The sequence below is a fragment of the Peromyscus maniculatus genome, chromosome 1 (genome assembly GCF_049852395.1).
Source record: "Peromyscus maniculatus bairdii isolate BWxNUB_F1_BW_parent chromosome 1, HU_Pman_BW_mat_3.1, whole genome shotgun sequence".
NCBI lineage: Eukaryota > Metazoa > Chordata > Mammalia > Rodentia > Cricetidae > Peromyscus > Peromyscus maniculatus.
Window position 1 is genome coordinate 196,754,744 of NC_134852.1, and position 60,948 is coordinate 196,815,691.

Below are 60,948 nucleotides of genomic sequence, written 5' to 3' on the forward strand. Positions count from 1 at the left end.
TTAAGAGTTAACCCACTTGGGTAGTCCCCAACCTGACAAAGGAACCATCCATCAGGAAGGTGGAAATGCCCATAGGAAGGTGGGTTTACCTTAAGTGCTGCTAAGAGAGAGGTAGAATAATGGTCCCTTTACTGAGACCCTGTACCCTTCCTTCCCAGAATTCCCACTCCCTATAATGGTCGGTGCGTGACCATAAGGTTTGGCTGAGTCTGCCCATCCCTCTGATGCATAAAGGTGTAACCTCTCCTTCTCCTTTTTCCTGTCTCTTTCTTTCAGATGCTGCCAGAACCTAAGAACTCTTTTTCTGGTACTCTGGACTTGATTACTCTTTCTGTAAAGTCCCTTCTCCTCCATGCGGCTGCCTGCCACCATATGGCTGACCTCATGCTGGTTTAATTCAGACAATGTTTTCCCCCTCTCTCCTCCATTCTCCTCCTCTGGGCAGCTGATGAAATTTCCAGCTTGCCTGCCTGGGGTTTTGGTTTGCATAGAATACATTTGATAGTGAAAGTGTAAAATCTAATGTGAAGCTCCAAGGCTTCAGAATGGCCATTCTAACTGTGTGGAAGTTCATTTGAGATGTATAGACTTAGGATCTGGTTAAGTTGGGTGTGTGATTTTATTTTCTTTTTCTTTTTCGGTTTTTTGAGACAGGGTTTCTCTGTGTAGCCCTGGCTGTCCTGGAACTTGTTCTATAGACCAAGCTGGCTTTGAACTCAGAGATCCACCTGCCTCCGACTCCTGAATGCTGATATTAAAAGCATGTGACACTACTGGCTGGCTGTGATTTTTTTTTCCAAGACAGGGTTTCTTTGTGTAGCTTTGGATATCCTGGAATGCACTCTGTAGACCAAGCTGGCCTCAAACTCACAGAGATCCACCTGTCTCTGCCTTCTGAGTGCTGGGATTAAAGGCGTGCGCCACCACTGCCTGGCTGCAAAGGTTTTTGTTTTTGTTTTTAAAGTTTTCAATTTTTAAAAGTGTGTTGTTGTTGTTGTTGTTGTATGTGTGTGTGTGTGTTTAAACCCTAATAAAAATTGCTCTCATGCTTCCCTTTAGTCCATTCTCAAATCCTTTTATGAATGTGACTAGGAGCCAGAGGAAGGAACCCTGGGTTCCCATTGTCACTTGGTGACTAGGGGACTCCTCAACGCTCCCAGAAATATGGTCACAAAACTCCTTTTCCTGCCTGTCACTTGTTTGTTTAATTGGATTAGTAAGGATGGGTGTCTGAACCCGTCTTGTTGGGGCTGATAGATCAAGGCTTTAACCCTCAATTACTTTGGCAACAAAATCAACTAGTGTGGACTCATGAGACACATAGGAAAGAGGACCTGCTGCAGTGGAGACTGGTGGGGACCGGGAGACTGGTGGGGACCCGGAGACTGGTGGGGACCCGCTGCAGGGGTGACTGGTGGGGACCCGGAGACTGGTGGGGACCCGCTTCAGGGGAGACTGGTGGGAACCCGCTGCAGGGGAGACTGGTGGGGACCTGCTGCAGTGGAGACTGGTGGGGACCGGGAGACTGGTGGGGACCCAGAGACTGGTGGGGACCCGCTGCAGGGGTGACTGGTGGGGACCCGGAGACTGGTGGGGACCCGCTGCAGGGGAGACTGGTGGGGACCCGGAGACTGGTGGGGACCCGCTGCAGGGGAGACTGGTGGGGACCCGGAGACTGGTGGGGACCCGCTGCAGGGGAGACTGGTGGGGACCCGCTGCAGGGGAGACTGGTGGGAACCCGCTGCAGGGGAGACTGGTGGGGACCGGGAGACTGGTGGGGACCCAGAGACTGGTGGGGACCCGCTGCAGGGGAGACTGGTGGGGACCCGGAGACTGGTGGGGACCCGCTGCAGGGGAGACTGGTGGGGACCCGGAGACTGGTGGGGACCCGCTGCAGGGGAGACTGGTGGGGACCCGCTGCAGGGGAGACTGGTGGGAACCCGCTGCAGGGGAGACTGGTGGGGACCCAGAGACTGGTGGGGACCCAGAGACTGGTGGGGACCTGCTGCAGTGGAGGAGACAGGTGGGGACCCGCTGCAGGGGAGACTGGTGGGGACCGGGAGACTGGTGGGAACCCGCTGCAGGGGAGGAGACTGGTGGGGACCCGCTGCAGTGGAGGAGACTGGTGGGGACCCGCTGCAGTGGAGGAGACAGGTGGGGACCCGCTGCAGGGGAGACAGGTGGGGACCCCGCTGCAGTGGAGACTGGAGCCCAATATGAGTTCCAAAGGAAAAGTGGGGAATGACAGAGCCTTGTACGTCTCTTTCATCAGAGGGAGTTCAGCCCTGTAAACAATCTGAAATGATTTTAATATGAATTGTCTCATAGAGTTCTTGTTTGTAGAGACAAGTTCTCACTATGTAGCCCAGGCTGATCTTGAAACTCACTGTGTAGTCTGGTGTTGAACTCATGGCAATCCTTCTGCCTCAGTCTCCTGAAGGTGAGCTTTGTGGTTGGAACCGAAAATCACTATGAAATTCAATATAACATAAATGTATATGGACAGTTAGGAGAAAAGAAAGGCTGGTGGCTGGAGAGATGCCTCGGTGGTGAAGAGCAGTTGCACGATCATTGGGACAAGATTTTGGATCCCAGCGCTCATGGAACAGGATGGGGTCCTGCCCCGGCCAGCAGGGCTTCAACAGTTCTCGACTGCCCTAAGGACAAAATGATAGGGACAGGAGACACAAAGGAAATACACCAAGACAAGATTCTGATCAAGGTGCAACTTTATTTTTCTCCAGGAGGGTTTATATAGTTCCTGCAGGGTAGGGGGAAGCAAGAAGCTGTTATCTGCATAGGGTGGGGCAAGCTAACAGGATGTTTGTGTAGGATGTTTATTCGGTGAAAAAGTCAAGGGCTCTGACTCAATGTCCTGTTGCTAGGCAACCTGACCCTAAGATGTTCTAGTTCCCTGTCTTATGGGGGTCTATATTTTTCCACTAACTAGAGATTCTGTCCTTGTCCCTGACAGGGTCCTACACAAACCTATCACCCCAGCTCTAAGCGGGACAGAGGCAGAAGGATCACTGGGGTGTCCTGGCTTCCAGCCTAGGCAAGAAGATGTGAGGCCCAGGTTCAGGGAGAGACCCTGCCTGGAAAGGAATGCATAGCGTAACTGAGGAGAAGAGCTGATGTCTTCTTCTGTCTTCTATATGCACTTACACACACAGGCACCCTGTCTCCACACACATATTCATACATACACACAGATGATGTCTAGCAAGATCTTTCTTTAAAAAAAAAAAAAGAGTCCAGAAATGCAGCTCAGTGGTGGAGTGTTAGTTTGGCATTCATAAGGTCCTGGTTCAGTCCTCAACACTGCAAACAACAACGAAAAAAAGGTGTGTCCATTTTAAAGATAGTCCTTATGTTAAAGCACATAACAAAATCCCACATTAGCATAAATCTAACCTTTGTCAAATAGCTCTTGGCAAAGGCCCAGGAACCAGCCCTGGGGCAACTGGACTTCATGGACCTGTGCAAAGGCAAACTCAGGCAGAAGAGCCCTTCCCAAGAAAACCTGAAGTCTGCAAGGAACAGTCTCTTCCCCTGCCAGGGACGCGCTGTCTGTACTCCAGGGGATCTTGCAGAGCCACGCTGGCTCTCCTCCCTCGGGCCCATTTCCATCCTGCTCTGTGTGCTGCAGCAAGCCCTGCTGAGAAAGCAGCTGCAGGAAAGCCTTGGCCCTTGGCATTCAAATGAAGATGGGGAGGGACTCAGCAACCTGCTGCCTTCTCCCTGGCCTCTGAGTAAAGGCCACTGAGGGGCAGTCCAGGCCGCTGCCCGGGAAGTCTGGCATTGTAGCAGCTTCTTGCCCAGTCACTGTGCAGGTAGAGAGTTTTGTGTTGCCCTCTGATCGAGTCGCTGACCTCTGTGGTCTAGATTTGAAATATTCATGCGCTCTGTGCACTGGCGGATGCAAACCCAGTTTTGGTTTTTCAAAACAAGAAGGTGAGTTATAATTTGAATCTGGGATGAATCCCCACAGGCTCATGTTTGGAACTCTGGTTCCCCAGGTGGTGGCAATATTTTGTAGGGGAGGGGTCGGGCTCTGGATTCTGGGAGGTGGATATTGGCTTGCAGCAGTGGTTCATTCAGGGCAGGACTTCAAAAAGAATTATACCAGCACTCACTTCCTGTATTGCTTGCAAGTCCACCGTGATAAAGGAAACGCCTCTCTCGGGCTGCAGTGGTTAGGAGCTGTCTTATAACATCTTATAACTTATACAGGACTCTAACAACTGCCTGTAAGTCCAGCTCCAGGGATCCAACTCCCTCTTCTGGCCTCTGTGGGCATGGGCACACACACAGGTGTGTGAGCACGCACATGTACACACAAACAGAAATAAAGTAAAAAGGAAACGCTCTGCCCCATGTTCCCACCACCCTGCACTGTGACTTCCCCGCCTCGATGGACTGAAAGCCTCTGTGAGCCAAAGTAATCCTTTCCTCCCACAGCGGTGCAGCAGCAGTTATCACAAAGGGCGTACCCTGAAAGCCTAGGAAGCACCCTGAAAACAGCCGGTGAACCACTCATGCCTGCTGTCCTTGATAACCAGCCACCGCCAAGCAGAGTTAAACTCAAACCTGTATCTGAATAGCATTCGGCCTTTTGTTAACTTGTGCTCTGAATTTCTCCTAGTGCAAGCATATCCATCCACTGTTCCCTAGTATCTTCAACTTAGCAGATCTAGATCTCTCAGACGTAGGTCAGGGGACGCTGCCTTTTCTTCTTCTCCTGTCTTTGCCATGGTAGTTGTGGCTTGACTAGGTATGGCCCCCATAGACTCCTGTGTTTGAACGCTTGGCCCAGAGAGAGTAGCACTATTAGGAGGTGTGGCCTTGGAGTGGGCGTGGCTTTGTTGGAGAAAGTGTGTCACTGGGGGTGGGTGGGTTTTGAGGTCCCAGAAGTGGCTCACAGTTCACTTCCTGCTGCCAATCCAGATGTAGAACTCTCAGCTCCTCCTCCAGTACCATGTCTGCCTGCACACCACCATCTTTCCTTGGTGATGGTAATGGATTATACTTCTGAAATAAGCCAGCCCCAAATAAATGTTTTCCTTCATAAGAGTTGCTGAGGTCAGGGCTGAAGAAGAGATGGCTCAGTGGTTAAGAGCACTTGACTGCTCTTCCTGAGGTCCGGAGTTCAATTCCCAGCACCCACATGGTGGCTCACAACCATCTGTAATGGACACAACCATCTGTAATGGGCTCAGATTCCTTCTTCTGGTGTACATAAAGACAGAGCACTCATATACATAAAATACATGAATGAATGAATGAATGAATGAATGAATGAATGAATGAATAAATAATAAATAAGGCATGGTGTCTCTTCGCAGCAATAGAAATCCTAAGACAGTAGTGATGGAATATTTGAACTAATAGACATACACACCACTAAAATGCTGCAGAAAGTGTAGATGAAACATGATTGGCTGTGGCTCATAAAGGATGAGTGTAGCTAGAGTTTTCCTGCCTTGCCCACAGTCAGGACAAATCTTTGTCACCCGCCAGTCCCACAACCGCTCAGACCCAACCAAGTAAACACAGAGACTTATATTGCTTACAAACTGTATGGCCGTGGCAGGCTTCTTTTTTTTTTTTTTTTTTTTTTTTTTTGGTTTTTCGAGACAGGGTTTCTCTGCGTAGCTTTGCGCCTTTCCTGGAGCTCACTTGGTAGCCCAGGCTGGCCTCGAACTCACGGAGATCCGCCTGGCTCTGCCTCCCGAGTGCTGGGATTAAAGGCGTGCGCCACCACCACCCAGCCGGCAGGCTTCTTACTAACTGTTCTCATAGCTTAAATTAATCCACTTCCACAAATCTATACCCTGCCACGTGGCTCGTGGCTTACCGGTATCTTTTCATGTTGCTTGTCAGGGTGGTGGCTGGCAGTGAGTCCTTATGCCTTCCTGTTCTCTCTTTTCTCCTCTCTGTTAGTCCCACCTGTACTTCCTGCCTAGCCACGGCCAATCAGGTTTTATTTATTGACCAATCAGAGCAACTTGACATATAGGCCATCCCACAGCACAGCCAAGTGCAGACCATCTCAGACACCTACACTCAGATCTGTGGTCCTAATCATCCTCTATGTGGACCTGCTGGGTAAAGCCATGAGGAACCCGAGAACAGGCTCCCACAGGACATACAGAACATCCCACAGCACTTCCCTTTTCTTATCTTTTCTTTTTTTTTTTTTTTTTTTAAAGAGGAAGGTTTTAACCTTAACAAAGTAAAATTACATATAATTTGGGAATTCAGGCGTAGCTTCTCTTACTACTTCCTGCTGGAGGGGGTGCTGTATCTTATGGGGATACAAAGAAAATTTTAGGATTATGGAATAGTCCATGAGGCTGTATTGTCTGAGCCAGTTGCCTTGAATCCAATCTGGACATTGGATTATCTGGGCCATGGTGTCATCGGAGACCTTTTGGGGGTCTTGGCTGGTCAAACCTGATGTATCTTAATCTGGAACAAATCCATAGCCTCTGGCTTTCTGTGGAAACAAAAGCAGAGTCTCCTTTCCAAAGCAACACATCTTTAGGCATAAATTTTGAAATTGAAATTCCTTTAAAATATACACATTGATTTAACTGAGCAGTCTTTACAATCAAATGTGTTTCTGCAGTTAAAAATCCCAAAGACAACACAATCCAGATTCTCTGTGTAATATTCATCTTTACGTGGCTTATTTTTTATATTAATTTTACTGTCTTTTTAAAGACTTTATTTTTTAAAACTATGTATTTCTTTATATAACTATATATATATATATATTCCTTTTTCTCTCTCTTCCAAGCCTACGTACATTTTTACACACATTGTAAAGCATTTAAAGTCTTGTTCCATCTGAATTTGTCTTATTGTCAATCTATTGCTTTAAACTGCAGCATTTGTAAGCTGAAACGGTGCTATGGCTGTTGACTCCGCCCACCTCAGCTTCCCAACATGGTGGTGGTACTTTACCCCCAGCTCTGGGAGCTATCATGGATCTATGCTTTTATCCAAGCAGCGTGTAGCCCAGAAACCTTTTTTTGTTTTGTACTAGCAAAGGCTAAATCCACCATACAGCTTAATGTGCCACTTGCAGAGGCCTCATTCCTGCCATACTGCAGGTCGAGCATGCACACTAGGAACCCACAAGTAGCTCAAACCACTGGCAAGCTGCCGCTCATTTGAGAGAGATAATTAGGAAGCTGTTTTTAGCTCCATTTTAGAATCTTTTCTCAAGTTTTAGGTAGAAACTCTTGCCAACACATTGGGCGCCATTTGTAGATGTAACCAACTGTCTTATTAAATAAGAAACACAGAACCAATGCAAAGAAGAAAGCCAAGAGGTCAGAGCTAAGAGCTAAAACCTTACCCTTCCTCCTGCAGTGGTCCTACCTCTCTAAACCAGAGCTACTTCCTGTTTGTCTGTCTTTTTATAGTGTTTCTGTTCTGCCTTCTCATTGGTTGTAAACCCAACCACATGACCGCCTCATCATGGCCTGTCTGTATAGACCTCCAGGTTTTCTATTGATTGGTATTGAGATTAAAGACATGTGTATCCAAAACTGGCTGTATCCCTGAACACACAGAGACTTACCTAGCTCTGCTTACCAAGTGCTGGAATTACAAGTGTACACCACCACTGCCCTGTTTTCCTATGGCTTGCTAATAGCTCTGGCCCCTGGGCAACTTTATTTATTAACATACAAATTACATTTGAATACAAATAAAATATCACCATAGATGAGGGCAGGTGGTAGGGGCTCATTGTAAATCTCTTTACTTTACCTTTATAAAAACAAAAATAAAAACACAAAACTCTGCATTAGATATAATTTTAAAGCAAGCAGAGCAGTCCCGGAGCAATGACCTGGGCTCCACAGACTCCTCGAATTAAAATGAAGAAACTCTGGATAGGATGGTGTGAAGTGGCTTTCATTGCCCAGGCTGTTGGCGTGAATGAAACTCCCAGAGACTGATAGGGTGAACCAGAGGGGTCCGAGCACAGGGAAGGGCTGGGGCTTGGTACAAAAAAAGAGGATGAAATATTGAAGGAAGGAGAAACGTCTCCTTATGCAGAAGGAGAAGAATGCCATTCTTGGAGCTGGATAGAAAAACTGACCTATTGACCCTCTAAGTGTAACAGAAAATGTCAACACTGGAAAGACAAGCTATTTAAAAAAGAGACTTAGCCGGGCGTTGGTGGCGCACGCCTTTAATCCCAGCACTCGGGAGGCAGAGGCAGGCGGATCTTTGTGAGTTCGAGGCCAGCCTGGGCTACCAAGTGAGTTCCAGGAAAGGCGCAAAGCTACACAGAGAAACCCTGTCTCGAAAAACCAAAAAAAAAAAAAAAAAAAAAGAGACTTTGGACTAATTTGATAATGATGAGCTTAAATGCCCCCTCATGGTCTGAATTTCTCTCGGTCTGGAGAAAATGCAAACCTCTGAAGCATGGACAGAAATGACATAATCAATACCAAGGGCTTGCAGAAAAGATTGAGAAAAACAAACCATAAAATTGTGGCTCATAATGAGACCGCAGGTCCATCCACAGTGGATGGCCATTTCTTTCCTAACACCTCTGAGTCTAGGCATATTTCAAATGGGAGCAACGGGACCACCCAGTCTGATCCTTCACTAAAAAAAAAAAAGAATCTGTCTTCAAAAAAAGATTTATCCTAAGAAAAGTTGTTCTGCTCTGGCTCCCTCAGCCATATGAATTCTCCTCGGCCTCTCTGATGGAAAAAGAAAAAGAGCCTGGGGAAAAGGAACATATTTCTGTATCACCTGGTGTTGACGTAAAAACATAGGCATGAAACATATTTCTTCCGGAGTCTGGAGGAGAAACACCCCGGAGGCTTCTGGGAGAACTAATTGGGTTTGGGGCAAATTCACGTGGTCACTAGTCTTCGGGATTCATGTTAACAGCATGTGGGCTTAGTGGCTGCTCTTTCCTTGTCTGGACAAATCAAAGCATGGTGGTCTTCCCTGTTCTAGCCTCATCTTGAGCTGCTGCTGTTGCTGACACACAACAGATCGCCTTTCCTGCTCTCCCCTTCCTCAGTGTTGGAAATTAAACCCAGGGCCTTGTTCGAGATAGGTTCTGAGCTGCATCTCCAGGCTTCCATTTATTTATTGTGATAAAAAGCACATAACATGTTAAGTGATGAACCAAAGGCTGAGGGGCCCCCAGCTGGATCAGGCCCTCTGAATAGGTGTGACAGTTGATTGGCTTGATCTCTTTGGGAGGCATCTAGGCAGTGGGACCAAGTCCTGTGCTCATTGCATGAGTTGGCTGTATTAAACCTGGGGCTTATGCAGGGACGCTTGGCTCAGTCTGGGAGGAGGGGACTGGACCTGCCTGGACTGAGTCTACCAAGTTGATCTCAGTCCTCGGGGGTAGGCTTTGCCCCGGAGGAGGTGGGAATGAGGGGCGGGCTGGGGGGAAGGGGAGGGGGTGGGAGGGGAGAGAACAGGGGAACCCATGGCTGATATGTAGAACTGAATGGTATTGTAAAAAAAAAAATAAAAGGAAAAAAAAAACATGTTAAGTGTTGTTAAATATATCCACGTTATTGTGAAACAGATCTATCCTATTTCCTCTTGCTTGAACTATCCTTCTCTCTCTACAAAAAAAGGAATAAAGAAAGAAAGAGCCAGGCAGTGGTGGCGCACGCCTTTAATCCCAGCACTCGGGAGGCAGAGGCAGGCAGATCTCTGTGAGTTTGAGGCCAACCTGGTCTCCAACGCGTGTTCCAGGAAAGGCACAAAGCTACACAGAGAAACCCTGTCTCGAAAAACCAAAAAGAAAAAAGAAAAGAAGAGAGAGAGAGAGAGAGAGAGAGAGAGAGAGAGAGAGAGAGAGAGAGATATTGAGAGAGAAATGTATGTGCCTGTGCACGAGCATGCAGTGCTCACAGGGCCAAAGATGTCAGGTTACAGATGGCTGTGAACCTCCAGAAATCAGGCTGGGAATTGAACTCAGGTCCTCAGCAAAGAACAATAAACACTTTTAACTGCTGAGCCATCTCTCCAGCCTATTACCCCTCTTTGGATACTCTGTTTTGACTTAACAGCATCACAGTCATGCAGAGCAACAAGGCTTACCATGCTACACAGCCAGGAGAATGAGAACAGATGGAGGATGTGCCCAGCCCTTGGCCCTCCCTGCTGTGACGGACAGCCAGGTTTAAGGCATGCATGCCAGAAGAACCTGCACTGCCTCTCGATGCTGTACTGGTGGACCACAGTCCCTGCTGCTCACACCCCCAGCCTCAGCATCTCCTTGTTTTATTATCCCTGTGATTCAGAAATTGGATTGTTTCAATGGCATCTTAAATAGTTGGCTTATTTTTTTCACATTTTCTTATCATTTTGTGTTTGTCGCTGTCTGAATCCCATGCCTGAGAGTCTTTCTTCCACTTGGTCTGTTCTATTGGTGAGGCTTTCTGTTGAGGTTTTGTTTGCCTGTTTGTTTGTTTTATTTTGAGACGGGTTTAGCTGGCCTCTCACTCTCAGAGATTCACCTGCCTCTGCCTCCTGAGAGTGCTGGATTAATTAAAGGTGCATACTACCACTCCTGGCTGTTTTGTTTTTGGATTACTGAATCTTTTATCTCTAAACTTTTAAAATTTTTCAATATTTCTATCTTTATTGATTGCTATTTCAAACCCTGGGTTTATTTACTTACTTTATCTATATTCTGTTTTAATTCACGTAGGGTCTATTTGTATACTCTTAAATATTGGTATGAGCCAGGTGTGGTGGTGCATGCCTCCCAGCACTTGGGAGGCAGAGGCAGCCAGATCTCTCAGTTTGAGGCCAGCCTAGTCTTGAAAGACCCCCCACCAAAGGCCCAAAGTTCCCCCAGAAACCCAAAAGAGTTGAGGGAAGAGATCTCTTAAAGATAAACAGAACTCAGTCAGTTCCCCCTTCCTGGAGAGGGTGAAGTCAGGAGTTTTCAAGAGAACAAAGTCGGATGTCTGGTGGTGACCAATTAACCACGAGATGCCCCTCTCGGGAAATAACATGACCAGATCCTGGAGATGGGTTGTAAAACTCCTGACAGGGCAAATAGAAAAGCTGAAATAAGACAAAGTCCAGGCCCAGGAAAAACTGGACTAATCAAGGATGGACCCATACTAACCCCCTCCCCTCTGAGGAATTTTGTGGGGTTTGTGTCGGGCGTGGTGGAGGAGCGTGCCCTGCTAGCTTGAACTAAGCATGCACTTGCGCTGAGTCAAATAAACCTTGCTATTGCATTCTGGACATCTTCGGTCTCCAGTGGTCTCTTTGGGGGTCCTAATCTGGGCAGAACAGTCTACAGAGCGAGTTCCAGGCAACCAGAGCCACACAGAGAAACCCTGTCTCAAAAGAAAAAACAATATATCTTTATGATCATTCTTATACATTCCTTGTCTGGGATTTCATCTAGTTCATTCCCACAGGAAGTCATCAGTGTAGAATTAGTACTTTTTAATGCCAAGGTGGGGTCCTCCTGCTTTGGTTTTTATGGTTCTTATGTAACTGCTGTGAGACTTCTGGGTTTATTTCACTGATTGGATTTTTAAAACTGGCTATATTCTTTTTTCCCTTGTTTTTTTTGTTTGTTTGTTTATTTTTTAGTAAAACAAAAACTTATTCTAAGCCACAGTCATCCTAGGGTCCCCCCTGCCATATAGCCTCCCTGGTTCTGTGGGTTGCAGTCTGATTGTTCTTTGCTTTATATCTAGAATCCACTTATGAGTGAGTACATACCATGTTTGTCCTTCTGGGTTTGGGTTACCTCAGTCAGGATATTTTCTAGTTCCATCCATTTGTCTGCAAATTTCATGCTGTCATTGTTTTTCTCTGCTGAGTAGTACTCCATTGTGTATATGTACCACATTTTCTTCATCCATTCTTTGGTTGACGGGTATCTAGGTTGTTTCCAGGTTCTCGCTATTACAAATAGTTCTGCTATGAACATAGTTGAGCATGTTTCTTTGTGGTATGATTGAGCATTCCTTGGGTACGTGTGTAAGGATTCTGTCCTTAATTACGTCACCAGCCTGTGACGGCATCCCAGCCTAAAAAGCGGGTGGGCCCTCTGTATGCCCTCTTCCCTTTCTGCTCTCCTTCCATCTGTCCCCACCCCCAATAAAGCTCTAAAAGGTAACCATGGCTTGTGATTCTTCTGATCAGCACTCTCTTCTGCCAGCATGGCCGCCGCCTGCCACAAGCAGCGCACCATTTAACCAACAATATGCCCTAGAGTGGTATGGCTGGGTCTTGAGGTAGATCGATTCCCAATTTTCTGAGAAACCGAAAACTGGCTATATTCTTTAAAACAACCTTGTATCGTGTGCATGTGTGCGGTGTGTGTGAGTGCAGGCAGCTGTGTGCCATGGTGTACTTGCGGAGGTCAGAAGATAACTTGTTGGTTCTCTCCTTCCATTGTGAGATCCAGGGGTCGAACTCAGCAAGAGTTTTAACCTGCTGAGCTGTCTGTCTCACCAGCCCATCACTAACTATATCCTTCCATTTGAAGTCTTTACAATAGTCCACTGGGGCTAGGTTGTGGGAGAGCTGAATACTCATTTAGAAGTCAATACTCAGTTAATGGACTTGGTATGGTCTCTACACTGCTCCCAGAGTGGAATATTAATTTTTCTGGTCTCCTTCTTGAAGGGGAACTTCCTAATTTTAGAAGCTGAAGGATAAAAGCACTGGAGATATAACCAACACTTTGTAGATACAAGACTTGCACTGGACTTGGGGCTGGAATCCTGCTGACCTGTTTGTTACATGGGTGAGGGTAGGTCCCACTATCAGGAACTAGCAGGGGCTTAGGTCAAACACTAGTGCCAGCCAGACTCATGGCTGGGAGTAAGCTCCATTGGGAATGTAGACCAGCTGGGGATGTTTATTGGTGGAACACTTATTGGTGTTTATTGGTGGAGCAGCTTATTGGTGGAACACTTACCTACCGTGCCCAAGGCCTTGGGTTTGATTCCCAGCACCTACAACAATATAGTGGTTAATTTTCCCCCAGAGATACAGAAGAGCGCCTAGAGGGAAGCCATGTGGGAATATAGCCTGGAAGTCCACAATCTATGGACTGGTTTAGCTAGAGACTCAAGGTCCCTTCCCTGTGGTCTAAAGGGATTCTGTCGGCCGGCTTCCAGTGTAACAAGGTATTGTCTTGCGACTGTTGCTCTGAATTTCCCCAGAATACAGTTCATTTTGTCGATGGCTGTCAGCTATCAGTACAGCAAGGATCCTCTCAAAATGACACCTCACTGCCGCTCGGCTTCACCGCAGTGCCAAGAAGAGAGGGCTTCCAGGCCTTTCCTTCTGCCGGTGCTGGGTCAAGCATCATCCGTCCGGATCCCCGCCCCCACTTCCGCTCTTGAACGTGCTCGTTACTGAAATACAACGAAGGTTTTCTCAGCCTCTGTTGGTCTCCCTCTCACTGACATGGACACCTACCCAAAGTGAGCCAACCCTTCCATGACGGATCCGACTGGGGCTCCCCCGCCCCGCCCCGCCCCCGCTTTGTAAAGGTACCTGCTGCACTTGCTGTTAAGGTTAGAGATGTTCAGGCGTTGATCACCTCTTCTGAGAGCCGTTCTGAGATTATAGCAGACCGTGGGGCCCGTGTCACCCTCTCCTCCAGATTTATTTTCCTTTCTTTGCCTACTTTTCTTTCTTTCTTCTCTCTCTCTCTCTCTCTCTCTCTCTCTCTCTCTCTCTCTCTCTCTCTCTCTCTCGATGGCAGTCTCACTCTGTAGCCCAGATTGGCTCTCAACTCACTCTGTAGCCCAGGCTAACCTTGACCCTAATGCAATCTGCCTGCCCTGCCCTTGAGAGTGCTGGGATTTCATGCATATATTAGCATACTTTATGTACTTTGTGTTGCTACATACTAATGTTTAATTTTTTTAAAGATTTGTTTATTATGTATGCAGTGTTCTGTCTACACATATGCCTGCATGTCAGAAGAGGGCACCAGATCTCATTACACATGGTTGTGAGCCACCATGTGGTTACTGGGAATTGAACTCAGGACCTCTGGAAGAACAGTCCTGTTCTTAACCTCTGAGCCATCTCTCCAGCCCCTAATGTTTAATTTTTATAATCTTTTAAATTATTTATTTTCATCTTATGAGCATTGATTGGTGTTTTGCTTGCATGTATGTCTGTGTGAGGGTGCCGGGTTCCCTGGAAATGGAGTTACAGACAGTTGTGAGCTGCCATGTGGGTGCTGGGAATTGAACCCAGGTCCTCTGGAAGGGCAGCCAGTGCTCTTAACTGCTGAGCCATCTCTCCAGTCCCTAATTTTTATAATCTTATATAAATGGAATCATCCAGTTTGTGGTAGGTTTTTGCTTAGTTTTTTTTTTTCTCTGTGTGTCTCAAAAAGTCTCAACCCTTGAGATCCTTCAGTGCTGTTGCATTAACCATGAATTCATTTCTTCTCATCCAGTGCTGTTGCATTAACCATGAGTTCATTTCTTCTCATCGTGGATAACTTTTCCACTGAGTATTGGACGATTTTTCAGTCATCTGTGGATGGTCACCGAACTATTTCCAGTTCTCTTGTTTGTTTGTTCACTATGAAAAAAATCGAGCTGCTGCGAGTATTTGGTGTCTTTCAGTGGTAACACACTCCCATTTACTTTGGGTTAAGTGATGTAGAAATAGCTATGTGTGGGACGTACTCTTGCATTTTAAGAAACTGCTAGACTTTTCCAAAGTGGTGGAACTATTGTCTTTTTTTTTTTAAGTCGTGGTTCCATGTACCCCAGACTGGCTACAAACTCACTTCTGATCCTTCTGCCCCCACCCCTCAAGCCCTAGGATTACAGATGTGCACCCCACCCCTCAAGCCCTAGGATTACAGATGTGCACCCCACCCCTCAAGCCCTAGGATTACAGATGTGCACCCCCACCTCTCAAGCACTAGGATTACAGATGTGCACCCCCACCTCTCAAGCACTAGGATTACAGATGTGCACCCCCACCCCTCAAGCCCTAGGATTACAGATGTGCACCCCCACCCCTCAAGCCCTAGGATTACAGATGTGCACCCCCACCTCTCAAGCACTAGGATTACAGATGTGCACCCCACCTCTCAAGCACTAGGATTACAGATGTGCATCCCTACCTCTCAAGCACTAGGATTGCAGATGTGCACCCCCACGGTGCTAGGTAGGCCTTGCACACATCAGGCAAACATATACCAGCTGAGCTACATGCCCAGCCCAGCCCTTCACATCTTTATCAGCAGTGTGTGAAAGTTCTGGTGGCTTCGCATCCTTGCCGACACGTGTCATGGGTTTGGGGGTTGTTGGATGTTCTGCTCTTCATTGTGTTTGAGTTTCAACTATCCACTCATGATGCTGACATCTTTTGTGTGTTCACTTACTGAAATCTATTTGGTAAGTTGCCAACTCAAATGTTTTCCTCATATTTTATACCAGATTGTTTTAGCCGGGCGTGGTGATGCCCATGCGTGGTCTCGGAGCTTTCAAAGCTGAGGCAGAACAATCATTGGTTCTAGCCCAGCTTGGGCTACATAGCAAGATTTTGTGCCTACAATCTTAGTACCTGGGAGGGCGCAGCTGGAAGGTTTCTGCCAATCTGAGACCAGAGTGAAGCCTTGCTTCAAAAGAAGTGGTGGAGCTACATTAGCAAGATAACTCAGTGGGTAAAAGCATTGGCCATCAAGTCCTGGACCCACACGTGGGAGAAGAGAACTGACTCCTGCAAGTTGTCCTCTGACCTCCACACCTACGCTCTGACACACACACCTTCTCCTCAGTGACTTGTTGGGCTTAGTTCCGAGCCACAGAAAGGGACTGTTAACACCACCCCCATCCCTATGAAGCTGGGACAGAGCAGGTCCCCAGGCGACCTCTGCAGGGGTCTCAGGCTTCTTTGCTCTGTCCTGTGAGAGTCACTGACTGGTCTTTTCCCTTTAGGGACTTACATGCAGTTTTCACTTATCCAAGAACTTATTTTAAAGTGCATTAAGAATTTGGTCTCAAGTGGGAGAGGAAACTGTGAAGAGCTTTAGCACGTAAATTCTTCCCCTTTCTCTTTCCTGGTCCTTCACGCATGCGCATTGTTGCTTGGCCCCTGAAAACTGGTGGGCATACCCTGGGACTAGGAAAATGTTTCAGTGGGTGGGGGTGGGGGAGGGGTTTGAAACAAGGTTTCTCTGTGTAGCCTTGGCTGTCCTGGAACTCACTAGGTAGAGCAGGCTGGCCTCAAACTCAGAGATCTGCCTGCTTCTGCCTTCTGAGTGCTGGGATTAAAGGCCTGCGCCACCACCGCCCCTCTAAGGACTAGGAAAATCTTAAAGTGTCGTTTCTCCAACTGTTATCTGAGTGGTTGTTAAATTGTGGATGCCTGGCTCCACACCAGGAGAAACTTGCAGACTCATTGAGGAAACAGCACTTTGATGCAGGTTCTGCTGAGCACCGATATTTGAAAGCCTCTGTGGGAGTAGGCTACAGAGATACCATTCTGGAGAGAGAAGGATGGATGGACAAATTGATAGTGCCTACCTGCCTTGGTTCTCAGGAGGATGGACAGGTCTTTGCTTTCTTTTCTTCACAGGATATTGGCGCTGAGACTAAGCAGCTGTCCTCCATGTGGGGCATGAAAACCACGTGCACAGTGGGTTCTGATCACTGGGTGGGGACATTGCAGAGATCTGGTGTCACAAGAGCAGCACAGCTGTCCCCACTGCTGGGAAGAGCTAACACTGGACCCCACAGGCAGCCAGGGTGCTCAGGACACCAGGGATCACATTTCAGGCTTACTGAGGCAGGTGACTGTCTCCTACTGCAGGCAGGATTAGGAAATGTTAGCAGGCATTTAAAATCACCCCACAGGTAGCCAATTGTGAAGTCAGGACTCAAACCCAGGTCTGAGTGATGCTGAGGACAGCCAGGCCCTGTCCTATTTCCCTCCCTAGGAAGCACAGAGTGGGGCAGTGAGGGCTGGTTCCTGGAATCAGTGGCATGGCAGGTCACAGGGCCACTGCACTAACTAAATGGGCTGCAGGAAACTGAACAGACTATGCTCAGCAAGCAGATCCCTAGGGAGTACGGTGGGGGTCCTCCATAGCTGTGTGCCTGTCTTCTGGAGAACGCGTCTGCACATGGGCAATTCTGTTGCTTGTTACTGAACTGAGAAAAGGAAGCCGTGTTCACAGAGTCCCACAAGGACCAAGGCCCTTAAAATGGCCTCTGCTCTCGCATTTCTTTATAAACCACACATCAAGATCATCTGGAGAGATTTTAGGGAGAGGTGTGTAACACGAATCTTAAAAGGTCTTTTTAATAAAAACAAACCCGGGAGCCAGATATTCGGGTGAATGCTGGAAGATCAGAGAAACAGAACAAGCCAGCCAACCTCACCTCACCAATTCCTCAGCTGATCTTGTTTCCTCAAACTGGGAGCCTCTGTGTCCTCATCCAAATGGATCTCAGCTGAACTGCTGCTAAAAGCCTAAAAGCTTAACAAACCTTAGTTCCCGATCTTCACACCTTATATACCTTTCCTGCCATCACTTCCTGGGATTAAAGGCATGAGTCACCATGCCTGGAGGTTTTCAGTGTGGCTTTGAACTCACAGAGATCTGGATGAATCTCTGCCTCCTGAATGCTAGGATTAAAGGTGTGAGTGCCACCATTTTCTGGCCTCTATGTCTGTGTGGTGGCTGTTCTGTCCTCTGACCCCAGATAAGTTTATCAGGGTGCATAATATATTGAGGAACACAATATCACCACAGAGGTGACCAGGCGTCTCCCCAAATTTAGGAACCAGAGTTCGTTAGGATGCAATCTAGTATCTGTAATTGTGTGGGGAGCCAGGTTTGGAAACTATTGGGCTGCATCCCAAGAGTTGGAGGAAACTTTCCTCATTGAAAGGGTCAGGTGGGGAAGCCTAGGGAAGCCCCGAGGGCAGAAAACAACTCACTAGCTTTCTTCCCGGACCCCCCCCCCCCGCCCCTTTTCCTACCTGCCTGGCATCTCCTTTTATGCCTGATTCCTCAGTCATGAAGTTTTCGCTGCCCTTCGCAGGCAGGACAGCGACACTTGGCAGCGTCACACAGTGGAAAGAAAAAAATGCTACAGCGCTACACAGGACTGCGCTCTAAGAGAGCCAGGGGCTGCAGGCGACCAGTGTCCTGCAGGGGGCAGCACGCCCCTGCGTGCTTACGTGCTGACCTTGTCGGCCTTCTGCGTAATGATCCCCGCCCCCCCACTCCACCCCACCCCGCCCCCCCACTCCACCCCACCCCGCCCCCCCACTCCACCCCACCCCGCCCCCCCACTCCACCCTACCCCGCCCCGTGGGTGCACCCGCTGTGCCATTTCAGAAACCCAAACCACCACGGTTTTGAAACTAGAAAATGTCAGATGAAAGGAAGAGGAGAAACTTGACAAAAACCAATGTCTGTAACCTTCCCCGGGTAAAGTATGGGCTTCCCCAACCTGTGTGACTCTAAGAACAATTACTGGAAGCTGGAGAGATGGCTCAGCGGTTAATAGCATTTGCTGCTCCCGAATCACATGGCAGCTCACAACGGTCTGAAACTCCAATCCTACGGAGTCTGCCCAGGCAAGCATGTGGTCCACATCCATACACGTAGGTAAAACACAGATCATATAAATGATAAACAACAACAGAGAACACACTGACACGTTCACCGGCTGCCAGGCAAGTCTTGGGGACAGTTATGTTTGCGCTGCACATAAGTCAGGCGTTAGTTCCTGTCTGGTGACATTTTAGCCTGATGACACATGGGTTGGTGTCGGTGGAACAGGGCTGTGTCACTGTTTCTTCTAACTGTGCATCATTTGCCTTAATTTCTGACGCAGTCACCCCGGCTCTGTCTGCCTCACTCTGCCTCCCCATCTCACACAGACACATGCATTCAAAAGTTCTGACTTTTCTGTAGCCATAACTCTTACAGTAAACAAAGTAACTAAATTAATACGGCTAGAAATATTACTAATGTATACATAAGTCCACCTATCTACTAGATTGCTTTCTCTTTTCTTATGAAGCACAATTTACTTTTACTGACAGTGATTATACGCATTTATGGAGTGCGATATGACGTTACGGCTAATGCACACACGGTGTACTGATTATATCAGGACAGCTAGCAGATCCTCCGCCTTCAACTATTTTTTTTAATTTTAAGTTACATGTATTTAGTGAACTTATGTGTGCTTGTGTGGGTGTGTGCCACCAGACACACGTGGCAGGGGACTGCTCTCAGCGGTCAGTTTGCGTCTTCTACCAGGTAGGTCCTAGGGCTCAGCTCAGGTCACCAGATTGGGTGGCAAGTGCCTTTCCCCGCTAAGCCACAATTGTGCCAGCACAATCAACGGTTACTGTTTCTTTATGTTGACTACATTGAAAGTCCTCCCTCCTTCTGACTATGAGACGTGTATGTTTTCTCCATCCTAGTGAGCCACAGAACATCAAAACTTATGCTTTCTGACTGCCACATTAAACCCACTGACCAGTCTCTCCCTCTCCCTCTTTCTTCCTGCTCTTCACAGCCTCTAGCCTCGACTATTCTCAACTTCTGAAATAGCTTCAACTTTTTTTATATTCCACATATAAGTGAAATCACAGTGTTTGTCTTTTTGTGTCTGCCTTCTTTTACTTAACATAAAGACCCCCCAAGTCCTGGGGCTGGAGAGATGGCTCAGAGGTTAAGAACACTGGCTGTTCTTCCAGAGGTCCTGAGTTCAATTCCCAGCAACCACATGGTGGCTCACAACCATCTGTAATGAGATCTGGTGCCCTCTTCTGGCCTGCAGGGATACATGCAAACAACACTGTATACATAATAAGTAAATAATTTAAAAAAAAAAAAGCCCCCCAAGTCCACCTGTGCTGTGAAAAATGACAAGATTGTCTTCCTTTTAAGGCTGAATGGCATTTATGACTGAATAGCACACCATGGATTCCTTAGCTGGTGGTCCTCCGATAGCCCTCTGCGTTGACTCAGTATCTTCTCTGTCTACTCTGAGTAGGACTGCAGTAAGCACAGGAGTACATGTGTTTCTGATAGTCTCATTTCATCTACTTCAGCTAGAAACCCAGTCATAAGATCTCTCAGTGTTTCTGTTGGCTTCTGTAACGTCTCTACTAGTTTGCATTCCCACCAGAAATGATAGTAATTTCTAGCATGTGCATGTGAATCTGTTACTGAACTACATTTGAACTCCTTGTTTCTCTCAAGATTTATTTTGACTTTTTCCTTACTTATTTTATTTTAAATTACATATTCATGTGCGTGCGTACGTGTGTGCGTGTATGTGTTCACCTCAGTGTAGGTGCCAGTGGAGACCAGAGGCATTGGATACCCACCGGAGCTGGAGTTACGGCAGTTGTGAACCCCTTGATGTGGATACTCAGAACCAAAGTCAGGTCCTCTGCATGAGCTATACATTCTTGTAACTGCTGAGCCTCCTTCCCAGCCCCAAGGAAAAGGTCTTTGGTTTGTTGTTTGGGGGAGTTTGGTGGTGTTTCCCTTTTCTGGGTTCTTGAGATGGGGTCTCATCTTATAACTGTGGCTGGCCTGGAACTCAGGCTGGCCTCAAACTCACGGAGATCTGCCTGCCTCTGCCTCCCTAGTACTGAAATTAAAGGCGGGTACCATCACACCTGGAGCGAAAGTATTTTAGGAGAGTGAAAAATAAAGAGAAATCGGGAGAGAAGGAGAAGTGAGAACTAGTGTCTCCAAAGCACAGAGGCGCTTCAGCAAGAAAAAGATGTGGGTGGGACAGGAAGATGGGCAAGGTCTAACCTAAGGCAGCACGAAGGGAGGATGACGACGGGTCTAGTGTTTTCACAGAATGGAGCTTCTGTGAAAGGGTGCATTGTGGCCAAACAAATGACTTGTCCACTAGTTTATGAAATAGACGGGCCAAAGGGCATCTGTGAAAGAAAACCGTACCTCAGTGTTGCTCTATTTTGTTTTGTGACAGGATTTTCCTATGTGGACCAGCCTTTCCTCAGCCTGCCACCCCCTTGCCTCAGACTCCTGAGTGCTATTATTAGAGGCATATGCTGCTATGCCAACTTCATGTTCTCATTTTTCTGGGCTTTCCAACTCTACATATATTCAAGAGAACGACTGAGGAAAAACTGAGGCTTCTCTATTTCATCCCTGTCTGTTACTCGGCAGAACAATTGTCTCTTGGAGGTCCCCATTTGTCTCTGGAGGCATTTTGTCCTGCTGGAGGATGAAAGAATCCATTGATTTTCGTGGTAAATATGAGGCGGCAGGATCTGGACCAGTGATTCGGTCACGGTTGTAAAGAAGAATAAGTAAGTCTGGAAGGAGTGAAATCTTGGAGCAGAGCACCTTGGTTAATTGGGTTTCTGATTAACTATGGGTTAATGAGAAGACACTTTTTGTCTGGAATCTCTCTAAATCGCCCCAGTCCATTGCCTAGCTGTAATAAGTAGCCTAATGAACATAATTAAATCTCCTCTTACCGATTCAGCATCCTGCAGAGTGTCGGGATCATCGCTCTGAACACAGTATATAATTCAGTCCTGCACTGTGGCTGCAGAAGGAACTGGCATTATGGGTGGTGCCTACACATTTCCTTACTTTAAAAAAAAATTACTTGCTGGGTGTGGTGGTGGTGGTAGTGGTGGTGGTGGTGGCGGCGGCGGCGGCAGTGGTGGCGCGCAACCTTTAATCCCAGCACTCAGGAGGCAGAGCCAGGTGGATCTCTGTGAGTTTGAGGCCAGCCTGGTCTACAAAGCAAGATCCAGGACAGGCACCAAAACTACACAGAGAAACCCTGTCTCGAAAAACCAAAGAAAAGTACTTATGATCTGTATGTTCACTGTAGGTGAGTTTACCTCAGTTACACAAGTGCCTGTTGTATGCCACACAATGAATCTGATCCTCTGGTCCAGAAGGACATTTTGAGATTGTGAAATATAATAGTGCTGCATAACAGCAGAGGAAGATTAAATAAAAGGGAGGAAGGATGGCGTAGACAGAGGACGCCAGTATGTGTGACTGCGCACCCACAAGGTCTGTCCCCATGCTGGGGCCACAGCTGTGCATTACTGCGACTCTCCAACTGCCTCACCCTCCCCACCAAAAAGTGGACTTCATTCTTGAAATTGCTTATTTGAGATTTTTTGGTGAAATTCAACTAAAATGTCAGAGCCAAGAAAGGGGGGTGGGGAGAGTCGGGTCTGTTCTGTTCCTTGTTATATTCTCAGTACATAAAGTGGGCCTCAGCTTGTAGAAGTTTTCCAACACATGCTGGTTGAATGACAGAATGAAATGGAGACTGATATTTATTATGCATAAGATAACTTGATTTTGTGGCATGTAACATTTAATCCAACAGATGAACACAGTACTGGAGGTAAGAAAGCACAGAGCCATGAATCTATTGGACATGCATTAAGACTGGCAGTCTACATGTCACACCTCAGACAACCTAGATAACAAAGCAACCTTTCACTGAGAGTCAAATGATCTGAGCAAAAAGAAAATGTCAGAATTCCACTTAGGGAGCTATTTCATATGCGTTAACACACATTCCTCTAAATAATGCCAACAGAACCATCATGGAAATACTGAAAATGCTGATGTTGCCCTTGACTCTCAGGGGTGGCGAGTGTGCTTAGAGCGCCTCCATCTGAGGAAACAGCACAGACATGAACCAAGGAGGAGGGGCCTGCAAAGCGCGTCCCCCAAGGTCCAGCCTGCAGCCGATGGGTGCAGGCACCTGAGGTTGTATAGCGGCTGTATTTGGACAGACTCCTGGTTTTGACAATACAGACCAAAGATGGCGCTTCCCTACAGAGATGCAATCACCTCTCTATTCTGAAAATGCCTCGGGCTTCCAAAGTCCTTGGAATTTCATTTCCCATCATCGTCACTAACCCATAAGTTCTTTGAGTATCTGTTGACTGCGTGTATTTCAGGGACCCACTGAAGGGCCCTCTGCTGTCTGGAATGATCTGTGGAAATTTAAAACAACGAGTGTGTGGCATTTAGAAAGCCATTCCTGGGTAGAAGAGATGGGTAAGAATATGGAAAAGAAAAGCTGTCTTTTTTTTTTTTTTTTTTTTTAACGTATTCATTGTGTGTGGATGTGGATGCCATGGCACTCATGTTGAGGCCAAAGGACAGCTTGCCATTCTCTCCTTCCACTAAGTGGGTTCCAGGATCAAACTTAGGCCATCAGGCTTGGCAGTCAGTGCCTTTATCCTCTGAGTCATCTCGCTGGCCCAACACTTGTTTTTAATTAAGTTCCAGGCTTCGATGATTTTGAGCACACCTCTAAATATCTCTTTTTGGTTTTTTGTTGTGGGATATTTTGATCTGACTCTGACACTCCTGAGACTGCCAATAAAGTTAAACCTTGAATCAGAGGGCAGAGTCAACATTCAGCTGGCTAGTATTAGCCATAGAGTTTTTGGTAGACCCAGATTGGCATAGAGAAACACAGGAAGGAATAGGGAGGGGCTTGGAAAGATCGCAGGCCTTTTCAACCTGGGAGTACAGAGAGGCAGGGTCAGCTCTTTGTTCCTCTGTCACTCTTTGGGTCCATCAGAATTTTACTCCAGTATCTGACTACCAAGTTTTATTTAATAATAGAACAATAATAGTAATCACTTCAGTTTTTGTTTTTTATTTTTTATTTTATTTTATTGTTATTGGTGTTGCTGTTTTCAAGACAGGGTTTCTCTGCGTAACAGTCTGGCTGTCCTGGAACTCATTCTGTAGCCCAGGCTGGCCTCAAACTCAGAGATCCACCTGCCTCTGCCTCAAGTGCTGGAATTAAAGGTGTGCGCCACCACAGACAGGCTTAATCCTCTTAATCCTCATTATCTCAACTGTGCACTACAAACACGGCTTTGTGGAAATGATCACACAAAACAGTGTTCCCAGATGCCAAAGTCCTCTAAAAACATCATTGCTATCGTTTCCTTATTCCTTGATGCCGGCTGGTTTCTGAACACAGCTAATAGGAGTCTACCTTGTGCCCTGGAGCGTGTGCCCTCTGGGGAGATCGGGCTTTCTGCGCTCTGGGACTCAGATGTCCACTCAATGCACTGCACCCTCTCCTGAGCCAGCGCTGTGGAGTTGAGGGAATGACAAGATGACTGGACATAGAATGTGCAAGAGAGGGGCTCTCCTGAGCCCCCTTAGACTGGGAAGAGCCTTAGGGAGTAAGGGCGCCAAGAACTGGCTGCCAGGTGACGTAGTGCAGTGCACAGGGTGAAACAGTGCAGTGTGAGGGGTGAAGTAGTGCAGTGTGAGGAGTGAAGTAGTGCAGTGCACAGGGTGAAGTAGTGCAGTGCACAGGGTAAAGTAGTGCAGTGTGAGGGGTGAAGTAGTGCAGTGCACAGGGTGAAGTAGTGCAGTGCACAGGGTAAAGTAGTACAGTGTGAGGAGTGAAGTAGTGCAGTGTGAGGGGTGAAGTAGTGCAGTGCACAGGGTGAAGTAGTGCAGTGCGAGGGGTGAAGCAGTGCAGTGCACAGGGTGAAGCAGTGCAGTGCACAGGGTGAGGCAGTGCAGTGCACAGGGTGAAGCAGTGCAGTGCACAGGGTGAGGCAGTGCAGTGCACAGGGTGAAGTAGTGCAGTGCACAGGGTGAAGCAGTGCAGTGCACAGGGCGAAATAGTAGTGCAGTGCACAGGGTGAAGCAGTGCAGTGCACAGGGTGAAGTAGTGCAGTGTGAGGGGTGAAGTAGTGCAGTGTGAGGGGTGAAATAGTGCAGTGCACAGGGTGAAGTAGTGCAGTGCACAGGGTGAAGTAGTGCAGTGTGAGGGGTGAAGTAGTGCAGTGCACAGGGTGAAGTAGTGCAGTGCACAGGGTGAAGCAGTGCAGTGCACAGGTTCCCAACTACAGGCTTTTAGGATCCGGGGCCACTTGCAGGTCAGTCTGAGACTCGGAAGGCAGGGTGTTTTGGGGCCTGGTTTTCTGTCCTACAATCTTGAAAAGACACATTTCTTCCTTTCTTTTAAAAAAATGTATTTATTTATTTGATGTATTTTAATGTTTTCTGCATGTATATCTGTGTACCATGTGCGTGCCCCATAACTGTGGAGAGCCTCGCGTCTCCTGGGACTAGATTAATGGGTAATACGGGCTACCGTGTAGGTGCTGGAAATTGAACCTGGGTCCCCTTAATTAAATATTCTTTCGTCTCTCTGCTGGCTGCCTTCTTGGCAGACACAGGTTGAGCAGCTTATGGGGTGCAGAGATGTCTCCAGAGGGCTGTGTCTTGATGTCTGGGTAAGGGCCTTACAGAGTCTGCCTGTGAGAGGGGGACTCCACTGATGTTCCCAGTCTTGACAGCAATTTTGATCTTTGTTGAGGGTGAGGATTAGGCTGACCTAAGAGAAAAGGTGCAACCATCTGTTACCTGCACGCATCCCTCCTACTCAGTCACCTCCACACACCTCCGTCCTCAGAGGCTCCTTGCCCCGAATCTCCATTTGGTCTTCCTGTCAAGGGCTCATAAGACCTTTTTCCTCTTTTTTTTTTTTTTTTTTTTTTGAGGGGGTTGGGGAGGGGCAGGGTGTCATGTAGCCCAGGCTGGCCTTGAATCTAGCCAAGGACGACCTTGAACTTTAGCTCCTCCTCTTTCCTTCAGGTGCTGGGGTTACAGGTGTGTGCGCCCCTGTGGGTTTAGGCAGGGCAGAGGATCAAACTCAAGGTCTTAGTCCTACTAGGCAAGCCAGACCCTCTCCTCCTTTTCAGACCTCAAGCTGTTCATTTTCCCCTCTGAATAAAACGTTTTAACGTGACTGGGGAGGGCCCTCAGAATCTGTCCCTGGGACCACAGGCATGGCTTCCTCCCTGGTGTAGAGCACAGCCCACTCACCACACCGCATCCAGAGTGAGCTCGAAAAGAACAGTCTGCATTCAGACTCCAGGTTGAAAACTCTTGGTTGGTTTCTGCTGTGCTTGGGGTGACGTCTGGTTTGTCCTTGTCGACCCTCTGGGATGAGGTGCCTTCCTGCTGGAGCCTTTCCCTGTCTCTGAGCACCCTCCCTCCATTCCCATCATGCTCCCCTGGCAGCACCTGAGAATACTCTTTCCCCTCTCCCCAGAGCACACTACCTCCCTGACCCTTCACCGGATAACGCTAACTTAGCTACTTTCTGTAGCTAGAGTTTTCCTGCCTGGCCCACAGTCAGGACAAATCTCTGTCACCCGCCAGTCCCACAGTCGCTCAGACCCAACCAAGGAAACACAGAGACTTATATTGCTTACAAACTGTATGGCCGTGGCAGGCTTCTTGCTAACTGTTCTTATAGCTTAAATTAATCCATTTCCATAAATCTATACCTTGCCATGTGGCTGGTGGCTTACCAGCGTCTTCACATGCTGCTGGTCATGGCGGCGGCTGGCAGTGACTCTCTCCCTCAGCCTTCCGCTTCCCAGAATTCTCCTCTCTCCTTGCCCCACCTACTTCCTGCCTGGCCACTGGCCAATCGGTGTTTTATTTATTGACCAATCAGAGCAATTTGACATACAGACCATCCCACAGCACTTCCCCTTTTCTTTTTTTTTAAGATCTCTGTGTGTTCAGGGATACAGCCAGCATTGGAGACATATGCCTTTAAGACCTGGAGGGCTGTACATACAGACAGTGACGAGGCAGTCATGTATTTGGGCTTACAACCAATGAGAAGGCAGAATGACTATGAAACGACTTACACACAGGGAAATAGCTCTCTTTCGGGAAGCTGGGACCACTGCAGGAGGAAGGGTGAGATTTTAGCTCTGACCTCTGACCTCTTGGCTTTCTCTTTTACATTGTTTCTGTGTTTCATATTTAGTAAGATGGTTGGTTACATCTACAACTTTCTGCTTTCTCCAAGTCTCTGGATTGCCAGGCTTTCTCCCGGATCAGATCCCCTACAAGCCTCCAGTAGATGCTGTTTTTGTCAAACTTGTGATTGTGTCTGGCTTATCGCTGTCTTCCAAGGCAGGCTTCCACTAGGTATTCCTTCCTTGGCCTTATACATATATATCATATCATGGGAGATGCTCAAAGAATTCTCTTTTTAAATCCTCCCAAATTTCAGACAATAAATATGCATTATAACAGAGACCTCAGTGGAGGTGGTAAACCAAGTGGTATGTTTTGTTTATTCACTTACTTCCAAAACGAGGTAACACGTCAGGAATTTCAATGAATGCAGCAGGGCAGATCGACTGGGGAGATTCTGTCCTGGGGGTATTTGGGGCCTCTCAGTAAGACTCAGATCACCCTGTGAAGGCAGAAGTCTGTCTGTCACTCCTAAACCAAGGGCCTGTAGAAAGAAGAGGGTCTTGACCTTCTCTTGCCTCCTCTCAGCTCATCACCGCTTGGGCCATGTGACCTAAAGAAACCCCTTTCTTTATTTACCATGTCAGATAAATAACAGTAGAATCTTGTCTTCCCAGCAAGGCAAAAGAATTAGACTTAAAAGTGAGTGTGGTTTATATGCACTTCATCTTCCGATTCATTAAGATGAACTCCCTACGATGACCAACAGTCTCCATAATAAGTCAGTGTTGATCTCTTTTCCTTCCTCCCGCCCCCTCCTCCTCTCCGTTTCCTCTCCTCCTCTGTTCTTCCCTCTACATCATTTATGAACAATGTCTATCCAAAGCTGTTAGGAAGCAAAGGGTTCTTCATGGAGCAGGTTAGACCAGCAGGTGTAGACACACCTAGAGAGCAGTGTTGAACATCGGACTAGAGGTCTTCACGTACGGCAGGGGGCTGCCTAGAACTATGTGATGGGGTCAGGGTGGGTAAGCAGCGCTCCCTTATAGAGAGAAGCCTGTGTGTGCTTGTGGGGCCTCAAGTGCAGTGGGGAAAGAGAATATTTAGTGAAGAAAGGAATGCTTCAGGAATCTTGAAGAAGCTTCCTGAAGAATTAATATTTTTTCATTTATTTATGTGTATGGGTGATCTGCCTACATGTATGTCTGTGCATTATGTGAATGCCTGGTGCTGCCCCAGAGGCCAAAAGAGGGTGTCAGACCCCCTAGGACTAGACAGACATAGAGGCCAGAAAATGGTGGCACACATGCCTTTAATCCTATCACTTGGGAGGCAGAGATCCATTAGGATTTCTGTGAGTTCAAGGCTACACTGCAAACCGCCAGGCACGGTGACTCATGCCTTTAATCCCAGGAGGTGATGGCAGGAAGCAGAAAGATATATAAGGCTTGAGGACCAGGAACTAGAGCCTGGTTAAGCTTTTAGGCTTTTAGCAGCAGTTCAGCTGAGACCCATTTGGATGAGGACACAGAGGCTTCCAGTCTGAGGAAACAGGATCAGCTGAGGAATTGGCGAGGCGAGGTTAGCTGTGGCTTGTTCTGTTTCTCTGGTCTTTCAGCGTTCACCCCAATACCTGGCTCCCGAGTTTGTTTTTATTAATAAGACCTTCTAAGATTTGTGCTACATCCATGTGAGCACAGACTCAGGCAAAGCAAGCCCTGCTTTAACACTCCACCCCCACCTTTTAATGCCCTGGCTCCTGCTTCTGTCATGGGACAGGTCCCTTTTAGACCAGAGGTCGGAACTCCTGAATGCCTTACCTGGACGTCCTCCTAATATACAGTGCCCCTGTGCGCCTTTCTCAGGAGGTGTTGTACCCCACACACGTCTCCCCACACACAGAAGGTGACTGTTTTGAGGACATATGATGGGAACATGAGAACTACAGCCTTCTCAGAAAGGCATCCAAGAACTCTGCCACCAAGGACAGCGCTGGAGTAGAAGAGGAGCCAGTGGAGCCCAGAGCCGGGATCAGCTCTGCCCATCCATACCTTCTACTGTGGAATGCTGATCAGTTTGAGAAGTCAGAATCCATACACAGCCTTCAAGTTTAGGGATACATAAAATGTCAAAAGAAGAGGAGAGGATGCATGTTTATTTTACTTTATGTAACAGTCTGTTAGCTGTTTATGTAAGCTTTCTTTTGTTCCCTGGCTGAGGCGGTACAGAGGAAATGGCAGGTGAGCTTGTTGAAAATCCACTTTGATGTGTTTCCCACCTTGTTATGCTAAGAGCAGGAATTAGGCAAGCCAAGTTCAAAAGGCCCTTGGGCCTGGCTTTGCCTTTCAACACATTATTATAAATTGCTGGGAAACATTTCAAAAGCTCAGTTGGCACAGGGTTAATTCAACTTTCAGACCAACCAGCATATACCATGCAGTCATGCTAGGGCCAAAGGTCATGACTGGAGAAACCTGACCTGGCTTGAGTGGCACACGCCTATCCCAGTTTCAAGATGATCACCACTAACTCAGCTCTGTGCAGACTGACCCTCACTGCTTTTCTATGTGATGACTTGACTCACCTTTCTCAACAGAAATCCAAGAAGTGGGTACAGTTTACTGGTGGCTTGTATTTTCAAGTCGGCCAAAGTTTGTGTTTTTCTAAAAAGTGAATGTGAAACCACTTTCCTCTGTCTCCTTCCCTCCCTCCCCCTTTCCTTCCTTCCTTCCCTCCCTCCTCCTCCCCTCCCTCCCTCCTCCTTTCCTTCCTTCCTTCCCTCCCTCCCTCCCTCCTTCCTTCCTTCCTTCCCTCCCTCCCTCCCTCCTCCTTTCATTCCCTTCCTTCGTCCTTCTCTTTCACAAGATTATACTACTTAGCCCAGGCTAGCCTTAAACACATGCCCTTTCTGCTCTGCTACTTATCTCTCCAGCGCTGGGACCTTGTCCCTTCTTTGCAGGGTACACAGACATTTGTTCACTGGGGAGGGAGTGGTGTGGAGGTGGAGGTGGGGTTTTGTTAGGGAATAATATTTTAAGGGGTGTTACTTTTGTTTATGTTGCATTTGTTTAACTCTGTGAGGCTGTGTTACTGTGCCTGTATAAAACACCTGATGGTCTAATAAAGAGCTGAGCGGCCAATAGTGAGGCAGGAGAAAGGATAGGTGGGGCCAGCAGGCAGAGAGACTAAATAGGAGAAATTTGGGAAGAGGAAGGAGCAAGAGAAGGAGGACATCAGAGGCCAGCCACCCAGCTACACAACCAGCAATGGAGTAAGAAAGAAAGGCAGACAGAAATAGAGAAAGGGAAAAGACTAGAGGCAAAAGACAGACGGGATAATTTAAGGACAGCTGGTAAGAAACAAGCCAAGCTAAGGCTGGGCATTCATAATTAATAAGCCTCTGCGTGTGATTTATTTGGTAGCTGGGTGGTGGGCCCCCCAAAAGTGTAAAAAGCAAACAACAGGGTTTCTTTTGTCTTGGGAAGTAAAGGAGCTCTTTAGGAAAGAAACTGACTAAGTTGGGCACCCAGAGGTCCAGCACTTCTGTTTGTTACCTCATTGTCAAGAGGGTCCAACCTCCAGCCCTCCTGTGAGCTCAGGAGCTGCCTCTTTTTGTATAGATAACCACATGGGACAGCAGCTTCTTGGGGCAAAGGAAGTGGCTATTTGAAAAAGCTAAATACAGACAGAAAAGTACAAAATGTCACGTGAAAGCATTTTATTCATGGACAACAGCATGAAAGGAGCCCACTGTGAAGAAAACAAAACCTACAGATCCCAGAGGGCGTTCCTCAGCACCCCAAGTCCTCACAGTCCTAGCCTCTCTGATTACAGAGAAGCAACGCAGAAGGAATTGGGCCCCAGAGACTACTTCATATAAAAGGGAAATTTGGGGGCCAGGCCTCACTGGGAGCAAGACTGAGAGGCAGTCATAAGACAAAAGATCCTTCTGGTTGAAAGAGTCTCTAGGATTTATTTTTCTTTTTTTTTTTTTCATTTTTATTTACATATTTTGTGAGTGTTTAGAGAGGAAGGCATGTTACAGATGGGACTCAGGACACTGGGTGTGGAGGCAGGAGACTTTTACCATCGCTCAGGCCCAGATTCTAGAATTTCAACACTTAAAGAGAAAGAAAGAAAGCCCCTTTGACACATGGATCTGGCTGAGGTCTCACTGGACACATTATTCTAACTTGGGCTTATGTTAGCTCCTATCACACAGCCTCTTTCTTTTTGTTTTTTGTTTTTAAAGGTCACCTCAATACTTTTATTGTTATAAATCCGAGGCCTAATTTAGAACAGGCAGAATCCAGAAGACTCTACAGATGAGGCAAGGACACAGTAACCAAAACCAAGAAATTGTGACATGCAGTATGTTTAAATAAACAACCTTCTTAGCTTTTGAGAATACTTCTTTTTAAAAGACAATTTCAATATTCAAAAAGCAGAATTAGCAGGGCCATTTATTAATAAAAAGCAATATGTTATTGTGACATAAAGCAATGTGCCACATAAAGGAGTACCAACCCATCCATCAAATGCTGGTCTCTGCCCCGTGAGTGCAGCCTACGTGATGATGGGCAGCCTATGTGATGATGTGTAGTCTATGTGATGATGGGCAGCCTATGTGATAATGTGTAGTCTACGTGATGATGGGCAGCCTACATGATGATCACACAGCCTCTTTTCAAAGCTGTTCTCTCTGGCTGCAGACAAGTGTGAGCTTCACAGGCTGAGGAAGAGGATGGACCAACATTCTTAGTGACTCATTTAATACCAGGCTGGGGAGAAAGAGACTAGGGACACCCACGGCCAAAGATAACTGAAGGAACGCCTCAGAGGGTTAGCTAGGGTGAGGGGGGCTGACAGGGCTGGGCTCCGGGGTCTCTTTCCTCACAGCAGCAGGAGAGCAGAGTGCAGTGAACACAAAGTCTCTGACAGAAACTCGGATCTCACGGGGACTGTGGGGGAGGCAACTCCCTCAGCCCTGCTCCTGCTGCCCTTCTGGCCCTGCCCAGCACCAGCCTGTCCCCACGCGGGCTCAGAACTGCACCAGCTGAAGGGACCCTCATCCTCGGCATTCCACAGTGTCCTGAGGAACTTCTCTCTCTCCCTCGGTCCAGTGGTCAGCAAAGTGTCTGCCTCACCTTCAACTCTGTCCTCATCCTGAGAGAGAAAGGCCAACTCCTGCCTGTTTCCTCTGACTCTCCTGGAAACTAAGTCCAGGGTTGTAAAGGAATGTTCTGTGAACTCTGGGAAGGAGGAAGAAACACTGTGGGTGTTATGCAAATGCACTCATAGGGACCTCTTCTTCCTGTTGCACACCCTGGCCTAAACTAGATGCAAATGAAATTTCCTCCTGAAGGAGGTCAAAGCATTCTTGCAGGAATGCAGATCCTGGCCTCTGCTTCTCCTCAGGGAAGGAGCATCACTCTGAGGGGCTCTGCATGTCCACCTGCCAGGAGATGTTGGTTTCAAACCCAGCTTGTACACTTGTGTCCAGGTGACCTGGTGACTCGGGGACAACAGAGACTCTGGCATGTCTTTGTGTCTATCCCATGCTAACCTTGAACCTGGGAGGGATGGGGGCATTATATAGGGCATGGACAAGCCAGTCTGGAGAGGTTTCCACTGACGTTTCCATAGCTTTCAATTATTGTCCATATAGATGATGACATTGGGCGGATCTCTACACAATGCTATGGGAATACAACTCTGTGTAGACTTGGAGTTAAGAGTGGGCAAATGCAGCAGGGCAGTGGTGGTGCATGTCTTTAATCCCAGCACTCAGGAGCACTATTCGTAGCCAGAACCTGGAAACCACCTAGACGCCTGTCAACTGAAGAGTGGATTAAGAAAATGTGGCACATATACACAATGAGTACTACTCAGCAGAGAAAAACAATGACAGCATGAAATTTGCAGGCAAATGGATGGAACTAGAAAATATCAAAAACAAAACAGAAAAAAAAAATTAAAAACACACACACAAAAAAAACCCCACAAAAAGCAGGTATATAAGCTCTGGTCTTTGTTAGTATCACAAAAGAAAGCTTACAATTGGCTGGGCGGTGGTGGCACATGCCTTTAATCCCAGCACTCGGGAGGCAGAGGCAAGCGGATCTCTGTGAGTTCGAGGCCAGCCTTGTCTCCAAAGCAAGTTCCAGGAAAGGCACAAATCTACACAGAGAAACCCTGTCTCGAAAAAAAAACAAAAAACAAAACAAAAAAAAGTGTTAAATTATTATATACATTGCCTGGAATAAATCTTCATTTGTAATATAAATTAAAAAATCAAATATAAAAAAAATCATCCTGAGTGAGGTAACCCAGACTCAGAAAGATAAACATGGTATGTACTCACTCACAAGTGGATACTAGATATAAAATAAAGAACAATCAGACTACAACCTACAGAACTATGGAGGCTATATAGCAGGGGAGACCATAGGATGATTGTGGCTTATAATAAGTTTTGGTTTTACTCAATTACTGGGCAAGCCTCAATGAAACATTTCACTATTAGGATAAGAATTTGTATTGTATCAAGCTGATGATAGAAAAATAAAAAATGAAAAAAATGTGAAAAAATTCATATGTACAAATAAAAAAGAGTAGGCATATGCAGCCGGGCAGTGGTGGTGCACGCCTTTAATCCCAGCACTCAGGAGGCAGAGGCAGATGAATCTCTGTGAGTTCAAGGTCAGCCTGGTCTACAGAGTGAGTTCTAGGACAGCCAGAATTGTTACACAGAGAAACCCTGTCTGGAAAAAGGTGTGTGTGTGGGGGGGGGGGGGGGCGAGGCGGCGGGGGGGGGGGGGGGGGGGGGAAGCATGTGCATCTCACAAAACCCGGGGCCAGAATTTGCCTCCCTGCTCCTGTACGAGTGAGTTGGGAGCAACATGTGCTCTTAACTGCTGAACTGTCTTTCCAGCACTGGAAGTTAAAAAAACAAAAATCAAACCAAACCAGGGAGAAAGGCTGGAGAGATGGCTCAGCAGTTAAGAACACTAACTACTCTCCCAGAGGTCCTGAGTTCGATTCCCAGCAACCACATGGTGTCTCACAACCATCTGCAATGGGATCTGATGCCCTTTCCTGTCGTGTACACATACATGCAGACGGAGCACTCATATACATAAAATACATAAATACATAAATAAATAAATAAATCTTTTAAAAATGGAGGGAATCCATTTCAATACTAAAGACTCAGAAGAGAGAAGCAAAGACAGGAGTGGATGAAGGAGATCATCACTGAATGAATCACAAAATACTCCCTAAGGGTGAAGAACATGCACCCCATCCCCAGCCCCTAGCTGAGGCCCGAACCCAGGGCCCACTGAGCTAAATCCCCAACCCTGCATTTTCCCTTCTCAATTATCATTATCATTATTATTATTATTATTATTGGTTCTTTTGAGACAGGGTTTCTCTGTGTAGCTTTGGTGCCTGTCCTGGAATTCACTCTGTAGACCAGGCTGGGCTCGAACTCACAGAGATTCACCTGCCTCTGCCTCCCGAGTGCTGGAATTAAAGACATGTGCCACCACTGTTCAATCATTTTTTTAATTGATTGATTGATTGATTGTGTGTGTGTGTGTGTGTGTGTGGGTGCACGCATGCGCGTGTGTACATGCATGCGTATGTGAACATGCATGCCACAATGCATGGTAGAGGTCAGAGGATAACAGGGTAACTTTGGGGACTTGGTTCTTACCTTCTTCCTTGTTGAGACAGAGTCTCCCCTATTTCTGCTGCTTTGCCTCCTACCCCAGGTAAGCTGGCCTACAAGCTTCCAGGCAATTCTCTGGTCTCAGCCTTCCATTTCATGGTTGGAGTGCCTGGATTACAGATGTGTGTTGCCACATCTGGTCTTTTGCCTGGGTTTCAGGGATCAAACTTAGGTCATCAGGCCTGTGTGGCTGGTGCCTTTACCTGCTGGGCAATCTCCCTAGCCAAAGAAGGAACATTTCTCGGCACAAAGCTCTAACAACTCCTCTTGATAATGGGAACTGTTTTAAAACAAGGCATGACATCATAAACTTTGGGAAAACTGAAGATCTAGAGAATGTCTTTAAAAAAACACTCTATAGTTCAAGGCCAGCCTGGTCTACAGAGTGAGATCCAGGATAGGCACCAAAACTACAGAGAAACCCTGTCTTGAAACCCACCCCCCCCAAAAAAAAACCCACTTTATTTCTAAGAGATTAATAGAGAATGCACACTTCTTAATAAAGCTTGCTCCAGAGTATGCAAGAAAAAGGAACATAAAGACCCAGGGAAGAAGCCCGTGATACAAAAGAGAAGGCGGACGGAGGGTACCTGGGTAAATCAGAGCAGAGAAGGCCAGAGTAGGGACTACTTGAGGACGCTGAGATTGACAGAGTTCCTGATGTGACCAGATGTGTTATGAAGAGATGCTGACTACTGATGGAGAGGTTGGGTTGAATTATTGTTAAATATAGAGAGAGAACCCGAAAGGAAAAAAGCAAACACAAACAGAAAACATACTGTTACTACAGCCAAAGGAAGTAAAGGTTTTGTAAGAGAGGAATCACGGGGCTATTGCATGACTCCAGTGTGAACAATATTTACACGGGGTTAAACCAACACCGACTATGGACACAGCCAAAGCATGACTGTATTGGGAGGGAGGAGAAAGTGAGCCTTGCAGGTATCAAATCATAATAATTTACCATAGTAATGGTACAAAAGAAAGGATGATCGGGACGGAGGAGATGGCTCACTGGCTGCTCTTCCAGAGGACCCAGGGTAGGTTCCCAGCACCCATCTGGCTGACAACCACCTGTAACTCCAGTTCCAGGGGATCCGGCACCCTTCTCTGGCCTCCGTGGGCACTGAGTGCACATGGTACACAGACATACATGTGGGCAAAACACCCAGACACATAAATAACTAATAATAAAAAGAAAAAGAGAAGATGGGCAATGTGGCAGAGGACTTATGTAGCACACACAAAGCTCTGGGTTCAGCAAGGAAAGAAGAAAAGAGAAAAAAAAGCCTAGTTTGTGGTAGTTAGATGTGAATAAAATAATGTATATAACATCTAAAAATCAATAACTGGCCATATAAGCACATCACTTAGAAATACAGAGAAAATGGGTCACGGTGGCCATGGCTGTAATCATGGTGCTTTGGAAGTAGAGGCAGAAGGATCATGAGTTCATGTAGCCTGAGCTACATGAGTCCCTGTCTCAAAAACAAACAAAAACAGAGGCAAAACCTGGGGAAATGGCTCAGAGGTCATGAGTTCCAGACCAGCCAGTGCTACACAATGAGATTTTATTTTATTTTTTAGGATTCAGCAATGAATTTTAGTTATTTTGGCTTCCTGAATCCCCTGAAAGTACTTCGGTGCTCTCGGGGCCCAGAGTGTATAAAATGGCTCTCCCAAAGCATGCACCACTAAGCACTGGATTTAATACTTAAAACTAGGTTGTACTGACTTCTGTCTAATTATACATGTGCACAGGGTGCCTTAATATGGTTCTACCAGTGACACAGATATGAAGTATAATGAGAACTTACATTAAAATCAAATAATCACAGGCTGTGATCTAGCACAGAGAGGTAGAGCCTGGGCTCTAAACATAGCACAGAAAATAAAATTAGTCATATGGTCAGGTTGATGGCGACTATAATTCCAGCCCTTGGGAAGTGTAAGATCAAGATGGCCTTGACTCACAGAGATCCACTTGTCTCTGCTGCCATTGTTCCCATAGCCTGATAGTCATTCCTGATGGTACAGCTGGAGGAAAGATGCATTCTCCTCTCTGGAATGTTCTAAATCAGTGGACAAGTCTCCTCACAAACAGATGGTTCCTTTTGCAGTCTAAAATGATTTAGCCTATTCACCTACTTCTTTTTTTAAAAAATCTAGATCAGCAGTTCTCAATATGTGGGTCATGACCCCTTCGGCAAACCTCTATCTCCAAAAATATTTACATTATGATCCATAACGGTAGCAAAATTATAGTTATAAAGTAGCTACAAAAATAATTTGATGGTTGGGGGTCGGCACAACATGAAGAACTGTATTTTCAGCGTTAGGAAGGTTGGGAAGCACTGCTCTAGACCCCTGCAGCTTCTTGATTACGGGTGTAGTTTTGTTTTGGAGGGTTAGACTTTGTAACTGGAGTTGTCAGGGTCAGAGGCAGGGCCTTGGCAGCCCTAACAAGGTAAGCTGGGCTACCATCCTCAATAGGCCAGCCGAATGGACCAGTGAGAGAGATAAGTAGAGAAAGGAGATCTATTCAATCTGGATGCATTGGGAAGAGGAACCAAGAGGTCCAATGACCCACTGCCATACCTCATGTCCCCTGCTCCCAACTAGTCCATCTCCAGGTCTTAACATGCAGTTTAGGTTTAAATAGAAGATATGACGCAGGGAAGTGGTGGTGTGCATACCACTACCCCAGCACTAGGGAGGCAAAGGCAGGAGGATCTCTGTGAGTTCAAGGCCAACCTCAACAACAAAGCAAGTTTCAGGACAGCTAGGGCTGTTATTACAAATAAACCCTGTCTCAAAAAACAAAAACAAAAACAAAAACAACCCCCCCCCCAAAAAAAAAAACAAGAAAAGGTATGAAGTATGCATAAATAGGCAACCTCCCTCCCCCGCCAAGGTGTGGTTCCACCTACCACGACTTACCTTTATCTCAGCTCATGTCTGTCCTCCAGGGGGTCTGACAAGTGGAAAATCTCTTCCCTGGAGTCAAGTTCCTCTTCTTGCTGGTACCAGGAGATGCCTGGGGAAATTCCAATTCCTTGGCGGACCTTGTTTCAAAGTGCTGACAGCCGATGGGAGGGAAGCGGAATCTCTTTAGAATATCGTCAGCCTGGTGCCAGGCTGCACTCCGGTTTCCGTACAGGGGTCCTTCGTCACCTTAGGTTCCAGATACCATGCCCTCTGTGGGCACCGAATTGCCATAGAACTAGGCACCATCAACAGCTGCATTATAATTTTGAAGATTTAGGGTCAGTGTATACAGTTGCATAACCAACACCCCAAACAAGACATGGGGTACCCTAAAAGTTCCCTCCGTGACCTTTAGCTCCCACACGCTACATTTTTCAGTGGGGTGGCTGCACACACAGCGCGTGTGATGTTCGTCTTGACAGCCAGCTTGACCAGGTGGAGAGTACCTATGGGGTTAGGAAAGCCCACTGGGAGTGGGTCTGTGATGGCATTTCCCGGGCCACTCACAAAGGGGAAGATCCACGCAGAATCTGGACAGTGGGGCTGGGAGTTCAGGTGAGATAACAATGGGGAGGAGGAGGGGACCAGCTGGAGCAGGCCTTCCCTGTTTTCTGGCCGCCATGTCGTCCCCACATATACGGACTGAAATGTATGGAAGTCATGAGCCAAACTGAATCTTGTCCCCTTTAAACTATTTTCACACGCTATTCTTTTTTCTCTCCCCCTCCCTCCACGTGTGCGTGCGTGTGTGTGTGTGTGTGTGTGTGTGTGTGTGTGTGTGTGTGTGTGTATGTGCAGGTGTGTGTGTGCAGGTGTGCCCAGACCATAAGACACATAGGGCTGTCAGAGGACAACTTGGTAGTTGGTTTTTTCCTCTTGCCACGTGGGTCCCAGGGATGGAACTCAGGCCGTTAAGCTCAGCAGGTAGGGACTATCTCACCAGTCCCATGATACTATTTAATTGGAATTTCTCTCATGATACACTGACTGAGCTTTGTGTTTGCGTATGGGACATGTGTATGTGTAGGAGCAGGGGTGAGCGTGGGTGAGGGGGTGGGTGAAAGTGGGAGGATGTTTGTGTGTGTGGGTGTGTGGGGGGGAGTATGGAAGTGGGGGTGTGTGGTGGTGGGGGAGAGTATGGAAGTGGGGGTGGGTGTTTGGGTGTTGGGGGTGTGGGGGGGAGAGTATGGAAGTGAGGGTGTTTGTGGGTATGTGTGGGGGGAGAGTATGGAAGTGGGGGTGTGGGGGGGTGTAGGGGAGTATGGAAGTGGGGTGGGTGTTTCGGTGGGTGTTTGTGTTTCAGTGGGGGTGACTTCAGTTTCTTCACAGGCACAGAATTGTTCTTGGATCGTGCATTCATGCCCCTCCCAGGTGTATCTGATAGGAGTGAGTTCACTTTATTCACCACACTTGGCTATTGTTATTTGTGTGTATGTCTCTGTGGAAAAGCGTGTTTTTTGTCACGTGTGGCTCATCCTTGTGATTGGACACTTCACTCATGTGACTCCTCTTACCCCTCAGAGTATAAATTGTAATAGTTGGCTATTGCATGGGACTTTATTCTGCCTCATTTATCCCCTCCATGCTCCCAGGTCCCACTGACAACTAGAGCGGAAGTGAACAGCCTAGAAGCTTAGGAGACATCCGGGTCTTTGTCCCTGCCCCTCCCCCACCTCCTGCTAGGGATGCACTAGGATTCCAGACCTGCTGGGGCCCACCTTTACATGTTCCAGGAATTCTAACTCCAGGCTATCTCCAAGTCATCACTAAGCAATTTGAAAAATGGCAATTAGCCTGCGGTGGTGGTGCACGCCTTTAATCCCAGCACTCACAGGCAGAACTCACAGGCGGATCTCTGTGAGTTCGAGGCCAGCCTGGTCTACAGAGTGAGTTCCAGGAAAGGTGCAAAGCTACACAGAGAAACCCTGTCTCGAAAAACAAAAACAAGAACAAAAAAGGGCAATTAATATGATTTTACACCCCCATGGGGAGATGGTTGTTGCTAGGATTTGAACCCAGGGCCTTACATATGCTGAAGACAACCACTAAGTGAGCCGCACCACAAATCCTAACATTTTATTTTAATGACTGCATAGTATTTCTGCAAATGTTAACTTATTTAGGAAAAAAAAAATTGAGGCAAAAATAAAAAAAAATTACCAGACCTTTTCTTGCTGTTACTTGGTGGAATTAATTTCCAATTCCATGATACCATTGTAGCTTTGTGTGGTTAGCTTGTTGTTTTGTGGCTTGCTTGGTTTTGACTGGGAGGGGTTTGGTGTCTTCCTGCCTCTTTTTTCTGTTGTTATTCTGTGCTCTGTACATGTTGGGTTACCATTCTCCAACACACTGTCATGGAATAATTGTTTTAATTTTTGGTTTCTGGAGACAAAGTTTCTCTGTGTAACAGCCCTGGCTGTCCTGCAACTCACTTTGTACCAGGCTGGCCTTGAACTCACAGAGCTCCATCTGCCTCTGCCTCCCGAGTGCTGGGATTAAAGGTGTGCGGGACCACGGACCGGCATCTATTGTCTCCCTAGCTTTGCTACAACCTCTCTAGATCTCTTCTACTTCCCTTTCAGATCTCATATCCTGATTTCCGGAGCCTCCTGGGTAGCATTTCCACACGCATGTCAATTTTCTTGCAACTCAAAACTCCCACGTCAGAAACTGAATCCCTATTCCCTTTCCAATTTTTTTTTTTTTTTTTTTTTTTTTTTTTGAGACAGAGTTTCTCTGTGTAGCTTTGCGCCTTTTCTTGGAACTCACTTGGTAGTCCAGGCTGGCCTCGAACTCACAGAGATCCGCCTGCCTCTGCCTCCCGAGTGCTGGGATTAAAGGCGTGCACCACCACCGCCCGGCCAATTTTTTTTTTTTCCAGACACCAATTTCAACTGGGGTGAGCGCCGTCTTTGCCGTCAGTTACAAAAGCCCATCATGTCCCACTTCTCTGCAACGGGGTGCTATTGACTCTGCTCCCAAACTCCTCTCCGAGGCCCTTCTCTCCAATTCCACACTACTCCTTTTTTGTAAGAAACAGCGAGGAAAAAAAAAAAAAAAAAAAACTATGGGTTTTTCAGGCAGGTAGTCTCAGCCTCTCGCCTCCTACCCTCCACTCTCCGCTCCTTCATCCCCAGTGACATCCGCCCGGATTCTGAACACTGAGATGCTGTGCTTTCCTGGTCTGCTCTCTCCTCCTCCACGACCTGGTCTTTAGTCTGTTTTGACTTATGAGCTTGGCTCCCTTTTAAACCTGCGCCTGCGCTATGCAAATATGTACGAATGCATCCTGCCTACTACCTGCACTGCGAAGCTACCTAGAAGGCAGCTGTGGATCAGAGCCCACGAGTTCTCTGGCTTTCACCCCTGCAGAGAAGGAGCCCAGCGCCCTAGGTGGGACACCTTTGCGAAGCTCTCCAACAGATCCAGATCGCAGAGCGCGCGCGCACCCGTGGAGCCGGGCAGGCGGGACGGCGCTTCCTGATTGTAGTGGGCGCGGCTGCTGATTGGCTGCGCCGGGTCAGGCGCTGTGGGCCGAGTGAACGCGAGTAACCCCGGGGGCGGTGCTGACCTAGAGTAACCCCGGGAGGGCGAGCCTCACCCTCGCTGGGCGTCGCCGCCCCTGACCCGCCCGCCCGGGGCGGGAGGAGGCAAGGCTAGAGGTGAATGGTCCAACGCCCACCCCAGATGTGCGGGCGGGGCCTCTGCACAGAGCGGCTTCCCACTGCTTCAGGCCGTCAGCTGCAATGTGGAGTTTAAAGAGGCTGTCGATGCGATAGGAGGTGCGGCGGTCACTGGGAGGGTGGTTTATGGGGTTAATGAATGGCTGTACTGGCCATGTGCTCTACTGACCCCAATGAGGTGGCTCCTCCCCGCACTGTCCTAATCCTGGTGGAAAAGGCATGGCAGGAAGCTCGGGCTGGCAGAGACTGAAGTCACTCAAGGTGCAGCATCTCTCACCATGTACTCCAGGGGAAAAGGTCCGGAGGGAGGCGGGTCGGTGGGGAGGACAGGCTTTTGTGAAAGGCTGAGGAGGGAAGAGACAAATGAACACGCATGAAGAATGAAGGGTGTCATGCAAACATGGGCAGTGGACACTTAAAATGTTTGCCCCGCTGTGGAAGTGTAGTAAGTGAGCAGCTCCACTCCGAGTCGTGTGCCCAAATCAGCTGCAAACATCTGCAGGGTTCTTAAGAATTTGTACACACGTGTCTACAGCAGAACCATTCACACTTACCGAAAGATGGAGGCAACTGGGATAGTCAGAGTCGGTGGGGCAGCCTAAAACGTTCTGGAGCTAGAGTTAATGCCATGTAAATGAGTGGTAACTATGTGTGTGTGTGTGTGTGTGTGTGTGTGTGTGCGCGCGCGCGTGCGCGCGCGCCCTGGAAGGGGGGGCGTACACACCTGTTGTGTGGTCTGTGTTCATGTGCATATGCGTGTGTAGGCGGGCTTGTGCCTTCAGGCATGTATGGGGGCCAGATGTTGGCATCCAGATGTCTCCATTGCTTCTCCACCTTATGCTTTTGAGACAAGGTCTTTCACTGAACCTGTAACTCCTTTTCACATAGACTGGCCGGCCGAGAAGCCGCGCATTCCCTCTCCCCAAGATCTCCCTGTCTCTAGCTGCCGGCACTGGGGTCACAGACACAGAAGGCTACCCCAGTGGACCCCAGTGGACTTTTACATGGGTTCAGGAAATCTAAACTCGGGCCTTCTATTTTACCCATTGAACCATCTCCCCAGCCCATGAATGGTTCTTTTTATGAAGTACTGTTGATTCGTCTTCAAATTATATGTATGTGTGTGTGTGTGTTTGTGCATTTTTATGCACACACATATATGAATTAAAGGGGATCTTTTTTTGGTCTGGATTCTCCAAAAAGGACTAAGAATAGAGCCATAAGCAAGCTTGGGCCATCTGTGGCCTTCTCCACTCACTCCCCTCGTTTTCTCAAGTCACCTGACATGGTCGGGACAGAGGTTCACTTTGGTCTCTCTGAGAAGGGTCTCCTTTGGACTCAGCTCACTGAACCACACAGTACATACACCCTCTGTGGCTGGAGTGTAGCAGGTTGGGCAGGACAGCGGGGAAGGGCAGAGCTGGATCATCAAAAGGGGAGTGTTCTGCTTCCAGGAACCTCAGGATAGAGTCCTAGCAGCCTGTAATTAGGGCTTGTGGCATTTGCCCTAAGGTCAACGCTCAAGAATCAGTACTTTGTCTTAACATAGAAAGTTAACTATAGGTCACAGAATAGCACTTCCCTGCCCTGTGACATTTCCTACAGTTGGTGGCAGAGTTAGAACTTAAAAAGAAGATGAGAGATCTTTCCATGATTTTATCCAGTATTGTCTGCGTTAGGTGCAGGGAGACATTTCTAATACAGGAAGTAGTCTTTTCTAACTTTTTGTTTTGATTTTCAAGACAGGGTTTCTCTAGTGTAACCACCCTGGCTGTCCTGGAACTCACTCTGTAGACCAGGCTGGCCTTAAACTCACAGAGAGTTCCTCTGCCTTCCAAGAGCTGGGATTAAAGGTGCGCTCTAACACTGCTCGGCTTCAGGAAAGTAGTCTTGAAGGTCTCACAACTAGACTGGAGAGCAGAGCATGGTTAGAAAAGTTCCTGTGGAGGAGAAAAGGGGTTCAAACTGCCATGTGGTTGAATGTTAAGGAGATGAGTTGCATTCATTCCTGAAAAACAAAAGTTTGTGCTGGGTGCTTGGACATGATTTTAGCCCCCTGCCAACCAGCTGGGGAGGAGGGCTGTACCACCAGGCTCAGTATAATAACTGGGTATCACCAGCAGGCGCTTAGGCATAAGAGAAATCCATGCATGCCTGCACTGTCCTCTCTTCCATACCCAAAATAGCCAGGAGGTAGGGGGACAGTGGTCTGTAGGCCACTAATATTCACATTCTTCTCTCCAGGGGAACTCGGACACGTGGAGCAGATTTAGCCTTTTCTAGCATGTTACACAGAGACAGTGTGCCATCGAGACCACAGCACGATGTCTTTCTTTTTTTTTTTTTTTGGTTTTTCGAGACAGGGTTTCTCTGTGTAGCTTTGCGCCTTTCCTGGAGCTCACTTGGTAGCCCAGGCTGGCCTCGAACTCACAGAGATCCGCCTGCCTCTGCCTCCCGAGTGCTGGGATTAAAGGCGTGCGCCACCAATGCCCGGCTACGATGTCTTTCTATAGGAAAGTTTTCAGCATTACCATGTCCTCCAGTGTGTGGACCTAGAACTTGGCTTCCTCACTCTTCAGAAAGTTGATTAGTGCTTGCACGGTGACCCAAACCCTTTTTAACTGGTCTAGCACATGCTATTTTGATTCTACAACTATTGTACTCTGGTGTGGCAAGACTACAGTTTATGTAGCAGCTGCCTTTTGTCATTTGAGGTTTGAATCTAGAGACTGTACGGACTGTGCAATTAAATGGAATACTGACTATTGCCCTTTATCAGCTAGTTTAACAGTGCTTTTTTTCTTTTCTTTTTGAAATTATAATATTATTACATCATTTCTCCCTTCCTGTTCCTCCTTCCAAACCTTCCCATATACCCCTCCTTGCTCTCTTTCAAATTGGTGGTCTTTTCCCCCTTTGATTAATTCCCATACATATATGTATATACATGTATATTCCTAAACATGTCCTGCTTAGTATAATGTTACTTGCATGTTTATTTTCAGGGCCGGCCATTTGGTATTGGATAACCAATTAGTGTGTTCTTCCCCGGGGTGGGGCGGGGTTGGGGGAGGGACGACTGTTTCTCCTGCTCTCAGCATTTCTTGTTGTCTGTTAAGTTCTCTGTGTAGGGAGGGCTGAGGCCTCACTGGCTTCCCCCATCCATGTTAGCGTGTGTTGTCCTTGGCCAGCTCACATTTAGGCAGCCATGCTGGTGAGACTTTATGAATGTAGCTTCTGACATAATCAGTGCTTCTTCACTTCATTTGAGTTTCAACTTGAAGTACAACTAATGGCTAAAACAATACAGATTTTTTTTCTCATATAATTTGAATTGCAGTACAACTACTATACCAATATCACCCTTTACATAAAATACAAAATGAATGTAAAGTGTACAGAATCACCCTTGATGTTGTATACTACACGTATTTTTAGTATAGTTTAGTGTTGTGCAAACAAGACCACAATATAACCTTCACATGTCTTCATGCCCCAAAACTCAGTGCCCCCCACCCCCCCATCCTCCCCTCAGCTTCTGGCAGCCAGGCCATAACAACAGTGAAACTTAAGAAGGGAAACCTGCAGCGTTTGGAACCTTCGTACATGGGGCTGGGGAAGTGAGCACACTGAGTTAATGCCCATTCATGGAAACCAGTCTAGAGTTGTTTGTCTCAACCTCCCTGATGACAAGACCCTTCAGTACAGTTCCTCATGCTGTGGTGACCCCCAATCATAGAATTATTCTTGTTGCTACTTCATAACTGTAATTTTGCTACTGTTATGAATCAATGTAAATATCTGTTTTCTGATGGTCTTAGGCACCCCTGTGAAAGGGTCGTTAGCCCCTCACAGGTAGCAAACTGCTATTCTAGAGCAACTGAAAAGCTATTCTGGGGACTCAAGAGATGGCTCAGGGGTTAAGAGCACTGGCTGCTCTTCCAGAGGACCTGGGTTCAATTCCCAGCAACCACATGGTGGCTCATAATCATCTGTCATCTATAATAGGATCTGATGCCATATTCTGGCATGTAGTCTCTGTATGCAGATAGGGTACTGATATACATTAAAGAAATAAATCTATAATAAAATAAAACCAAAAACCCAGCCTGGAAAAAAAAAGAAAAGCTATTTTGGTGTGATTTAAATTATATATATACATACATTTTTAACTTATTGTTGTCTATGTATATGCAGTTATTAATAAAGAAAATGTCATCACCATCAACTTAAATTATTAAGGTCTGGCAAAGCTCAATGTATACAAACCTTTGATTCTAGATACTCAGAAAATTAGTCTGAGAAAGCCCAGGTATGATAGCAGTTTTTCCCCCAGTTTTTTCAAGACAAGATTTCTCTGTGTAGCAGCTCTGGCTGTCCTGGAACCTGTTTTATAGTGCAGGCTGGGCTTGAATTTAAGATAGCCACCTGCCTCTGCCTCCTCAGTGCTGGGATTAAAGGCATGTGCCACCATGGCTGGCTCAAATCATTGAATAATTTTAATACCAGCAGCATTCAGGAGGTAGAGGCAAGATCAAAAGTTCAAGGCTAGTTTCAGGTAGACATGGAGTTTGAGGATATTCTGAACTACTGTAGTGCATGAGACACTCTAAAAAAAGTAGCACGAGAATCCAATGTTTCTAGAGGATCATGCTTCTTGTTCTAGGTAAGAACTTCAGACAGGAAAATGAACCGGCAGAATGAGCTTCACAAAAGCCTTGGTGTGGGTGGAGACTCTTGGTGGAATATGGTGTTCATATGGAGACTCTTGCTGGACTATGGCATTCATAGACACTCTAAAACTCCTGCCCCTTTTTTCCCCACAGGGGAATTCTCAAGTAGTAAAAGCTGAAAGCTTAAGAAATAGCAAAGTAGTTGGGCAGTAGTGGCACACCTTTAATCCCAGCACTCAGGAAAACAGAGACCAGGTGAGTCTCTATGAGTTCGAGGCCAGCCTGGTCTACAGAGCAAGTTCCAGGACTGCCAGGGCGGTTACACAGAGGCAAGGACCCTTAGCATCCATCTTGTGGTCATGAGGCCCGGTCTCCTGTGGGGACTTGCAAACCTCTCTGGGCTGTTTGCTTCCCTCCAGTTGATACTCAGCATTCTCAGCTTTCTGTTCCCTGGAGGCAGGACATTTCAGGAAGAGGAATGAGCATGACTTCCCAGGGCTGCATTCGTCCACGTGGCCATGTGACACTGACCTGGCCTGTCCCCAGGCTGGGTGTCAGCTGATGCTGCGTTTGACTCAATGCCAGCAGACTCTTGGTTTCCTGCTGCCAGAGTTTAACCTCAAGTTACCCTTAGAAAGGGCAGGCAGGTTACTGGGGTACACAACTGGATTACACAACTTGTGTAATCTCTAATTTTTTTTTCTCTGAATTTCAATCCTTTCTGTAATCCCAGCAAAGGCAGTCAGATTTCTGGGACTTCCAAGGCCAGCTAAGGCTACATAGTGAGACTCTCTCTCAAATACACAAGTTCAAGACAGAGGCTGTGGCTGTGCCTCATTTGAGGAATGCTTGTCCAACATGTGGAGATCCCTGGGTTCCATCCCTAGCACTGTGTGTGTGTGTGTGCCGGAAATGGGCATTATGACTACCACAGCCAAAAAGCACCCAGACATTATAGCCAGATCCACTTTTATTAGGAACAAATAGTCTCAATTAGTACAATTAGACTCAAGAGTTTATATTAATGGAAGTCATCTAAAATTATGCTTGGGTCACAAATAACTATCCACCATAAAAAGGAGGAAATCTTACTCAGGGAAGGGTTTCCTGCACTGTGTTCATGGCAGTGAGTAGGCATTCTCTCTGACTGGTCATATCCCACTTCCCCTGTGAGGTCTGTCAGTCTCGGGGGAGAGCAACGTAAACTAAAGATGGTATCTAGAACATATGGATGTGTGTGTGAGCTCAGGGTATACTTCTTTGGAAGTCTGTATGAGAATCTCTGCCAAGGACCCCCAAATACTTAATAAAAAAGCTCTAGTCACCTCAAAACTGCCCTTTGAGGTAGGTGAGTATTAGTAGCCCCTTTTATCAGAAGGACTTGCTCAGAGTGATAGTTTCAGCGTGTCCTCCAGAGTGGATGTGCTGGACACATCACGGTATTTGGGAAGTGAGACCATCAGGTACTTAGCAGAGGAGGGTTGGAAGACATTATCTCTGGAATGGGTTTGTTATAAAGTAGGAAGTCAGTGGCTAAGAGAAGCCTTGGCTTAAGCTCCCAGCAGGAGGCTGCTTTACTTTGCTACCCTTTCATACCAACTCACCTGAGCTACACTCTCAGAGAATACATCCATAGACTAGCAACCCAAGGAGAAAACGCCGAGTGCCACGGCCATTATCACATTTAACAACAGTAGTAACGAGGATGCCAATACAACCAAATACTCTCAAATGACTTCCACTTCACATCAAATTTGGGCGTCTACGAAAAATGGCTCCAGGAAAAGTTTTCCAAAATGAAGCCTGTAAAAGATTTCTTCAGTAGCTCAGTGATGGTCTTCCGGCCAGCCTCTTGTTCACACCACTCCATCTTCAGGGTCTCAGGACAAGGGGTGGGGGTGAGGCTGGGCTCACATGCACTAAAGATTAGGAAAGGTAAGGCAGCCAAAGCTGTTAGCACGTTATGTAGGAACTGTTAGAAACCCACCTTTGAGGGGATCTGAAATACGGTCCCTTTCCTAAACATTCTATTACATCCTACCTAAACACCCACAGGCACTGGGACCTCAGCCTGAGGTCTCTACGTAGCCTTGTGTTGTGACATGACCTGAATCAGATCCATGGAATGAGATTAGAACAGAAAGAAGCCTGATTTCTGTTGTTCATGTTATAAATCAGGGATCTGATGACCTGGCAAAAAAAAACCACCCAAACGCATTTCCAAAGGGTTAGGCGAGCAGATCTACAGCAATCTTCTACCAGAGTTTCTACTTCAACAGACAGCTCAAAGCATGTGTCCAATTAACAAGAAAGGCTCTGATCCAATCCCAAGTGAACAAAGCATTTGGTACTATACACAGCCAGTCCTAACAGCAAAGCCAGGCTTCTGGATCAGGCGACAGGGACGGGAGAGGTGGATGGTTCCAAAATACTGAGGTTTTCTTCCAGACTTTTCTGTACCATTGTCTGCCCTGGGCTGTGTGACAGGGGATGTTTGTTAACTCACGGCACCTTTGCTACCACATTTCGGTTGAGGTTTTACATCACACCCTGGTTTCAGGAAACAGGACCTCTTCCTGAAGTGAGGAAGTTGCCCATGCTTCTGGTGTTTTTACAGGGATAAAAATGGGGAACCTTATCCTTTCACAAGCTTTGTACCACCACCTGCCTACACCGATCAGCCAGAGCCACCTTGCAGAGCATGTAGGGAGAAGCAAATATGTCGCCTCCTCTGACTTACACAGAGAGACCAACAATCAACCATCTCGTTCAGCAGTTGCCTCATCGAGACAACATGAGCGTTTGGCTGAAAGGTTAACTCACAAGCCAGAGGGCCTACCAAGCTTTTCTGAAATCACGGTGGCAGAGGCACATAGGGGTAGAGGTAGAGAGATCCGGGGGCCACAGAAAAGTGGCACCTGGTTCTGCTTGCCAAAGCGACATAGCAGTTCCGTGCCCACGAGCAGTGCGGCCGTGGAGAGGAATGTGCCTAGGCAGCGAGTCCTGAGTGCTCTGAATACGCTCAGGAAACTGGCTGCCTGTCCAGGGAAAGAAGAAAATGCCAAAGAACAGAGAACTGGTAATAGCCTCCCAGGCTGCATGGCCACAGAGCAAAGAATGTAGGGAAGGTTCAACACCACGAGAAGCTCATCTCTACTCAATCCAAGGATAAAATGAGAGTATTAGCTGGAACTAACACACCCAGATCCCTGGCAGTGTTCCCCAAGTGCTGCCTACACATGCTGACCCTCAGCCTCTCCACTGCCTGTCCAACCATGAAAGAAACCAGCAACCCAGACAACTCCTCTGTCCTTCAATTTTTCCAAGTGAAATATTTATGTTCCAAGTGAAGGTTTTGTTTATATCTACATAGTTTTCTACCATATCCTCAACACTCTGTCAGCTATTTAATCAGTTCTAGACCCACTTCACGTGAAGACTTTTTCTATGAAGAAATATTTACGTTGCTAAGAGCTAGCGCTCCCCCTCAGCACAGACCAGGCATCGTTCCCCTTCACTCTCAGACCCTGATTTCATTATTGCAGTCTCCCTAAGCTCTGTGGTTCAGAGTATGGACTGAAAGGAGACACGCTGTAGAGAGGCCTGGTGTCTTTGCTGAGTAGGCCACTAGATGTGGTTACGTTTCCTTTCTCTCTCCCAGCCTTACTTATGAACCACGCCATGTATGCTAACTCTTGTCTCCAGATGATAGACTTGCTACGTATGAAATCAAGAACAGTTTCCCATCCTATTTAGCAAAGGCTGTAATGAAGTTCATCAGCAGGTAGGGGACTTCCAGGCAGGTTTTGTTACGTTTCTAGTGTGAGGCAGCAACCTTGAAGCTCAGAACAAGGAAATAGATATCTAGGAGGAAGGAAGGAGCGCAGTATTTCAGATACCAGGACAGTTGTCCAGGCTTTGGAAGGTGGACACAGACCAGTGGCTGGCCAGCTGTTTGCCTGGGAGGTGGTGAGAAAGAAAAGAAACCAAGCCAAATGCAATGCAAACAGGGAATGAACACCCTGCTCCTCACCTCAGCATCAAATCAGCATGTCTGCTGGCTTTTAATACTCTTTGCACAGAATGCTCAAATATATTGTTATTATTTAAAATGGATGCGTCAAGTTATATATGCATTTATTGTGTATATGTTTAGAAGTATACATACTGTGGCATGGTTAATCCTAGCTAATTAAAATGTGTATTACCTCAAAACGTGATCAAAGCTTTCTCATCTTAAAGAATACTGTACTGGAATGGGTTAAATACGTCATTAGCATTCTGGTAGCATTATCCTGTAGTTAATCAACAGAATATTATATCTCTGCCCATATCACTCTTGGAACGGGAACTCAGGAGCCCCAACCTCAGCTACTCTTGTGGCTCCCATCTCCAGTTCTTTTGATCCTGGCCAAGACAGCAGCCTTGGACACTTTCTTCCGGTCATAAGCCAGGCCCAGGGCAGCCATGCAGTCGATGAAGAACGTGGTGAAGTTGATGTGCCAGCGGTACTCACTGGCAGAGTAGTCATAGGGGAAGGCGTGGTGGTAGTTGTGGAAGCCCTCGCCTGGAACAGAAGTGTGGAGAGCAGTTAGGGGGCTCGGTGATGGCTGCTTCCTGCTCTTTGCAGACCTCTTAACCTGTTGTACACCTCGAACCTTGAAGAATCCCACTGTTGAGTGAACAGATGAACCCATAGTCTTGTATTCTAAAGTGAACAGGTGCCCTCAGAGGCATCTCAGGAAAGCAGCTGACAGGCTCTGCTCACACATGCCTCTCTACAGCCTTTGTCAGAGCAGGTTTCTATCATAAGATAAGGAGTCAAGAGAGAAGCTGGGTCTGTGGGAACAGATTTTACAGTGCGAAGAAGTACCAGAGCATCAAGAAAGAGATCCAGGCCCAAGAACTTACAGGGTCTGTGCATAAGTGCCTGTTTAGGAGGGAGAACGAGGAGGCTAAGGGGACTCTCGGGCATAGTCCTCCAAAGCTAAGTAGACAGCACACTTCCCACAGTGTCGATCTCTGTAAGAACAGGGTGTGTTCTAACAGGAGGGGCAGCTGCTGCCAAAAGGAAAAAAAAAAAAACAAAAGAAAGCCTAGCCAGTGACAAGAGACCCCCTCCACCCATCCCCTCACCCCCAGACTGCGGGCTCACAGTGGGCTGCTGTCTGAGTCAGGGAAGTGCTGAGAAAACAAACACTTTGATAAAAGATTCTGACCGTTCCTGAGAATAACATTTTGATAGAAGGAAAAAAAAATTTTTTTGGACTCAGGAGGGCTTCTGCAGAGGCTGATGTGTTTACCTGCTCTTGGCAGAACTCTTCCTTCTCAACGGATTCCGAAAATACAGAACCCAGAAGACCCAAACACCCTCTTCTGGCCACATCAGGCACTGCATGCAGGTGGTGCACAGCCACACAGGCAGGCAAACCACCCCCACACAGGAAATAAAAATACAATTTCAAGAAAAAAAAATTTTTTTTTTTAAAGATTGCTAGTTTTACATACTTTCGTAAGGAAGTTCCGAGTGCATACTTCCCAGGCATCCGTGTCTTGACATTTAACATGAAATCCCACAGTGACAAGGGAGGAAAAAGAGATGAACAGGTAGCAACCAGAGCGGCAAGAGATAGCCCGGAAATGCTCCAGGGACTGATCGGAGAACACAAGCATGTGACCTGAGGGAAGTAATTCAAGGAGAGATGCGAGTGATAGGAAGCTGCTGGTGGAGAGCGGGGTAAGATGAGAAGGGGCTAGGAGCATGAATAGCAGCCGGACAAAGGGAGATGTTGGCAGCCATTTGGAACTGAGGGTCACAAGGAAGGCTCGCTGTCAGAGCACAGGACACACCCGACTCAGTTCAGATTCTCCTTTTCTATGGAAACATCAGATTTGGATAGAATAGGGTTCATTTCAAAATCGGGAGCTGCATACAAAATTCTAAGGTGCCTAAGGAGGGTGGAGACACATAGAACCCAAAAAGAGACAGGGAGAAAAGCTTTGAATCAAGTTAAAGGTACTAGGGAGTGATAGGCACGGATCTGTGAGCAAAGCGGTCTCTGGCTGTCAACAGATGAGCAACGACTCTGCCCACTGACGAGAGGAGGAGGGCACTGGCTCCTCACAGGGAAAACTAACTTCCGGCTTCAGTCCCTGGGAAAGCAGGGCAAGGGAGACAAAGAGCCGCTCTCTCTGATCTGCAGAGAGGAATGCACTCAGGAAGAGCCAACATCAACCAGATCATGCACAAGGAACTTCTTCCAAAACCCCACTCCTCCAGGGACACTGAGGAGTCCTCAGTACGGAACAGCCAGGAGAAAAAGAACAAGGGGGGGGGGCAGTGGTGGGAAGAGGAGACAGGAGAGAGTGCCGTGCATCACCACACGACAGTGCAGGGTCCGCGGTGGCGAGGGAAATACAAGTGTGGCAACCTGAAGATTACTGAACTACGTCACAATTCTCCTACCCTGTACACCGCAAGGTCACACATGCACTGCTAGGCAATGGGCTATCCTGGTGACTGTGGCAGTCTTTATGCACATCCTGGGCTACCAAGAGCCACAGACCTGCCTGGGGACTAGAAGAGGGAAACTCAGAGGCTCCTTTAGGCAGCACTTAGAAATTGTTTTACAACCTCTAAGTAAAAGCAGAGTTACTTTTACATAAGAGTTGCCGCTGGCCCGACTCTCACACGGGTTTCCCGGTACGCTCCTCCCCAACCCCCAGTTTTATAGTGGAAACGCCGAACGACACAGTACCCATAAAACAGGTCATTCTGGTTCCCCTGGCTCCTAGACAAATACCCCAAGCAGCAGGCCCCTCGATATGGTCATGCTGAGGATTAGTGACTTACCCACGGCACCCAGGGAAACCAGGATGTTCTCTCGAGATTCAATGTTCTTGTCGTAGGGGCGATATCCATAGAGGTGAGCAGCACTGTTCACCAGCCAGGTGGCATTGAGCACCACAGCGTATCGCAATAAGGTGCTGACGCACAAGCTGTTCACGAAAGTTTCACCCCAGTAATACCAGGGCACCAGTGTGGGCAGGATGAAGCACAGGAGCAGGAGGCTGGGCTTGTAGTACCTACGTGGAGAGTCACACACTGAGTGGAGGGAGAAGACTCTCACACCTACACAAACCGTCCTTTCTAATTAGGCAGGGTTGTGTCATTTTTTATGCCCGAGGATGGGGTAGATTAACAGCAAGAGGAGGAGGCATAAAGTCTTGAGCACAGGGTTATCTGCTTTTTTTTTTTTTTTAGATTAAGGATCCAGGGAGATGCCAATATTCAAGGACCATCTTCCTGGGTATAGTATGTCTCCTATCATATCTTTTCCTGACTACAAATCCATGACTTTTTTCACAGGAGCATAAGGTCATGCTGGTCAGACTGATCAGAGTCCATCACGACCTCACCAGCCATTTCCATTGCCAGGCTGTGGTCATCAGCCTCCCAGATCCTTTTTCTGGCCTGTTGTGGCCTTTGGCAGCTTACGGCAAGTGCCGGGCATTCATTCATTCCCTGCTATCACCCTGTAGATCTTTGCTCTGCTTTCCCTCCAGGGCCACATCACCCTTGGCCATCTGCAGGTCCCTGTCCCTCTGGAGGCCCTGTCCCTCCCATTCTCCATTCCCTACAAAGCAGGCCACCGGCATGCAGGCGGACAGACAGCCCTCCGCCGCTGCGTCTGGTACTTCTGCCTCACTGACATTGCCTCCGCCTAGTTTCGTTCCACTGTGGCCACTGCTTCCTTGGCTCAAGACCTCCTTGCTGTCTAACCTGTGACCCTGCCCATCACCTCCCTGGATCCACGATTATCTTCACCCGTCTTGAAAGTGGCTTCTCCAAAGCCCACCTGACTGTGCCCCACGCTGCCAGAGAATGCTTGAGTTGTTACCCCAAACCGGCTGAATTAATATTCCTTCTGCACCTGTCCTTGTCCCGTTCCGGTCAGATGCTACATTTCACAGAGAAGGAGCATGCTTCACATTCTGCTGTACTGACCCTTCCCACCACTGACAGAGCCTCTGTCTTTGGCCGGATGCTGATGCTAAGGGGCCCCTCCACTCTATATCCACTGAGGTGTATTTCCTCCCTGTACTTAGTCACGGTAAACACAGTATTGTTCTGCCTTATGTGCTGATGATTGAGGCTCATTCCTTCAACTCCAAATAGGCTGAAAATTCCTTGAAGGTAAACACTCAGCTGTGTGTACCAGCTAGGACTGATGTTATAGTTCTTGGTTTATTAAGATGGGTTGGGAAGAAGCAGAGATTATGGCTGTGAGTCTGTTGAATGCTGAATTGGAGATTCATTTTTTTTTTTTTTCCAGAGCTGAGGATTGAACCCAGGGCCTTGGGCTTGCTAGGCAAGCGCTCTACCACTGAGCTAAATCCCCAACCCTGAGATTAAATGATTTTAAATTCAACATTCCAGTCAATCACCCAGTTATTATTTTATAAACCCTAAGAGGAAAGGTGGAATCCCCAAGTTCCACGTCCTTCCAGCTCCATCCCTACCCCCCACCTCACTCACCTCCTCTGGAACATGACCAGCTTCTCAGCTTTGAGGTCAGACATGTCCAGTTTTCCACCTTTCTCTTTGACAGCCGGGTGTTTGCGCACAAGCAGCCAGCCAATGTGAGAGAAGAAAAAGCCACGCCGGGAATTGTGAGGGTCGGCGTGTGTTTCTGTGAACTTGTGGTGGACACGGTGATCTCGGGCCCATTCATACACATCATTCTGGAGGGACAGGAAAGAGGACCCCAGTACTGAGAAGAGATGCCCTCCTGGGGGAATCCAGTGCTCAGATATCTTCAAGGGCCCAGGACTCTCAGTCCAACTCACAAAGCCCATAAGACTCTAGCTCCAAAGGAGGCCTTGGGGGGGGGGGGTGTTCTTTTGTACACTTGTCCCTGAAGCTTATTTGGCAAGTCCCCAGAGCACACTGAAGGTTGTGCGTGGGGGAGAAGGAAAGCCAAGCACAGCGCTCACAAAGAACACTGCAGCTCTTGAAGAAAGGAATGTGGGGACGTGGGGGCCGAGATCCGGAGGCAGGTGGCCTTGGATCCCAGGGAGTCACTCTGGGGAAAGATGCAGGGAACGTCACCCTGATGCTTTCACAAGTGACAACCCACCTAACCTAGTTAGAAGCCAGTGTGTAACTAATGAGCGTGAGCGCATTTCCCCAGGACCTCTAAGTTTTGTCTCGGACACGTGGGAAACCCTTCACACAATCCCCTGTTTTTCTCTTGTTAAGCCCCACACTGTAAGTCACCCAGTGCCCACTGTTTCTCCCCCAACCCTCCTCATCTGCTATAAACCAACTTCAGAACCTGGTCTAGCCAACCCAGCAGCCTCAGCTAGAACTAGGTTGGTCAGTTCAACCTTCCAGACTCAGTTCCTCAACTGCAAAGTGCAATAATTGGCTTGGAGTGGTAGCACACACCTTTAATCCCAGTACGGAGGGGGGGAAGGCAGAGACCAGCCTGGTCTACATAGTGAATTCCAGGCCAGCCATTGCTACACAGTGAGATCCTATCTCAAAAACAAAAACCAGTGTTATAAAAATAATATCCACCAATATGCCCGTGAGGGCTTCATGGCTTAACTAATGCCAAGTGCTCAGTAATGCCTGGCACACAGACTATGCAGCATGGCCCTTCAGGCAGACAGCCCACAGCAAATAGACGGTGTAATACCACAGTGGCCCTGAAATCAAAAGTGACCCAACCTGGACTGCCTTTCCCCTTTGCCTCTCACTTATCTTCCCAATACCCGAAGCACCGAACCTGTAAGGCCTGAAAACCAAAAAGGGCAATCATCGATGGTGGTCCTAATAATTCTTCTCTAGATGCTGACCCCCACTGCCCACCCAGATCACCCGTGGGGTAGAGACGCAGTAACAGCACAGCTTCTCACCTGGAAAGCCATGGTGTTGGCAATGATGAGGAAGAGCCGCAGCGGCAGGCGCGCCTTGTAAGTTCGGTGGCTCCACAGGCGATGCGCCCCGGCCGTGATGCCCAAGGCACTAATGACATAGTATATAAATCCTGTAAGACAAGACAGTGAGGGAGTCACCAACAGGCAAATTTCAGCAGTAGAAGAAGACAAGGAGGCTTCCCTGATGCCAGTGTTTGTCTTTGGGTTTGGGCTAAGGACCTGTTTTCCACTGGACCCTAAGAACCCCTTGGTCTCTGATGCCTAGGTAGCTTTTGCCCCTTAAATGGGCAGCACTGAAAAACTCTTCCAGCAGAGCTCAGGACCACGAGCAGGAGTGTTAGGAACACTGAACAGTTACCGAATCCCCAAGTTGTAGGGGACATTCAAGTGACCCAGCTGATACAGTCACATTTGAATGAGAAGGAATGTGGCCACATAAGACAGCCCTGAAAAGTCATGTTTGCAGTATCCTAAGCTTTGCCAGCGACAAGATTTTCATATTCCCTACACACTTTGAACAGAGTGAGTGTCATGAATACTGTACTTTATCTGGGTGTGGTGGTGCATGCCTTTAAACCCAGCACTCCAGTAGATCCCCAAGTTCAAGGCCAGCCTGGTCTACAGATTCCAGAACACCCAAGGCTACACAGAGAAACCCTGTCTCAAAAACAAACAAAACAAAAACCCACAAAGCCCCTATACTTAAAGGAAATAAGATCCCAAGAGAGGTTAGGTATAAGCAGGGTCATCCAACCAGTAAAAACAGGAGCCCGACATCAGAACATTTTCCTGCTTCATCATCTTGTAGGCCTGCAGGCTTAGAAGGTACTAAATTTGATCTCCAACAGGGAAAGAGATACTATATGTACCCAGCTCTTCTCTGGCCAGCGCTAGAATGCTGGGGCAGAGTCCTTGGTAGATACTGTCCTAGGGAGCAGCAGCAATGGATCCTCAGAGGCCACTGACCTTAGTTGCAGTGGAGACAGACTACACACTGTACAAACTGTCCCATGTCCTTCTGTAGCAGAGATAGCAATTTCCTAAGCAGCTTCCTGCACACCCCATTTTCCTCTTACAAAATACTTGCAAGCCATAGAGTCTGTCCAAGGTAAAGCTCTAGCCACATTCTCTCAGAGCTGGGGATTGGAGCACCAGATGCTTGCTACTCATGGTCGGTCATGTGGCAATCTGACTGCCCTGTGTACAGATCTGACCACACTGTAGCAGAGCGTCCTGGAGAACCATCGCTGGCAGTCATCAGGAGGAGAGAAAAGGTGTGTGGCAACAAAGAAGCCCTCAAGGAAGCATCCATGCTGGCTTTATGTGATAGATGGCCCAGGCAGTCTAGACCACGTATGACACCATCTAAACAAGGGAATTGGGACAAGAACCCAGGCACTCTGAAACATTCTACCCAAACTTCTCAATGCGTCCAGGGAAATGGCTTAAGGCACTTAGAACCCCTCACCATGCCCCATGGGACTACTGTGTCCACCCAGTGGTAAATGGACAGCTTAAGAGTTGTCTTAAACTGGGTGTTGGTGGTGCACGCCTTTAATCCCAGCACTTGGGAGGCAGAGCCAGGCAGATCTCTGTGAGTTCGAGGCCAGCCTGGTCTACAAAGCGAGATCCAGGACAGGCACCAAAACTACAGAAAAACCCTGTCTCGAAAAAACAAAAACAGAAACAAAAAAAGAAAAGAAAAGAAAAGTTGTCTTAAGAGGGTTGAAGTCCCGGCAGTGGTGGCACTTGCCTTTAGCAACTCGGGAGGCAGAGACAGGCGGATCTCTGAGTTTGAGGCCAGCCTGGTCTACAGAGCCAGTTCCAGGACAGCCAGGGCCTCGGTCTTGTGGGGGTTGGGCTGGAGCTAGATTGGTGGTGCACGCCTTTAATCCCAGCACTTGGGAGGCAGAGGCAGGTGGATCTCTGTGAGTTCAAGGCCCAAGGCCAGCCAGGGCTATAGCTAAGCCCTGACTCCCCTACCCCCCAAAATGGAAATGTGTGTGCGTGGGGTGGGGGGGTGGGAGAAGCAGACTCTTCGGCTCTGAGTGTTAGCAGAGATCTCTTCAGAACTGGTCCTCTTGCAGAGTTTGTGAAGAGAATAAGGAGGCTCTGGAAACCCCCGCCTCAAGAGAAAGGCTGGCAGGCGGCACAGCTAACACCCTGAACGTGACCTTCCCAGTCCTGGCAAGGCATTGCTGCCCTACTTGGTACTTGGAAAAACTGAAAGCAGATCCTCTCGGATGTAGGGCATCTGGAAGAGGTCTAAGATGAAGTGCCCAAGACCAGATCTAAGTGCTCAGAGGACCTAAGGGGCTAGGGCAGGGCCTTTCACACCCTTACCCTCTGCGTGAGCTGCCACAAAGTACCCACACCTGACACGCTCCAGAGAAACCTCCCGTGTCTCAGAGAGGGACCCCTGCCTCACTGTCTCAGCAGTCGGCCCCGCTCCCCTTCCTGAGGTTTCATAGATGAAAACACACGTAATGTACACAGGTATCCTAGAGGTGGCTTTGCCATCTGCCTACACCCAGTGAATCCCTGAGGGGCTAATTTAGGCCTGACGCTGATGGAGGGTCTATTCTCTGCCATGGAGGGGTCAATAGGGCTGGAGGACTGGCATTTTGGGTCCTTGGCATTTATGGTCTCAGGGGACAGAGCAGGAGCAGGCTCGATGAGGGAGTGGAGTGATTGTGGACCTTACTCCATTCTTTCGATATCTTGTTGATTGGCACGTGCTGCTCCCTGGGGAATGACCTGGAGCAGCTGAGCCACACACCTGTACACTTGGGTGTTGTAGAAACCTACAGCTCCGTCCTCTAGGGCAAACCAGCTTGTTCTGGTCAGGGGTTGAGGTCAGAAGAGTTGTGTAAATACCTCCTTTAGTCTTTTTTCTTTTCAAGGACCTCTCCAGCACAGAGGCTCTGTTCCCTGCTCTGGCGGACCAGTGGCCCACAAGGCCCCAGGTCTAGCCCTGAATGCTATGCCTCCCAGGTAGGGCCCGTTTCTCCGGAGTCAGATGGAGCTGGGATAAGCAGCCAAACAAGGGACTCACACAGAAAATCTTGTTCAGAGAAAGTTGCTTCTCTGCCTCAGGTAGACCTTTCCAAGCCCCCTGCACGGGGACCCCAGAATTCATGTTAAGGGACGCCCAGTCCCACAAGGCTCTGCTCCCAGGAACCCAGAGAAAAGGCCAGAAAATCTGGACAGAGGGGCCACTTCCTTGGGTCAGAGGCTACCTCATTAAATAGCAAAGAGAAATCTAAGGTATTGGCCCGGAACAAGGGGAGCTGCTCACCGAAGAGGCAGGTGTAGACCTTGCAGGAGGGAACCAGTGTGATCCCATACAGGGCCCCCAAGTGCAGCAGGGCCATGAGGATGATGTTTCTCCAGACATACTCCAGCTTGGGCGGGGGCCCCTCCTCATCCTCGTAGCTGGGGTCATGTATGTCTTCTTTCATTTCAGGACGGATATCTTCTTCCAGGTACAGAGGCATCGTCTTCTGCTTCTCTCGTCCATTCTGCGGGCTTCCGGGGGGAGGCGCTGTGATGGTGGTGGTGGTCGCATAGGAGCTGGAGATCTGCCAGGAAAAGTGCAGTCAGGGGGGCAGATCTGTGGAGGACTGCGGGGGTCGCTACCACGTTCCTCACACTAGCGCAGCAAAAGGCACAGCAAAGGCACAGACCCTGCTCCAGAGCTCAGGTTGCATGAGGGCGAGATGTACTCTGAGATAGAGCAAAAGTTTCCAGAAACTGTACAGATTTGCTGCGGGGAGGGGGGGGGGCAAAACCTCAAGGTGAAGGGCCAGTAGGAAATAAGAGTGGACCATTCGCACCCCCAGTAACACACAAAGGGAACCCCGTGTGAATATGCAAGTATCGGCACGACTGGCTTTTCTTGGCTTTACAGCTTAAGACACGAAAAGTTGAGACTCAACTGCCCAAACTACAATCCACACCTCTCAAACGACTGGTCGCACTAGAATTTGAGAAAGCCAAATAGTCCGAGGAACTCTCAACTCTCTCTCCTCCGCGGACCCAGTCACCTAGACGCCCGGTCCGCGTGGCCGACGCGCGGGGCGGGGGCTGCTTCTGCGAGCTCACCTCTTGGAGCATGTGGGCAGGCATCGTGGCTGTCGGCGGCCGGCTTCACTTTCCCAGCGCCGAGACCGAGCGTGGACGTCGGTTCCGGAACCCGCTGGTGCCAGCGATTGGCCGAACTGCGCTCGGAAACCTCCGCTGCTGTCCGGCGGGATGGGTGTTCAGCCCGACCTGGCTGTGCGTAGATCTCCCGGGCTGGGAATTTAAAGGGTAGAGCAGGCGATGGGATGACCGTGTTTAGTATTTCCTCAGACCCCTTTTATCCGCTGCCAGCAAGGGCCAAAGTGCGCAGAGCTAGCTAGCCAAGGAAGCCAAGCGAGGAGGTGAGAGAGGGAGGGACTAAGGAGGGGGAAAGAAAGCCAAGTAGATTCCGGAGCAAACCTCCGAGGCGCCGAGATGCTAAAGGCATCCACACCGCGCTGCTCCAACCCCCTGCCTCGGGGCAAATGCTAATGCGCCTCCTGCGAAGACTGTCTCGTCATTGGCCAAAGAGAATTTGGTGCCACCTCGTCCAGCCTTTTCCATTGGCTCGGCGCAATCTGCTGTTCCTTCTGCCACTAGCTCCTCGCTCTCCCCTCCCCTTTTTTTCTCCTTATCCTCTTTGCGGTGGGCTGATGGGTGACTTTCCTTTAAGAGGAGGATAACTTAGTCCTCTGTAGGGGTTGTGTACATGCCTAGAACTGTCTCCTGGCGCTAAGCGAATGGGTCACTGAGGAAACTGCCATGGGAGAAGTGAGGAACTCCTGGTGGCTACCGCCACTCACAAGTCGGCCCAACTTCTCCGTCCACCCCCACTTCCACACTCGTGCAAAGAGGAAACTGGCCTCCACCCGGGAGACGACTGGGGCGGGGGAGTGCGATCCGCCCCTGGATGTCTAGCGCCCAGGGCTCTGACGCCGGGAAACAATGGTCTATCCCGCCCGCCAGCACCGGGATGCTAACTTCAGACAGCTGCGATCTTGGGTGCTGGGAGCTCACACGCAGAGATACAGCACTGCGCTCACTCATTGGTCGTTCTCTTCAGGGGACCGCCTCTGCCGG

The 60,948-nt window shown here is 47.9% G+C and overlaps 1 protein-coding gene and 1 long non-coding RNA gene across 2 annotated transcripts; both read right to left on the bottom strand.

The window, feature by feature from the left end:
• Nucleotides 1–29,605: 29,605 nt before the first annotated feature.
• On the bottom strand, nt 29,606–40,205 carry LOC121823984 (uncharacterized). Its single transcript, XR_013048365.1, has 3 exons — nt 39,671–40,205; nt 35,108–37,757; nt 29,606–32,977 (listed from the first exon to the last, which is right to left on the bottom strand). It is a non-coding gene; the product is annotated as an uncharacterized LOC121823984 (long non-coding RNA).
• A 6,608-nt stretch (nt 40,206–46,813) lies between these two features.
• LOC102916341 (acyl-CoA desaturase 1) lies at nt 46,814–60,352 on the bottom strand. The gene is made up of 7 exons (XM_076563151.1): nt 60,289–60,352; nt 59,911–60,102; nt 59,105–59,387; nt 55,786–55,916; nt 54,401–54,606; nt 52,715–52,947; nt 46,814–50,428 (listed from the first exon to the last, which is right to left on the bottom strand). The coding sequence occupies exons 2-7, from the start codon at nt 59,932–59,934 to the stop codon at nt 50,229–50,231; spliced, it is 1,077 nt and encodes a 358-aa protein (XP_076419266.1). The 5' UTR covers nt 59,935–60,102; nt 60,289–60,352; the 3' UTR covers nt 46,814–50,228.
• Between the last annotated feature and the right edge of the window lie 596 nt (nt 60,353–60,948).

Bases quoted from the DNA above. Each gene is read 5' to 3' on its own strand.
- LOC102916341 (XM_076563151.1), bottom strand. From the start codon at position 59,934: ATGCCTGCCCACATGCTCCAAGAG. The intron at 55,917-59,104 runs GTGAGCAGCTCC...CTTGTCTTACAG, and splicing joins GGTCTACACCTGCCTCTTCG to GATTTATATACTATGTCATT. The intron at 50,429-52,714 runs GTAAGTCACTAA...CTTCTGTTCCAG, and splicing joins GGTTTCCCTGGGTGCCGTGG to GCGAGGGCTTCCACAACTAC.